This window comes from Ictidomys tridecemlineatus, chromosome 2 (assembly GCF_052094955.1).
Source record: "Ictidomys tridecemlineatus isolate mIctTri1 chromosome 2, mIctTri1.hap1, whole genome shotgun sequence".
NCBI lineage: Eukaryota > Metazoa > Chordata > Mammalia > Rodentia > Sciuridae > Ictidomys > Ictidomys tridecemlineatus.
In genome coordinates this window covers 97,105,845-97,177,933 of record NC_135478.1, presented here as the reverse complement: position 1 = coordinate 97,177,933, position 72,089 = coordinate 97,105,845, and the positions used below count along the sequence as shown (strand labels likewise).

At 44.9% G+C, this 72,089-nt stretch overlaps 1 long non-coding RNA gene across 1 annotated transcript; it reads left to right on the top strand.

Annotated features, from left to right (window-relative positions):
• The first annotated feature begins 28,028 nt into the window (after positions 1-28,028).
• LOC144375273 (uncharacterized) lies at positions 28,029-42,761 on the top strand. The gene is made up of 2 exons (XR_013434891.1): positions 28,029-30,380; positions 41,963-42,761. It is a non-coding gene; the product is annotated as an uncharacterized LOC144375273 (long non-coding RNA).
• Positions 42,762-72,089: the final 29,328 nt, after the last annotated feature.

Below are 72,089 nucleotides of genomic sequence, written 5' to 3'. Positions count from 1 at the left end.
CTACCTTGTATCCCATGAGGGCAGAGTAAGCCAGTGGGAGAAGCTGAGGAATTGTGGGCTGTCTGCCAGCAGACTCATGTTATATCCTTGTTCTTCCTGATCATATTTTTCATTACAGAGAATTAAGAGTATTCTGGAAAATTATCAGCCTTAATTAAATACATTACCACTGAAGTTCAGGTCTTCATCTGCAAATAAAAGTGGGGCTCAGACTGGCTCCTAGAGCACCTCAGACCTGAAATTCTATGATTCCAAGACAATGGCATTACAGTTACATAGCTTCTGGTCAGAAGAGAATGAAGAGAATTAACTCCTAGAGACATAAAAGGTGCTTTGACTTATGTGCTGTTGATATCACAATGAAGAGAATTAACTCCTAGAGACATAAAAGGTGCTTTGACTTATGTGCTGTTGATATCACAATGAAGAGAATTAACTCCTAGAGACATAAAAGGTGCTTTGACTTATGTGCTGTTGATATCACTAAAAACAAACACACTTCTTTCTGTGGTTCCCAACCCTGTTACTATGGATACTAGTGGTAATGGCAGATAAACCTGCAAAACCATGCATTACAGTATTGTAAAGAAAGTGGGCAGAAAAGGAGATAAAGAGAGTAGGTAGTCACCAGCTATTATCTAGGCTATTTATGTCCCTTGACATCAACTGTGGAGTATAATTGGCATCCAAACACCTGAGCCATGATTTTTTTATTTCTCATGTCAGGTCAGTTTGTATCAGGACAAAATATTAAGAAGGATGCCCTTCTACTCCATAATGCACTATAAATAACTGAAAAAATACATGTCCATTAGTAATGGAAGCATTTGTTCATGGACTGCTGAGGGTTTGTCAGGAAAGCAGACTTGTGGGCATGAAGTTGATAACGTGGTGGGGCATGTGTTCTTTATTCTTCTAAAACTCAGCCATCCTACCCTAGACACTGAAGAATGACTGAATGTTGCTATACTTAGAATCCATTAGAACACATTTAGATTCACAGAACAACTGATCTGAGAGCATAGAGTTCCCTGTATCACCCTCACTCCTACCTCCACACTCTTTTTCTGATTGTGAACATTTACATTAGCCTGGTGTATCAAGTACAATTAATGAACCAATACTGATTAATTAGTTTCATTTAAACTCTGTTCCTAACTAAGATTTCCTTAATTTTTACCTGTTTTCTCTTCTAGAATCCCACCCAGCCTGCCACATTGCATGTGTTATGTCCTTAGTTCCTCTGGGATATAATACCATCTTGGGCTTTTCTTGTCCAGGACCTTGATAATTGTTAAGAACACAATTCTGGGATTTTGTAGGATAGAGACTGGAATTTTTCTGATATTCTCTAATGATTAAACATGGGTCACAGGTTTGGTCAGAGAGGTAAGATGCAATGGCCATCACATCATCTATATTGTTCCCACAGGTTTTAGGACTGATGTGCTGGCCTTGGTCACTTGGCTGAAGTGACCTTGTCCTCCTCTGCAAAGTTACTCTTTCCCCCCACCTTTCCATGCTGACTCATGAGAAGAAAACCCACTATACACAACCTCCACTGAAAGGATCCCTCCTTTAGAGTGAGAAGTTACATAATTCTGTTGGGATTTTCTACATGAAATAATTGTCCGTTGTCTATCGTTTAATAAATCATGTATGTATGTCAGAATGTACTTGTAGAGATTTAGTGCTCTTGGGTATGGTATACTAATTTATTTAACTTGTCTCCAAAATTGTTCCAACTTTAGCAACTGATAATCACTTTGGCTGGGTCCTGTAACCCTTAAGTATATGCCCAACAATGGAGGTGTGTGTGTGTGTGTGTGTGTTTGTATGTGTGTGTGTGTGTATTGTTTTAATGCTAGTGCTACAAGAAACCCTGGAATCATCTTTTGTTTTCTGCTCCAGTCCTAGAACTAGTCATTTTCAGAAGGACCTCTGATTCCGTTTATTGGAGAACAGTGTTAAAAATAAAACTGAGTGTGAGGTGTGTTCATGGGCTGCATATTTCTTGTAGATCATCTTGGTTGTCCAACTCAGCTGACAGGGAAATACATGTATGTATACTAATGCATGCAGATACTCATGTCTGTAGATATTTCTCTTACTAAGGCTCTGTATCTGTTAAGTGAAACGTGAGTTTTCCATGGTGACTTCTGTTCTAACCCACTGCTATATATATCATTCTAGCCTCTTATTCTTTCTTACTTGTCTATAAATTCTCACCCCGTGAGAGATTTAACTTCCAGCCTCCACTGCTCTCTTTCTCAATTGTTCACTTCCAGTATGTATGTATATCATAAATTTAAATATATTCCTCTGGGAAACTTTGTCTACTTCATTGTTATGATAAGTCCCTTTTGCCTTTAATCTTGAAAAGACTGCATATACAAAGACATTTAGGTCAACATCTTTGCCTCCTTTCTGTAAGGCCATTTTGCATAGTTGTAATAAGCTAGAAATCTTAACACAGCATGTATTTCTTTCTGAGATACCTTGCCTCCCAAATTATGTTCCTTTAAATTTGCTACAAAGATCAGTTGTATTTAACAAATAGTTATATGTCCATAATTGGAGTGCAGCATGCAATAGTTTTTTGCCCTAAAATTTTCCTGTACTTCACCTTCTCATCCTTATCCATCACAAACTCTTGGCAATTGATGGTTACTTTACTGCCTCTAGAGTTTTACACTTTGGAATCACATAGTATAAAGTCCTTACAGTCTTGCTTCCTGTAATCTGCACTTAAGTTCCTCACCTTGCCATTGCTCGATAGCTCATTTCATTTTACTGCAGAATTATTTCCACTTTAGAGTGGTATCATGTTATTTTATTCACTTATTGAAGAATATCTTGGTTGATCCATGTTTTGATTATCACATATAATAAAAGTGATATCCCATCATCTTGCCATATTCCACTTGAGCAATTTCCAGATACTCTCCCACTCATGGGCAGGGGAATATTGAAAGGCATGAGCAACAGATCACAGGGATCATTCGTGGTCACCATCTGGAGTATCTCCAACACATAAATAAATTGCCATCTTATCATTTCCCATTATAGGGCACCAGGGTATACCCATAACCCATGAATCAACTGCTGGATCTAGTGTCTGAAGGTGAAGTCTTGAAAGAGTACCCAGGGAACTGCCCTGGGTGCTGAGATCCAGGAGTGAGTTTTCTGCCTTCTTTGAGTCATGGTACTGATGGTCTAGTAGAGGAACTCAGGGCATAGGTACATACATAAATATACAAAAATAAAACTAAGATTATTTCAGATTGACATGGTGCTCCTTACCCTGGATAATGGGGCAGGAAGAAACTGGGGTAGGGATGTCTTAGAATGGTCAGAGACGACTGCTCAGGACACAAGTTGAGATGTGAGAAATGAGGAGAGGTAAGCCCAGAACATCTGAATTGACAGACTTTTAGCCTGTTATAACAAAGAAGAAAGAAGTGAGATGAAAATAAGTCTGGTTTTCAAGGAAGCAACTGATATCTTTGTAACTCTGAAATAGTGAGCAAGACTATAAAGTGTAAGAAATAAGTGGGAAAGAAACAGGGTTCTGAAGAAATCTTAGTCTTTGTTACTACTCAGCTTGAAGACTATATCAAAGAAGGAGTTAGTCCTTCAATTCACAGACAGGATTCCTGAATATTCAGAGGAAAGCCATGCCCTTTTAGATTTGTATTCAATTGAAATTATAAATAGGGTTTACAAATCATCAATAACTTCTCAGTGGTGAGCATATGTATTCCAGGTCTGTAGTTTAATTACCAACATATCTCAATTAAGAAACTAGAGAAGATAGATAATATTCTCAACTTAAGAAATAACCTCTTCACCCTCTACAGAAAGGTAGGATAGAAGTCTCTGCAGACAGGACGAAGATTTTCCTTAGAAACAGTTCTTAAACATGATGAAAATGCTGTACAATTAAGTGTTATAATGAATAAATTCCAAAGTGTTATGAAGGCAGTGAGCTGGATCAATTAATGCCCTAGAGAAATTTTAAGGTATATTTCATATATGAAATCACACTTGCATTAATCCTTGATGATTAAAGAGGAGTTTGTCACTCATAAAAAGGGCAGTATGGTGATTTTACCTTCATGCTGTTGGAATCTATTTCTACCTTAATATAAAATAGAAACTGCTGTTAAGGTCAGCTCAAGTGGAGTTTTTCAATCCTGATGTAGGCTTTTGGTTTCCATTTGCAAGTAACTTAAAGGTTCATCCTAAATATTTTGAGATTATCATGAGTCCTAAGACATAATTTTTTACATGATAAAGACCTGTAACTAGCATGTCATATTGGGAAAGTCTTGGCTTTGCAAGTAAAGACTAACTTGATTCCTAGTAATTTCCTTTTAGAGACAGAAGGTTTCTGCAATTATTATGGCAGCTTCCAGACTGATAAGGTCTTGGGAGAAAGTGTTTATACTGATAGTAAACTCCTGGTGTTCAAACACTACAATGGATGGAAAGGGGGGGGGGAGAAGAAGATGACAACAATAATTAATGGCACCCCTGAAAATTGATTTAATTCAACAGTTTACAAACGAGCAATATAAATTCTGATCCCCATTGGCTTTGAAATGTCATAGTCCTCTAGGAACTGCCAGTAACGACTCTAAAAGAGGCACAGATAATTAACCCTGAGAAATGGTACCAAGTTACAAATGAGTTTGAGGTGCTGCCTAAATGTCAACCGTGGTGTCCATAAAGGGCCCTTTCTGCAGGGTCACAGGGTTTGCTCTCTGGGTAGCCAGGGCCCAGGGCCTCATCTCCCTTCAAACCCCCAGCCTTCCTGCTGAGGGAAAACTGCGAGAGGAGGGTAAATGCGTGCCCCAATCAGGCCTGGCACCCCTGTGGCTGAGACTCCGGACCCACACAAACCTGAGCGTGGTTCTGATTTGGGCCAGGCTGGCCTGGGCCCCAAAGGCTTCACTTCCCAACTCCAGAGAAGACAGCGAATAATGAACACCTGCTGAGACATCTCCAGCATCAGGCGAGAAGCTGAGGAGGCCACGGAGCAGGTGCGGCCTGGCTGTGTGCACGCCAGGCCAATGCTGGGCCTGGGAAGGTCAGCCCTCCAGCACCATCAGTGAACCATCTTGGTCAGCGGAAGCAGCCTCTGGGGAAGAGTTTCCGGAAGTCCCACCCACTAACTTCCGCCCACACCTCATTAGACCCACCAGTCATTTGTCCATAGGGGCTGCTGGGGAGGTTTTGCTTTTGTCTCTAGGTGCTATACAATAGCAGAGGAACACAACCAGGGTTCTCTGAATGAAGAAGAGATTTTAAAAGACTGACAACACAGAGCAGAAGAGGGCCAGCACCTGGGAAATCCCATGCATCCTTATATGGAAGGTAAAATGGCACAATCACATGAAGACACTTTGGCAACTTCCTATCAGCTTAGCTCACTAGTTACCAGGTGGTCCAATAGCAGTGCTGGGGGCTTACAAAGAAGAGATGAAAAATGTAAAACTTGGCCGATGAATATTTTGTAGCAGCTTTGCTCATAATAACCAAAACCTGGAAACTAGCCAAATGAGTGTCAGCATATGACAGGATAAACAAATGGTGGTAAATGTACTCCCAATAATAAAATTCTGCACAGATTTATAAAAGAGCTGAGCTTCTGATTCACATAATGACACAAAGCATTATGTGAAGTCTCAAAGCATTTGCAGAGTAAAAGAATCTAGACACAGGTATTGTATGCTTCTGCTTATGTGATACTATTAAAAAAATTCTAATTTAGATGGACAGAGAACAAGTGAGCATATGCCTGGGACAAGAGTTTATGTATATGCTGACTGAAAGAGAAAATGAGAGGATTTGGGGGATGATAGACAAGTTAAAATCTTAATTTTGATGGTGGATTTTCAGTATAGATGTATATATTTGTCCAAATGCATGAAACCGCACATTTAAACGATATACTACATAAAAATTATATCTCCATAAATTTGATTTTTTTTAAAGTTCCATGAATTTGATAAGCCAAAAATATAAAACACATAGATCCATCCCAAATATCACCACTCATCATCCATAGCACTTCCACCACAGTCTAATCCAACTATCATCTTCTGCCTAGAGAGCCAGAACTAACTTCCCTGTACCCACTCCACAGCTCTTCATGTCTGACCTCTCATGGCAGCTAAAGTGAACCTCTAAAAACTGTGGATCTAGTCATTGTTAACCCCAGGCCTAAAAATCTTCAACATTTCCTCTAGATTAGAACATAAATAATTGTTTTTCTCTTGGTATATCAAAGACTGTGCTCAGCAGTGAATCACAGGAAAGCCCCAAGTTATAGCTTTAAAGAACACAAGTTTGTGGTAGACTAGTATTACCAAACTAATACCACATCTAGTATTAGACCTCCAGATCTTCCTGTTACTGTACTGTGCAAAAAAAAAAAAAAAGAAAAAAAAAACACTCCTAAGTCAGCTCATGGTCTAAGATAGACACTGGAGCTCTAACCATTATACCCATATACCAGTTACTATGAAATAAGAAGCCCTACCACTGCGAATAGGAACACATCAAGAAAAATTTTAAGCACTCATTTTTTTTTATATATCTTAAGTTACTCACAGGGCACACCTAACTGAAGGAAAACAAAAGCAAGTAAATATGGTCATTATTTAGCAGAGTTGAAAAATCTATCTCTATCCCTGAGGAAGAAAAGGAAGGATGGCTATTGGGAGCAGCCACAAATGATCCATCAGGGTCCACAGGGTCTCTGCGCCTCATCCCATCTGTCCAACCCTCCACCTCCCTCTTTCTGCCACCTGACCAACTAACCATCCTCCACCATGCCAAGCTGGTCATAGCTTAACTTGTCTTCTCCTGCCTGCCTGGAAACCTCCTCCCAAGTTCTTCTCTCCCTTCTTTATGTCTCTGTTCCAATTCAGCCTTCAGGACCATCCCTCTAAAAATTTTTCCATCTACCATTCCCTCATCTGGTTCATTCTGTCTGCTTCTGGACACCAGGTTTGCTTTTTCAAATTACCATAAAAGAAGAAAAATGTCCCACTTATGCAAATTTAAAGTTCTACAGGAAAATGAGGCCCTGCTTTTAAGTAGCAGAGAGCATGTTTGTGAAAAGCTGGGTCTCCCTCTTCTGTCTGAAAACCTTCAATCTCAAGGACAGTGGGTTCCCAGGGGATTCCAAGCTGTGTCTAATGCTTTTAGAAAGCAGAAGCAACTTTTCAATTTCACTTGGCAATTTTTTTCCCTGCCAGCTTATAGCCGGGCTTCAACTATTTTAGTCAGGAAGGAGGGCAGAAGTGGCTCTCCATCCAGAAGCCCTGAAAGGAGAGATAAGGCAGGAAATGGCACCCTAGGCCTGCAGCTCTGAGTCTCAGATGTTGAAGCCATGCTTCTGTACTCCTCCTGTGGCCCTGTGGCCACTGAGCTCAGGGAACCACCCTAGGTGCACCTGCACTTACTAAAGACAGCCTGATTCTGTGCCAGTATACTACTCCCAGAGAAAGCTCCAGTCATTGTACTAGGTTTGCCCTTGGAAGTCTCTACACACCAAGAACCTGTACATTCCCACGGATGACATGAAAGGCCTGCAGGACCAGGGCCTGGGAAAGATGGTTCTGTTAACCAGACTGGTACCTCCCTCGGCAGACAACAGCACCACTGAGCCCTGCAATCTCCACCTATAACCTAAAGCCCCTCTGGAATCCAGCTCAGCTGCCGGTGGGGAAGCCCCAGAGTGCAGTCAAGGCAGCTGTAATAGGAATGCACATTGCTGGGTGGTGATTAGGCCTACACTGAGCTTCTTGGTCCTGCATGGCCAGCCCACAAATGGAGCATGGTTGTAGGGATGGAGTGCAAAGATTGACTTCATCTTCCACACAGCAGGGTGACTGAGCTGGGGCACCAAGGGCTGAAGGGAAGATGAGCCAGAAGCCAAGCTCTCCTCATTCCTAGTATCACTATTTGGCTGATTGGAGGGTAGCAAGTGCAACCCGGGATCCTGTTCCCCCGCTGAACTTTTCATAGCCACAACTTTTCATGAGCTCCAGCGACTCTCTGGAGACCTTGGACCAGCTGAGCTTGCCCCATGCACCTAAGAAATCCTTACAGGAGCTGCTCATCCAAGGGAAGTGAGGTGCTCAGGTGCCACCAGCGCCCTCTCAGCAGCCCAGACAAATTCATAGCAGGTCCCTTCTAGTCCCTTCCAGCTGGAGATCCCAGGAGAGCTTCCAAACGCCTGGCCCAAGCCAGCCACCCAGCCGCTCCTGCGTTCCCTTAGCCCTGCAGCGCGCAGCGGAGCTGGGACCCTGCACTGGACATCTCCCACCAGCTCTTGGAGAGCTCCCTGGACCCGCCTGAGTCATAGCTTCCCAGGAGTCCAAGCTGTGCCCGCGCTAGTCCTCCCGCGGAGCCTCCCGCGGGACCTAGGGCTGAGCCACAAATCATTACAGGACTTGCACAACTTGCCCGGAGCGCCCCGTGGCACCTGTGGGGGGGGGGCACCCCGCCCCAGCCTACCTGTGCAGGGCTCCAGCCCTCTTTCCTCTCCTACCAGCTCCTGCTGGATCCCGCCAGATCCCCACCCGCTCCATCCCCATCAGCTCTGGGGGTGCCAACAACCCGCTCCTGCACCTCTTTTCCTGCTCTGTCTCCAGAATCCGCCCTTCTCCTGACTGACCACTTCTTCAGAGCGACCCAGGCCCCGCCCCCGACACTGGGAGCAGGAAGAGAGAACCCACTAGGAAGGAGGAGAATATGAGCTCATCTTCTGGTACCCAGGTGTCAGTGGGGGGAAAAGAAGAGGTGGAGGGGGCGGCTTCTCAGTAGGAATCCGCTCCTCCAGCAGAGGAACTCATTTAGCACCCCCATCATTTCTGCTAGGAGTGACAGCCTTGGAGAATTCTGCCCAGGACGCAGCGATATGGAGATAAGCACGCCTCTTCCCTCTTTCTGAGTCACTGAGGGGAAGTGGTCAGGCACTTGTCAAACCCAACTGTAGGTTCCGCCTTGCTCTTGCTCTGGTCTTGAGTACTGCTGAAGAGAGAGATGAAATGTCCTGTGACTTAGTATGGAAAGATTTGCAGTTACTTTTTTTTTTTTTTTGTCCTGGGGATTGAACTCAGTGGCACTTGGCCAGTGAGCTGCACATATCCCCAACCCTATTTTGTAATTTATTTAGAGACTGGGTCTCACTGAGTTACTTAGAGCCTTACCTTTGCTGAGGCTGGCTTTGAATTTGCACTCCTCCTGCTTCAGCCTCCCAAGCCTCTGGTATTACAGGCATGCTCCACAGCACCCAGCTGTATTTACATTTTTAAACAGGAAAAAAAGTAAGTTATATATTCCATATTAGACCTGTTGACTGATATGTCAGGGAAGGGGACGGGCACACAGGCATGTAGAATGTCTTCAATGGATGCTCTTTCTGTGCTGTCTGGTTTCCTAGTATGCTTTCATTGTCAAGTAAGGAAAGCAAACATGAGTCCTCTTCCAACATCCCTGCCACTGTTGTTATTTCAGTGCAGAATCAGGAAAGGGACACTCGATTTCTCTCCCCACCCTACTTCAATGCCTTTTTCCCCCCTGATCCGCCCAGCTGCCTCCTGCAGTTAATGATGCTCAAGCAAACATGGACCCTAGGGAAGTCTGGAGCTCCTGAGAGAATTAAACCTCCTGAGAGGTTTAAAAAGAGGTTTCTGGGCAACCAGAAACCTGCAGAGAATGGTCAGAATGCAGCTGCAGCCCCTCCCCAAGCCAGCAGTGCTGTCCCTGGTCCAGAGCCAACAAAGAGCAAAGCAAGGACATGACCCAGGTTGTCAGGGTGACCACTGTGAGAGAAGGGTGAGCAGACTGACACCAGTCCCCCAAGTACCTTGTTTTCCAGATGCCACACTGGAGAATCTCCAGGGCCATCCTTGGGGACAGGCAGCATCGAAAGAATGTGAATCTCAGGGGAGACATAATTAAATGAAGATCTGATTGTGTTGCCAACTGCTGTGTGCTCAGCCTCCAAGAAGAAAAAGAGTAGCCACTGCATCTTTGCCATGACATGAACGAAAGTAACAGTCATCAGGTACATAGAATCTTTATACAGTAATAAGCTCCAGGGTTGGTCCATGTGTTAAGATGCCATCAAGAGCCATGTGTGATGACATGGATAGTCATCAAAGAGGTCAGAACTCTTTGGCTCAAAAAAGAAATGAAATAATTGCTGAAAAAAATGAGAAGCCAGGCAAAGCAAATCAAATACGCACAGTTATTATTAAAAGTTCAAATGCCAACTATTGGCTTGGGGATGAAATAAGATTAATTTTTTAATAGTAATCTGTAAGACTATAGCAAGAAGAGTTTGTTCTTACCTCTAGTTTTATTAGCTGTGTGACATTGAGAAAGTTGTCTAAACCACGCCTGACCTAGTATGGCTTTCAGATGGAGGATGCTATTATGATCACTTCTTCCTAAGGCAGAATGTGAGCATTAAGTGAAATGGTTATTCAGAATGTTTAATGCTAGCACAGAATAACTGCTTTTTAAATGTTGTGGAGTACTACTTTTTCTGACCACCATGCATATATATCCACTCCCCTCTGTATAGTTCCTGATGAATTGAGTATAAACTCTACATGGGTTTTATTACTTCACTTAAATGTCAGAGTGAGCCTGGCAAGTGCTAAGAAGATGTGTTAGTACAGATTTCCCCCAGAAGTAACAACCAAGAGAGAATGCCTTAGAACTATAAAAGATTTAGGGGGAGAAATACAAGTGGAGGATAGAAGGGATTGCAGGGGTACCAAAGAGAATGGAGAAAGTTTTCAGGAAGGAGTGCAGGACTGATACCTAGAAAAGGGCAGGAGGCAGGGCAGGGGACTATATGGCACTATGGTCAAGCCACAGTCCCTGCTCAGTGACTCCTAGCTAGTGGGTAGGCCTGCCTTAGCACAGGGCCTAGCTTGGCATAGTCTGGGAGCAGGTTCAGGAAGTATGGTTTCTGTAAATGTATATGGAGTGGAACAGAGAAGACAGTGGCCAAGCAGCCAATCAGAGCCCAGCGCTTCCAGTCCACACAGATCTGCCAGGCATACCTGCCCAGGAAGTAACCCCTCTGTGACTCTCATGAGTCTGTTCTTCTGAGACTAGTGAACCAAGGGCATCCCATATTCTTATAGATCTCAGGGCTTCCTCTTCCACTCTGCATTCCAACTGTCCCTCACCTTCAGTGCCATCTCAGTAACATGCCTTGTGGCAAGAGGTGAGCCTGCATTCCTGAAGGGTCTGAGCATGGTTAGGTCTGAGTCACAGTGGCACTGTTCTGTTAAAATGCAACAAGGCACTAAAAGAGATGTCTCACCTGGACCCCACACATACTTCTCCCTCCTCTCACTGGTAGAAGTAGCCTTGCCTGTTCTTGTCGATCAAGGTCAAGTACCTTCTTTGAAGTTCTGCTGGCCTATGGACACAAGGGACCCACAGTGCCCTAGTGATAGCTGCCCCTTGCAGTTCCATGGGACACCCACTATACACCCTAATAGGGTCATGTGAAGAAGCTGGGGACAGAGGCTGATACAAAGCCACTGGGTCCCATGAGGGTAAAGGGCTTCTGCTCCTGCCACTCATTCAGTGTCTCTGTCCTGCTAAGATCAGGCCCAGATAAGTCTTTTTCTTGTTTTAGAGAAAGGAGTATTGCTGGGCCCTTCTGCCATGAAGATTCTGCAGTTCTAACAGAATACACCCATCATGGGAATGTCCATAAACATGGCCCCTTGTTTCTGGGGGTATATTGCTCCATATCTATCAGGGCCTAACAAGAGCTGCTTCTTTAAAAAGTGTAATACATTGCTTGGACCTCAGAAGCCCAGTGCTTGTCTTGCGATTCTCCTATGGGGATTTTCCTAAGTTTCATGTGGCATCTTTTTTCCCACTGACATCCCTTACACTACGGTCTGCAGAGGTGTTTAGCTCAACCACGGGAGTGGATTGCATCAAGTGCTACATGACTGTGGAGCCCTTTTCTGTCATTTCCCTGCTCATAGCCAGCAGCTAGGCATGTCACATGGTCCTGGGTGAGAGTAATATCCCTGAGTGCACAGTGTATTTTCTCTGAAGCACAAAGAAGCCCAGTAGATGTTGTGTTCCCTCCTTGGAACAGACACAGCAATGTGTTGTCCAACCCAGAAAGGATGCTCTGCACACCTGTGAGCAATGGATACCAATCAACTCTGCAAAGTGCATCCCTGAGTCTTCACACCCTCTGGAGCCCAGGGGTCTGCCAAGGCCCCTAGTATCCTAGTAATTGTCTACCATTCTATCCTGTTGATGCAATGGGCACAGGAGATGTTCAGTGGAATGCACAGAACATCTGGACATCCAGATTGTGAGTGTATCCATGTCTGTCCTGCTAAGATCAGGACAGAGACACCTAAGACAATGCTATAATTGTTGTCACCTAAGACAATGCTAAAATTTGCTTAACCCACATGAATCCAAAAAGAATCTGAACAGTGTCATAGAGTGCAGTTGAAAAAATGGTGCTAAACCTTTGGAGTCCACACACAATCGAAGAATCCCTGCATCCTTTGGTATTTGTATCTTTGATTTTTCTATGTTGCCAAATTGCTTTCTAGGGTGGTGATGCCATTTTTCAAGTTGCATTTGAAGTTAGAAGACTTTCCAACTTTCTGAAATAAGAGTATATTCCAGTAACATGTCCTTGTATATCTTAGTTGGGGTGACACAGTTCTGGCTTGATTTGATAGCTCTGCAGTTGGTGTTTTGTTTTTCAGAGAAACACTCCTCTTTATGGCTCACCATTTAATTTCCCTGCTGTCAAGAGGCAGAATCAAGTTATTCCTCTTTTTTAAAGAATGATCTAAGCAGGAATAATGAATGCAAAATGCTGTAGTTAAACATCAGCAGATCAACTGATGGATCGGCTGTCACTTAGATTATGCAATAAATGGAAAGAAAGTGATATTTAATCATTTGCAAAAAATAGAAGCAGTGGTGATGGATTTGGTGTACTTTGACTGTGAGTGACTCATTATGGCAAATTGTTATTTTCCAGTTAATAGAGGAAATAAAAAGGGCAAGGCAGAGAAAAGTCATTGCTTTCAAGAGCACGCCACGTCCCCTGAGCTGTTTATATATATGAAGTATTACTGATTAAATGTTAAGGGCTGGAACAGGTCTTCCCAAGTTCATAAATCCAAGTCCTAACCACAAGTGCCTGAGGTGAGGATATATATGTAGACAGGTATCCAAATAGGTAAGACAGGTAAGATAGAGTTCTTACAGTGGGCCTGATCCAACCTGGCAGGTGTCCTTATAAGAAGAGACTTGGTCACACACACCCAAGGTTGCCACCTGAGGACATGGGAGAAGGCAGCCATCTGAAAAGCCCAGGAGAGAGGTCTCAGAAGCAATCAGACTCACTGATCTTGCACTTTTGGCCTCCAGAGTCGTGAGACAATAAATATCTTCTTTCTGACCCCCTCTTTCCCAGTCTACAGCACTTGGATTTAGCTGCCTCAGCAAACCAGAAAATAACATCTGCAGATTTGGAACCTCTGGGTGGCAGGGTGGGTTGTGGGATTGGCATCCCATAAACCAGCTTTGTTCCCCTGAAGTGTAAATGATATTGTTTTCATTTGTTTCAACATTGTTCAAAACCAGATTTGAAAAAGTAAATAAAAAAAAATACGCATTTCAGGAAACTCTGGTGTTTGCCCACAGCCAAGATGTCTAGAGCTGCTGGTGGCCATGCCCTGGGGATGATGCCCAGGCTCTCCCACTCACCACAGGCCCTTCTATGGCTGCTGTGTCCCTGAAAATAAAGTTGGACCTTAATTGACATTTACCACGAAGAATGCAGTAGTGTGTGTGTATGTGTGTGTGTGTGTGTGTGTGTGTGTGTGTGGTGTGAGTGGTGTGGAGTGCGTGTGTATTTTTACAAGAGAGATATTTGTCACCACCACTTATTAGCAAAGTGTCCTCGAACAAGCTATTTTAAAACTCTTTAGACCTCTATTTTTTCACATTTAAAGTAGGGCAAATATTGTACCAATCTGGGTCTGACCACAAACTGACCACAAACTCCATAGCCTTTAAACAGGAGAAAACAATCCTCTCAGTCCTGCCTGGGGGCTGGCAGAGTAACATCAGTTTCACTCAGTGGAATGCAGGACCACCAGTGCCCCGAAGGCTCCACAGGAGAATCTGTTCTTGGCCTCCTCTGATCCTGGTGTGTGTCATAGCCTGACTTACCGCTGCATCCCTGCAGTCTGCCTCTGTGGTTGTCTTGCCTTCTCCTCTCCTATGTACATCCCTTGCCCCTTCTCTTTTAAGGACGTGTGTGATGGTATCCAGGGACTGTATTAATTTCTTATGGTTGTATTAGGGTCAGCTTTTCCTAACTGTGACAAAAGCACCGATATAATCAAATTACAAAGAGAAAAGGTTTCTTTTGGCTCACAATTTCAGAGGTTTCAAGGGGTCATTTGTCCCTGCTGCTTGGGCCTGTGACCAGGGAGCATATCAGGGTGGGAGCACATGGCAGAGGAAGCTATTCAACTCATGGCAGTTGGGAAGCAAAGGAAGAAAGAGACCAGGGTCCCACAAGCCTCTACCAGGACACAACCTGATGACCTAGGACCTCCCTTGGCCTCACCCCCTCAAGACTCCACCCCTTCTCATAGTGCCATGGGCTGGAGACCAGGCCCCAGTTCAAGGGACTTGGGGGACTATTCAGGATCCTTACTATAGCATGTGGCCTGTGTTGACAGTGGAGAATAGAAGGACAGTAAGACACCATGTCCCTGAAGGGTCCCTCTCCATTCCCAAGAAGTTAACTCGGTTAAAGGATCAATGAAAGCAATCCTGGGAGGGGAAACATCCAGATAAATGTGATCTCCGAGGATACTGGTGCCCCCTCTCAGGTGCTGAGAATCAGGGCAAGTTTACTGGTGTTCCCTGCAGAAAGCTGGTTCTCCCACACACACCAAGGTCTTCGGGATGCTGGCCGCACAGAGGGCCAAAGCCACCCACTGGTGATGCCTCTGCTTCTGGAGCCTATGAACCTTCTCTCTCTGCAGTGATAGGCACAGAGCAGAGCACTAGGAGGGATAAGTGCTCTGCCACCTGCCACCACTGGATGAAGCATAGGAGGGACACGGGTGCTGCTCTCTGCCGAAGGACCAGAGGCAGCTTGAGGAAGAGCATGAGCCACCCAGTTCCACGGCCCATACCCATAAGTGCATTTCACACTGGACTTCTTCAGTGTCCTCTTTAGTCACTCGGTGGCCTGTCCTATGCTCTAGCACAGCTGGACTGCAGGCAGTAGTGTCCACACAAACTACCAGACACTTAATGCCTTGAAACAAACTAGACTTATTCCCTCACAGAGACCAGAAGCGTGAGTTGTGAAGGCAAAGTGCTGCTCCCTCTGCAACTTCTAGGGGGGCTCTCTCCCTGGGCTTCCCCTGGCTGTCAAATGTCTGAGTCACCCCAACCCCCACAACCACCTTGTCCTGGCTGCTCCTTGTGGCCTTCTCCTATAATTATGGGGGCACATTTTGGACTTAGGGCTCATCTGGGTAATCCCAGATCTCAAGATATTTCACTTACTTGTCTCTGTGAAGGCCCTGTTTTTAAAAACTCTCACGGTCACAGGTCACAGGTTTGTGATAGGGCTTTGGTGGGGATCCTACCTAGCAAGTGCTCAAGCAGAGTGTCTGGCAGAGTAAGTGAAGCATAAGTACTGACAGAGTCAATATCATTACAGACCACCTCTGCACCAAACATGGGGCAGGGATAAGGGAGCGAGGCAGCTCAGGGAGAAATTTCACTCCTTTGTCCCAGATAACTATAGTCTTGATATGAGAACCAAAGTTCCTTTTGTTGAAGAAACGGTTGCAAACAGTCATTAGAAATCTACCACTATGATAAACACACGGCAAACATATAGGACGGAAAACACCAATACAGGCTTAGGTTTTAACAGCTCCTTTCCAAATGCCACTAAGGTGAGTGTCGCTTTTGTGAAAGCACTCTGGTGGGTTGCACCTGTGGGCGGGCTCCCCCCATGCCAGGGTGTGCTGGGTCCACATGCACTGAGCACCCGACATGGGGCTGGGGCGCAAGCAGCCCCCTGTGACTTGGAGAGATCACCCTGTCCAGGGATGAGGGGGCTGTCTTGGAGGTAGGTTACCTGGGACTAGAAGCCTACCACTGTCTTCACAGGTGGCTTTTGCTGGTCTGTTGTGTGAATTTAGTCAGAAAACAGAAGCTCTGATTTAAGATTTGGCTGTAGACTTGCCACAGATGTTAAATGAATTAATAAATAAAAAGCAAATCAGCCTTGGTAAATATTGATTTCCTAAAATTTTATTGGACATTGACTAATTATCAATGTACACATTCCTGGGGAACACTGTGACGTGATATGGCTACATAGTGATCTGACAATTAATCAAGTTTAATTAAGTTGATCAGTGCTAACCTATAACCTTAAATATTGTTTATTCTGTCCTCCTAAGTGATACTTTGGATTCATTGCCAACATCTCCCCATTCTCTACAAGCCCATCCCTGGCACCCCCCCAATCAATTCCGCTCCTGTGAGTTTACAGTTGAGTTATGGAATCAGCTTTAGCTAATTAACAAGTGAACACATTTAAAAAAATAGGGTATGTTTAGATAGCATGATACTATTTAGCCTCTTATAAATTATGTCATTTATAATAACATGGCTGAACCCCAAGATCAATGCACTAAACCACGCACAGAAAAGCAGGTTTGCATTTACATATGAGATCTAAAATGGTTTGCTCTTCCTTCAGCCCAAACCCATCTTAAAAGATTTGAAAAATATTTCAATCCAAATACAGGGTGTTGGTTTTCTATTTAGTTTCTGCCTCAACTATGAGACAAAACTGCTTGTTTTAACTGAAGACACAATATTAATAGAATGGAAATAGAGCCTCAAAGAGAACTTCATTCAGTATTTTGTTATTTTCCCAGAAACCCCTTTGAGATCTAATTTTACCTGCTGCAAAAGAAAAAGAAAATGAAGCAGCTGCTTTGTCAGTGCCCCAAGCCTCAGGAGAACCAGCTCTAAGCTCCACCTGGAGCAAAGGACAAGTGTCTGCCTAGGAGTGTCACTCCATCTGAGCCAAGACCCTGGAGGGTCCTTTCCTAGGTCCCATCTGATGACCATGTACATGTCTTGGACACGGAGTGCAGTTTGAAGAAGTAGAAATGCATGTGTTTGTGTAACATCTACAACTTTAGATTCCACAGGGCTGAATGAGCCAGACAGAGCAGGCTGGAGTCATTGTTGACCCTTCTTCTCCAGTTGACAATTCTTAGACACAGGCCTATCCCAATATGTTGAGAAAAAACAGTTCTGTAGCTGTTACCCTCCCCAGAGAGAGGCCTGTCCTTGGTCCCAGCTTCAGGGAGGCAATCTAGGAGAGCAGTGCCTATTTAGGGCTGCTGCTAGCCATACGGCCACTGAGGGTGGGAACTGTCCATGCAGAAAGAACGATAATGCGATTAGGTAAGATTGGGGTCATTGGAATCAGTGGTCAGGGAGACTGTCCAATCAATCATGATGGCATAACAAAGCCTCAACAAAATCTCTGAGCAGGGAGGCTCAGGGGAGCTTCCAGGTTGGCCGTGTTCTGTGCACGTTGGCACATGTCGATAGGTCGAGGGTGCATGACCTGACTCCACAGGAGAGGAGCGTGGACCCATACCAGGGATCCTCTGTGCTAATCACACCCTTTGGCTGAGGTTGAGATATATTCTTCCCTGTTAATAAACTGCAACAATGAGCGGAAGATTGTCAGTGAGGTTTGCATTCTTAAGCAAAGCTTTGAGTCTCAAGGTGGTTTGGGGGAAATCCCGAGCTCCTAGTTGGTGCCAGGTGAGGTGAAAGTGGTCTCTGCAGGCTTTTTGCCCTGTTAACTTGGATGTTGGCCCTGAACTCTTGCCTAACTCCAGGTATGGGCCAGTGGCATATGTGGTCCTCCAGGTTCTCCTTATTCCAGGACATATTTGGATGTTCAAATACAGGTTCAATTCTTTTCACCTGCCCAAGAGCACCTCAAACCTCAGAGGGCCTTTCTTGTTGAGTTTCAGGTAGGGAACAGGGAGTCTCTGAGCATCTTTTCAGGGAGCTCTCTGCTCTGAGTGAGGCCACCTGAGTGCTCCTGTTATGAGTATTCCTGAGTTGGAACATGGACTTCAGTTAGTATTCCTGTTATTTGTAGATAATGAGAGACCCAGGTGTGCAGTGAAGGATGCTTAGGAGAAGACCACCATTGTCCCCTGTGATGGGCAGAAGGACCCACTTGTAATTTTCAGGTTTGTGAGTAACATATTCAAAAGGGTCCCCTTGGCTGTCTGCTCATTTGCTAAAGCATAGCATTCTAGAAAGGGCTCTGCCTTGGAGAACTCCAGCTTAGCCGAGGACTTCAGGAGGATGGGGACAGGAGTTGATTGGTCTCCCTTTGAGGAAATGTTGGTCTCTGACTTTTCAATGGCAGTTGAGGGCCTTTTCTGGGAAGAACTGACATGGCTGCAGGGGGTAGGGCAACACCCACCTTGGAGTAGTTTCCCTCTCCGTGTTGGAGTGGTAGGTCTTTATTCACAAGGAAAGTGGATTTATCTTAGATATAAATGGATATTAGTTATAATTGATTTGCATTCGAGGCATCTGTATCTGTGATGCAGTGGCATCTTCCACATGAACAGATGCCACCGTGATGCAACACAGCCCTGGAACTGCAGGAAAATATATCTATTATCTGTTGATAATGGTTTCCTTATTCCATTTGTTTTCTTTGGTACCTCAGTGAAAATAAAATAGAAGACAATCAAGTGCTGTGAAATTGAGCCAGATTGGGAAGAGCGGGGTTCGTGAAGTGCATTCCCCTGTGGAAATGTATTTAAGATGTCGTTTCATCAGTGGGGAAATATTCCTCGATTTGTGGTGTTTGCTGGTTTGGAGAGATGTCTTTTATTTGCTATAAAAACTTTCAACTCTTTTTTCCTAAAGAAGTTAGCCGATTCCCTCCTTGTGAACGTATGTTTTGTATTTGTTTCTGAATTAAATTCTCCCAGTTATTGAATGGCATCTCACTCTTCCTCCTGCCCTCTATTTGGAATGGTTTTCTGTGTTGAACTTGTCTGATGTTAAAAGGAACACAGGGCACGATATGACCCAGTAATGACACTCTTGGCCATGTTTTCCAAGGAATGAAAAAAGTTATATGTACCAAAAAAAAAAAAAAAAAAAAACTGTAATGTGAAATCTCACAGAAACTTTATTCACTTAAGTCCCAAACTGGAAATAACTCAAATGTTCTCCATATAATGGAATGCTAGTCAATGACAACAAACTCTTTGTGCACAAAAACTGGATGACACTCCAGGGCATTATGCTGAGTATTCAGAGCTAATTCCCTGCTCTATGACATTGTGATGACATTCTTCAAATGACAAAATTAAACTTTTGGAGAGATGATCTGTGGACACTAAGGATTAAGGTGTGAGCAGGATAGGGGAGTTTGGGAAAGACTGCTCCTCATGCCAATGGTGATTACACAAGTCCACATCAGTGAAAAAAATGCATAGAACTGTGGGTGTGTAAACCTGGAAAAATCAGGAAATTTGAGTGGATTGTATCAATGTCCAGTTCCTGTTTGTAATGATGTACTGTGGTCCTGCAAAATGGTGGCACTGGAGGAAAGCTGGCTAATGGTGCATGGGCTCTCTCTCTGCCTATTTCTGACTACTTCGTGTGAATGTGCAATTATCTTAAACGTAAATATACACATATGTAAAATTATAAAGTCACTTGCAAAATTACATAGCTTACAGTACAAACAAATATTAATACCTTCCTCTGATTCCATTCTATGTCTTCATTCGAGGAAGGTATAGGAGTTATCTTTACACTTTTTGTTGTGAAAGATAATACCTTTCTTTATTGCTTTGAAAACTCTTGTTATTCAAAGAACAAAACATCCTAATAGATTCAATGCTTATCTCAAACATTTCCATGTGCTTTCATCCTTTATAGTACCCACTGAAGTAAGTGACTTCTCTCCATTGTGAAATGAATATAGAATTTTATGTAATGAAATATAATCATCTTGTTCTAGGTACTAAGTTATACCAACCCATAGCAGTTTAAAACAAAAATATTTTCCCATCTCACCCTTTCTGCAGAAAAGACATGCAGGAGTACCATGGCTGATGGATCTAGTCATGGTCTCTCAAGGGCCTGTGGTTGAACTGTCTGCTGGGGATGGAGCCATCACCAATTGGCCAGGGATGGAGGTCCATGTCTAAACCACTCACATGGTCACTAGCAGGCCTCAGTTCTTCAGGGTTTTGCTGTTCATTAGATACTCAAACAAATGGAGGAAAGATGATTTCTGTTTCCTGAGAGTGCTAAGTGTCCTTGGAACCATGGAACTGGCTTTCCCAGAACAGGAGATCCAAGTTGCAGAACAGGCAAAGGAGAGGCCTAAGATGAAATCTGTGGTTTGCATTAACTACTCTTGGAAATGCCACACTGTCCTCACTTCTGCCTTCTGCCGTTGGTCACACAGACTGATCCTGGTAAGACATGGGAGGGGCAGGGACCCCTGTAGCCATCCTGGAGGTTGCCGCCATGATATCCAGGCACGGGGCATGGCCCGTGTCAGCTCTTGTCCACCACACGGTGGACCCTGATGCTGCTGTCAATGGGCAGGAAGACAAGCTATCAATCAGGCTTCCAGGAGATATTATCAAGTAAAAGGTCTACACTTGTGAAAGAAAGAAGGGGAGACTTTTTTAAAATATATATGTTTCTGCTTATCCTTTAGGAAACAAAGCACAGGAAAATACATTGAATAGCAATGAAGTCAGCTACCTGAGAAAGGAATGCGTGGACATTAGGGACAGATGGGATAAGAGAACTAGTGGCACCTCTTGTGTAATTTCTTGAATAAGATTGACTTCTAGAAGAAGAAAACAAGAAATCAATAAAGATGCGAAGGAATAAAAAAAAAAACTTAACTGAATGTTCAAATTAACCCAACTATATTTCAGATGATAACAAAACTACACTGAAGGGAATTAACTAAAAATAAAGATGACGTTTTTTAATGTTCTGAAACATTTACTCACCTGATCAGCCTTATCATACTCCAAAACTGTGCAAGCACAGGCGAGAAGCCAGACCACACTCTCCTTGACTAGGTCACCCAAGTGGAGACCACCTGGCAAAGGCTGAGGAGGACGGAGGGTAGAGGACACAGAGAGGCCCAGGCAGCATTAGATGAGTTGAGGCTCCAGGGACCATTAGAATAACTGTCTCAAATTGAGCTCGATCACCTTGGAACATCAGCTACTTAAATTCTTCCCATAACTCTGCTTATAAAAATAAAACCCCAAACCCTGGTGGCTAAAATGCTCAACAGATAAAACACTCTTGTGGTCTAGAAGCTTTTTTTTCTTTTAAGAAAACATGTAGCTAAGAGCAGTTCAGGAAGGCAGAAGGCAGACTATCTGAGTGGTCAGTGGTCTCTGCGTGTTACCTACATGTGAGGATCTCCCGGTTCTTCTCCCGCACCTCACACTTGTTAGTGGATATCATATCTAGTACCAGTGATGTGTTCTAGTGGTGCTGGCCCCAGTGGTCTCCAGAGGACTCAGTTCTCTTCCATCCTGGACTCAGGAACGAAAGTCAGGTACATTGGAAATGTCAGGGACCCTCAGCAGCTGGGAAATCCTGTTTGGGAGTGAAGTGGGTGGAGCTGAAGGAGAAATGCTGTGCTCCATTTAGTGACAAAATCAAAATGTTCACAGAAGCCTTTGAAGGTGCATCCGGGTCAGCAGGACCCTGGGGCCAGCAGCCAGGGGGCCAGTGAGGCTGTGGTGTCTATCTCCTGCCTCCTTCCTTCCAGGAAGACTTGAGCCCAGAGCTCAGCCTGTCTTCCCCAGTATGAACGGGGCTCTACGCTTCCCAGCCTCCCAGCTGACCCAACATTAGCCCTGCCTCATGTTAATGGAGGTCCTGTGCCCACCACCTGGAATGGGAAGTTATACTCCATGTGTGTTTAATACATCAAAATACACTCTACTGTCATAAATATCTAAAAAGAACAAATTAAAAAAAAAAACTCAGACCAGAACCCTCAACCAGTGATGCTGGCCACACCCTCCATGGCTGAAGCCTGGGGCTCTAAGACCTTTTAAGAGTGACCACAGATCCTCCTGGGAATTTAGAGAAATGGATTTGGAGCCTGCTATCTGATTGTGGGAGGAATGTCCCCTCAGTCAGGGTCAGACCCATGTGCTCACTTTGGCTAGACTGATGACAGGACACTAGAAGTGGCCATGTCACTGCATCGGTAGTAGTGGGTCGTGGTGAGCTGGAGAGCCCCTTCCCACCAAGCAATGGGGCCGCATCTGGTGCTGTTGGTTTGCAAAGCCTGCTGCGAGCTGGCTGCAGGTAGCCCTCAACCCACCTCTTCTGAAGGTGCTTTGACCCAGCGCTTTCTTCTCTGTTTCTCCTGAGTTCTCGTCCTAATCCTTATACCCTGAGCACTTCTTCTCAGCTTGGTCATACTCATCTGGCCTTTCTTCTTGTGTCCTCCCTGTCTCCACAACCAGCCAGGGTGGGTACTTCTTGTCCCCTCCCCAGGCCTCCATCCACAGCCTCTGTCCACGTGGTCCTGTTGTCCAGTACACCCTGCTCTGCCGTCTATCCATAGGAATCTTACCTCCCCAAGCCCAGCCTGCTTTCTCCTCTTCTGAGAAGTTCTTTTCCACTGAAAGCTAAATTCATTTTGCTCCGTCTGGTCATGAGGAGTTTAGCTGAACATATACTTGGCTGATGTTTCCTGGATTTGCTGGTATTTTACTTCTGACTTGTCAAGTTGCCGAGCTCCATCTCAAAGGGCTCAATTCATAGAGAAAACAAACTAGCTCACATAATAATAAAATTTAAAAAGTCCAATAGAATATGTGACCTCAGGCCTAGCCAGATCTAAGGGCTATAATAACCCCATTGAGAACCTGCTTCCTTGTCCCACTGCTTTGCACTGGCTTTGTTCATTTCTTGGGGTGACCAGATGGCCCTAGAGCCTTGACTTTCTCCCTATCAGCTGGGCAACTTTGCAGAGAACTCAGTTCCAGTAAGTCTAGCCCAAGTTTCAGCTTGGGTCTAATTGGCCCAGGCTGAGTCATGTGCCCCTCTCTGAACAATCACCATGGCCAATGAAAGGGGATATGCAAATGGTTTGTCTGACCTGATAATCCCTGAAGGTGCAGATGGAGGACTGAAAGTGCCTGGGGCACAGGTACCCCAGACCAGAGGTAAGCCACTACCAAGAAGGGAAAGGTGGCACTGCTCCAGCTAAAATAAGACCGAACTAGCGAATTCCACCCTTTAGATTTTTTTAACCTTTCAATCAAGTTTACTTTAGAATGCACATTTGTATTTTATTATGTATATATATATATATATATATATATATATATATGTGTGTGTGTGTGTGTGTGTGTGTGTGTGTGTGTGTGTGTGTGTGTGTTTCCATAAGCATCTATTCTGTGCCAGGTACTGTTCTGAGTTCTGGGTACCAGACTGGAAAAGATGCAGACCCTGTCCTTTACAGTTGCCCCTGTGATATGAAACTTCATCAGAGACCATCTTGCACAGAATTAATTGTACATTTGTGAGGTACTTTGAAGGAAAACACAAGGAATTTTAAGAGTTTCAAAACAGAGATATGATTTTGTCCAGGAGGTGAGAAATGCCTTCCTTCAAGATGTGGCCTGAGGATCCCAAAAGCTGACTGGCCATCACCCAGGGAGAGGGTGGCTGCTGTGGGGGCAGCTGGGCATTTTCCATGCATGCCCACAGAATCTGGCATCAGTATTGGTGTGTCCATCAGGTGGATTCAGTTCTATAGAGATGTCTTTGTCAGTAAGCTCCGTGCAGATTCCTAAGAGTGGTAATCATCAATGTAGTTTGGTGTTTTTCTTGGAAAAAAAAAAGTTGATAGATTTACAACCCATGAAATTCTGGTGAGACAGATGTATTAGTCCTGCTCAGACTCCATAACAAAATGCCGCAGAGGGCTAACCTAAACGATGTGAATTGATTTCCACAGTTCTGGAGTTGGGAGTCCAAGTTCAAGATGCCATGAAGGTCTGTTTCATTCCAAGACTTTCCTCTTACCTTGATGACAGCCATCATCTCCTGCTGTCCTCACAGAACCTGTTTGTGGTACATGCTCAGAGAGAGAGAGAGAGAGAGAGAGAGAGAGAGAGAGAGAGAGAGAGAGAGAGAGAGAGAGAGAGAGAGAGAGAGAAAGACATATTTGGTGCCTCTTCTTCTTTAAATAAGGGCATCAATCCTATGGGATTAGGCCCCATTTTCATGGCCTCATTTAATATTTATAACCTCCTCAAAGGCTCTATTTTCACTATAGTCAAATAAAGGGTTAGGGCTTCAACATAGGAATTTCATGGGAATGGAAACATTTAATCCATAATAGCTCTATACAATTATGTATGTGACTTTTGCAGGGGAGCTGTGCACAAAGCTTCATGCCTAAGACACAGGGGCCCTTGTTAATGAGATGACCAGCTAAGCTCAGGGATGGAGATGAGGAACGGAAGAAGGAAGTCTCTGTATCTAACTGGTCCAGGCTGTCTGAGACTTCCAGCTGCCTCATGTTTGCAGGGTTGGCATTTGTCTCCCAAATATGAAGGACATGGAAATCAATTGAACTACTTTTTAGGAGCCAAATAAAGCTTCCACTTGATCCTTCCAGACCTTTCCTGACCCACACTGCTTTATTCAAATCCTACTTGGGAGGCAAATGGGTTTTCATTAGTGGCAGGATATTTTTAAAGACCAATATTTATGCTCCTCCATTAGCGGACCCTCCCTGGAGCCTGAAGAGGGATCCACAGTGAGTCCTACATCCCTTTATTGGCACAATAGGAACGGATGGTAATGGATGTGCAGTGTGCATTTCAGAAGCAAGTGCCTTCCTTTTATGTGATGAGCACTGGGAGCTCTTTATAGATTTCTCCTCATTCATGTTGAGAACTTTTGATATTTCTGATTTATAAGATCAATTTTCATTCATGCTGCATTTTCTCTATTTATGATTGTGCTGGCCTGCACTGATCATCTCTGGAAACCCATGACTGCATTTGTGGGAAAATTAAGAAGAGAAATATTCAGAAGCTTGGCAGAGGCCTGGACGCTCTTGCTCCTGGTTTAACAGAAAGCTCGGGAGGCGCCACCTGCCTTGGCTCCTCTCTGCCAGGAGGGAAGGAGATGGGGGCCTCATCCTTTCCTCCTGCATCCTGGACAGGCCCTGCTCATGCCCACTTCTAAAAGGTCCCCTAAGCAGTGGTGGCCACCTCAGCCTGGACCCAGCTGGACTCCCTCACAGCCAGACTCAGCTCTGCTCAGAGCAGGACATCCACGTGCCTCGGGCAGCTGTGACACAGGTGACTCTCTGGGTCTGTGGACTTTTCTCTGCCTGGGCTCAGCATGTTGGGTGTCTGTGGGGCCAGGCCACCTCCGTCTTTAGCTGTTGGGTTGGGGACTGGAGCTCTGGCTTCCCTGGAATGGGCCATGGCATAGGACGTTTGATGGCTGTGACTATTTCAGGCCTCCTTGGTACTGTCTGTGACACTGCCACTGCCCCCAGCTGATTCTGGGCTTCTTAGCAAATCTCCTCAGGAGGGCTTGCAAGTATCTCGGGGTCGGGGCTGGTGTCACCCTGAACCCACAGCATCCACCACAGACAATCCGTGGCTGCTGAAGTGGCTTTGCATTCTCTGTAATTAAGGATTTTCTTATTGGCTGATTTCATTAGTAAAAAAAAAAAAGAGAAGGAGGAGTAAGAGGAGGAGGAGGAAGAGGAGGAGGATGAAGAATAGGAGGAGGAGAAGGAGGAGGAGGAGGAGGAGGAAAACTTCTCATACTCCTCTGGAGGTCACATACTGTGCTTAAGGTTTCAATGTCAGTTTCTCCCCAAGTTTAAAGACTTGGCTACAGGAAATATGTCATCTTTGCCATATTTTCATGTCTTGGAATCATCAGACTTTGGGTTACTAGGAGGATCAAGAGTCCCAAGTGCCATTACTCTCAGGGACTGAGTTCACCAACACCAGATTTCTAGGTGAGAGAGTCCCAGAGCTCTGCCACCAGGGGATGGGTGGCTGTTGGCAATTAGTTAACCCTTCTGGATCTCCACTTATTAACCTGTAAAATAAGTTGGTTCATCATTTTATTGAAATGTAAATTTTTTATAGGGACTGATGGGGAGACATTAGCAGTACAGCAAGAAATGAGTCTGGACAAAATTACTCATCACCAGGAATCCACACTCTGGTGGAAAGACACACACTGAATATGTTAAGTGAGAGGATTTGAGTGAAATGATATAATGCAAATAAAAATGCAGTGGGGACAGTGGTGTGTGTGTGTGTGTGTGGTGGGGGGGGGCAGCTGCTTGAGGGACAGGAAGCCTCTCCCAAGACAGAGATACTGTGGACAGCTGGGCAGAGAAGCATCCAGATCTGTTATCTCCGAGGCGGGCTTTGCAGACAGAGGAAGCACAAAACCCTAGCCGTGTGGGTGGTGTTGGGAAAACATATAATGGCAGCAGCACCCCAGAGAAAAACCCCAACATGGCGTCTAACGACACTCTTTCCCCTCTTTGTTTCTTTCACTGGCGCGAAAAGTTCCCACCAGGGCCAACGTTCAAACCCTGCTGGTGGGAAGCCTTAGCCCCAATTAGAATTAACTTCTTGGGCTCCGGAACTGACATATGGAAAAGCTTGCCAATAAACGGGTGACATGTTATCTACCTCAGCCCTGTGACCTCTCCCTAGACCTATATAAACACCCAGCCTTTTGTAATAAAGCGGAAACCTATTTGGTGATGTGTGTCCTGTGGCGCGGCGTCTTCCATCTTATAGGGGGGAGCCTGAGGGTCCCTTTGGGGGCTTCCCAGCCCTAGATTTCAGGGATTTATGTACCAGGCTCTCAAACTATGTCCTGCAGTTCTTCCAGGGAGCTGGTTTCCCCTCAGGTTGCTTATTCTCCTGGGTCTGTTTTTTGGTCTAATTTTTGATCCTTTCAAACTTGGCTTTTATCCCTCACGCCTAGCTATTGATTAGGTGCCCTCACCATGGACTGTGCCTCCACCCAGCGAGGGTCCTCCTGGAGCCTTCCTGTGTACCAGCTCCCTTCGGCTACCGGCCTGGTGATATGATGTGGCAGAGGAGCACAGAAGTCCTTCCGTAGAGCCCCTGTCAATCATGTTACTCACCACCACCCTCCTTACCAGATATTGCCTGGCAGAGAGGTGCCGAGTAAGGTTGTGTTTGCCTGTGGCTTTCAGCAAGGGCAGAGGATGAAATGTCCTGGCTAGTTCAAAGTGCATAAAGCCCATGAGGAGAACCCGCAGCTGCGGCACGGTGAATACCAGGCACGGGAGGCACCAGCTTGTCTTGGGAATGTTCTTCTTGGCATCTGAAGTAGGCCATTCAGTGCTAATGCCCTCCCCTCCCCATCCACTGCAGCCGCTGAAGGAGAAGGGTCTCAAAGTGAGGCTCCTCCACTCCTGACCTTGTGACACCTGTGGGGCTCTGAGGCTGCCAGGCTTCAGGAAGCAGTGTGGGGACAAGTTGTGAACAGCAACTAGACCCCAAGAAGAGCTACCCCCTGGCATTTCACTTGCCACTCACTAGCCTTGGGCATGTGATCAGTGCCACCAACAACAGAGACCTTCCCCAACAAGGAATCCTTCTCTTCTCTCCAGGTGTGGATGTGCAAAGGAAGTAAAGCCACTCTTTGGGGGTTGGAAATGCAGTTCATTGTTGGAATCAATGAACTGTTAGGGTTTAAACAAAGCTGCAGGAGTGTGCAAAATGAGAGGAAGTGGTGATTCCCCTACTGGATCAAGAATACCGTCCAGAGGAATTTTTATTTGGTCTATAACAAAGAGCTAGTGAGCACCGAGTACTGCAAAAACACTGCAACAGAAACACCCCAACCTCAGCCAAGAAAAGTGCTGTGGAGGAATATCAGGTAGGCCTTACTCAGCTTTCTAGAACTTGTAAATTGTGATTCCCATTTTTACTGGGAATAGCATTTTCTGTGCTGGTAGTTGTGTTAGTAATTTTGTATCATTTTTCTGAGGGTTCTTGCTTAAGCAAGTGTGCTTTAGCCCCCACACCTGTCCCCTCTCTGCCTGTGCCTAGGAGCTCTCTGCTGGCTGAGCTCAGCAGGAAACTCAGCTGTGAGGGGCCAGAAGTGTCCCCCCACCAGATTCTGGAAAGCTCTCTGGAGTGCCTCCTCCAGGAGGTTTCTCAGGGATGGATAGAGGCGTGAGCACCAGGGATGGATGAGATGGTCAAGGTTGTGGGAGGGGGGGTGCCGGGGGTGGTGTTGTGTGCCAGAGCAAGGGATGCAGCTACCTACATCTCATTTTATATCCTCCAATGTTCTTCCTACTTTACCCTTTTGTGGGGGACTCCAGTGTGGTGTGGCGAGGTGAGATACTCAGAGAAAATTCTTGCCTAATTAATTTCATGAAATGCACTGTCTGCTGAAGCTTCATAGAGCCCAATTTCTGGAAAACAGGCTCATTAAAACTTCCAAAAAACAAATGAGTTTAATTACTTCGGTGTAGAAGAGGCAGGATTGGGTGGTGCCGTGCAGGTTCCCGTCTCTTGGCTTGCCCTTTGTTCCCTGCATGATGGAAATTCAAGCATCACTCTGTGAAGATCCTTGGGCAGACTAATAAATGCAAACCGCAATTTTTTTTTGTAATGAAAAGTATTATAATTAGAAGACTATTAACTTTTCTCATCCATTATTATGGAATGAATAAGCTAAAGGAAGCTTATCCTTCAAGGTAATTAAAATTCAGAATTAGAGGGTTTTTTGTTTGTTTGCTTTTTAAGGGTCTGGTTAGCTCATGGTTTGCATTTTCATAAGAATCTGAGTATTTTGATTTGGGGGCTGCTCCTTTTTTCTCCCCTCCCCTCCTCCTCATCACACCTCCTTTGCTCACTGAGCCCTTTTCCTCAGTCTGAGGATCCTTGTGATCATTCTGGGTCCTGTGTGGTGGTCTGGGAGGAGGTGGACCCTCTAAGAGCTGGGGCCCAGCAGGAGGTGGTGAGTTCTTGGGATGCCACCTTCAGAAGGGCTTAGTTCTAATCCCAAGAGAGAGCAAGTTCTCGCTGGAGTGCAGGTTTTGAAGCCAGTTTGGCCTTTCAGCTCCCTCTCTTGCCTCCTGTCTTGTCCTATGGCATCTCTTTGATTGTTTCCTGCTATTATGTCATCTGCTGCAGGGCCCTCACCAGAGCCCAACAGAGACAGGCACGTGCTCTTAGACCTACCTCTCCGACTCAGAGCTGAATAATTCTGTTCTCTGTATTATGTATCCAGCTTCAGAGAGTTGAATGCAGCCACAGAAATGACATGTGACAGAGGCTTCCTTGGGCCCATGTTTTCATGCTTGTTGCCTGGATGTCTAGCAGAGTGCCTGGTGCAGAGTAGGTGCTTGGGAAGTGCTCGTCCATCTGCTCCAAAAATGCATGCTATTCAGATGTCCCAGCCTCATGTCCCTGGGGAAGGAGGGGACTCAGGGCAGCCATTCCAGGGTGCCCATGTTGAGAGCAAACTGAGGCTGAAGCAGTGTCTTGAGGAGGGTGGACAGTGTGGATGTCTCTAGAAGCTCCCGGTTTCCCTCTGTGTGGATGTAGCCACCAAGCATCCTTAGGAGACACCAATGTGCAATTATATAGCATCTGCAGGTGTGCCATCAGGAATGGCCTGGTCACAGATTTCAGTGCTGAGGTCTCCTCCTGGCTCATTGCAACATGGGGCTGGAACGGTTTCTTTGGAACCTCATCCTGGGACCTGCAGTAGAAGGTCCTGCTCTGCAAAGTGAGCCTGTGCTGGGGCCCGAGTGCTCATTTCCCACATCAGCATGTTGAAACCCAGTTCCTGTGTGATGGGATTCAGAGGTGGGGGCTTTGGAGGACAAGACAAAGAGGAGCTCTTTTAAGAGGTGCCAGTCACTTCCCATCGGCCTGAGGAGCTGGTTCCCTCCCAAGGAGCTTGCTCTCCAGAAGGCCCAGGGCGCTTGTTTTCTATCTTCCACAGGTGGACAGAAGGCTGCACTATGAGTACTGCACTTCACCCGACCCGAAATCTGGTGCCTTGAACTTGGACTCCAGTCCTCAGGGCTGTGAACAATACACTGTGTTGTGCATAAAGGACTCTAAGTGCCAGGTCACCTGCTCCAGCAGCCTGCACAGACTGAGCAGGTGAGACGATGCTTGTGAGTCCTGCAGTTTTCTGTTCTGCAAGGAGCTGCTGTTGAGTGGAGGGAGTCACCTCCTGCTGTCTCCAGAGAGAATGCCACTGACTTTCACAATGGGCAGCAGCTCAGCCTGTCCCTGGGCTGGAACTGAAGTCTGTCACAGGCACCTGTCCTCACTCTCCACGCTCAGGACTGCTGCCTTATCTCCTCGCTTCATGCCCAGCTCTTCCCACCTCCGGGCACTTGCTGTCCCTGCAGGGGTTATGCCCTGCCCTCTTCCCCCACTGACCCAGATCCTTCTATGGACTGGGCTCCTCAGACACTTTCCAAAATCCTCCCCCACTAGCATTCCTGAGTGCCCTCTTACATGCCCATGACATTGGCCTCCTTTTTGAGTCCACTGCAAAGTCCACCTCCAACAGGGAAGGCAGCAGGCTGACTCTGGGGCCCCTGAATGTGCAGCAACCATCAAAGTCTGTGGCCTTGCACAGGTGCCCAGGACAAGCTGGCCAACTTAATTAATGAACGGACCTTTGCATGTTGTGCAGCTGGAGACCCCACATCTGACGCCATGTCAAGCACACAGTAGGTGCTCAAGGCCTGGCTGATGGGTACAAATAGACCTCACTGTGCAGGGTCTTGTGAGCTCCTGGTCATGTGGATTACTGGTGTGAGCATTTATGGGAAAATTCTCTCAATGAATATGGAAAAATGCATTGAAAAGAGGCCTTGTCAGTTATGCTGGCCGCTGAGAGCACAGTTGTTAAAATAATAATAATATTAATAATAATGAATAATAACTAATATCTATTATGATAAATGTATTTGAGACTTCTTCCACAATTCTGAAACTATTTTTCATGGAGTTATATTTTGAAAAATATAAACAACAACATAGTTGCAAAGCTTTAGCAGGATGTGTGCTGCCTGCTTTCTCTACCCTCCTGTTCTCGACTTCTCAAGACCCAGTGCATTTTAAACTAATGACATACTGGGAAGAGAAATTGTTTCTGCTCAGAAGTAATTATCCTGATCAGAAGGCTAGAGAATAATTAGAATAACTATTAGATCAATTCAAAGAATAACAACCGAATAATTAAAGAAACAATACACAATGATTTAATTTAGGTGGGAAAATTAGGAGTTAAAGGTTTAGTGTTTCTCTATTAAGCATTATTGTTTAGGAATTGTCCTACTTATGTGTAACAACTTTTTAGCACTGGGAGAAAAAAAAAACATCAAATCCACTAGTGCAATTTAAAGGTGTTCAATTAACTCAGAGAGCAGTTTGTAGCTTTTTTTCTTGCTAATAAGTCTATTCAGCTGTTGGGTCATTTTTGGCTGAAGACACTTAATCACATTGTGAGTGGGCTTATCAACACACATTAGGAATGCACTACTGGATTGTGCATCAGAGGAACTGTTGCTAATTTAGGTATACATCCAACATTACATATGCAGCACTGCCACAAATGTATATATCTTGTTCCCTGTGTTTCAAAATGAGCCAGGCTCATTCTGTGGTATAAAGACTGAGAAGACATAATTCTCAGTTATGAGAGTCAGGTGAAGATGACATCCCTGATTTCTGGTTGCTAACACCAAGACTGTTTCTAACAACTATTTTAGTGAGCTTTTTTTGCCAATGTGACGAAAAGATCTCAGAAGAACAATTTTAGAGGAGGAAAAGTTTATTAGGGGGCTCATGGCATCAGTGGTCTCTGTCCATAGATAACTAGTTTTATGGCATTGGGCCTGAGATGACACAGGACATCATGGTAGAAGGGTATGGTAAAGAAAATGAGAGAGAGAGAGAGAGAGAGAGAGAGAGAGAGAGAGAGAGAGAGAGAGAGAGAAATTTCAGAACAAAGAAGATAACTACATTCAAAAGGACATGCATAAAAATGTGGAAGCGAACCGAGCTATAACCATAAGACCTTAGAAGAGACACGCAAACAAATCTATCACTCCAAATTCACAGTCCCCCAACAAAGGAACCTATAGATAAGTAAGTGGTTGAAATTCCAGAGAAGTACTAAGAAAATAACTGATTTTTAAAAGTTTAATGAACTAAAAGAAGATCTAAGGAACCAACACAGAAAACAAGAAATAAAAGACAATTTTAATGGAGAAATAGAGATATTAAAAAGACACAAGTTGGAACTCCTAGAAATGAAAGACAGAAAAAGTCAAACTAAACATTCACTTGAAAGGATCCCCAACAGAGTGATAGCATAGAAAATAGAACTTCAGGCTGTGAAGATAGGGTATGAGAATTTGATTACTCAGAATGTGGTAAAGGGCGGAAATAGCATGATGAGAATAATACATGAGCATTGTGTCAGCATTCAGAGAAAAAAACCCTGAGAGTCATTAGGATAGAGGTGAACATGGAGATACAGGATAAAGGTATAAAGAATATTTAGTGAGATGGTGATATGAACTTTCCCCATATTAAAAATGAGATAGATATCCACAGGCAGGAGGCACATAGGATCCAAAATGGATGAGAGTAAGAGAGAACCTCTGCAAGTCACTTTTTAATCAGTATGTTTGATAAAGAAAATGATAAAAGCCAGGTGTATTGGTGCTCATCTGTAATCCCTGCAGCTCTCGAGGCTGAGTCAGGAGGATTGCGAGTTCAAAGCCAGCCTCAGCAGTGGTGAGGTGCTATGCAACTCAGTGAGACCCTGTCTCTAAATAAAATACAAACTAGGGCTGGGAATGTGGCTCAGTAGTTGAGTGTCCCTGAGTTCAATCCCCAGTACCAAGAAAAAAAGGAAAAGAAAATGATAAAAGAATATTAAAAACTGTGAGAGAAAAGAGAAAAAAACATGAAGTGACATTCAGAGGCAAGACAATAAGGCTCACTTCTCACTTCTCAATGCAGACCCTAAAATCAAGGAGGGCCTGGAATAAGATATTCCAAGCTCTGAAAAAATTGCCAGCCAAATTACTATACCCAGCAAAGTTATTTTTCAAATTTGGTGCTCAAACAACAAGATAAACTACAAGAATTAATGACCATTAAGCCAACACTAATAAGAATACCCAAAGATATACTGCACACAAAAGAAGCCCTAAAGAAATCCCAAATAGATCAAGATCACTAGAAGAGCAATCAATTATATTAAAATCAAGACAATTAAATACAGCAAATAAATCAAAATGGTAGTGAAAGAAAAACACACATTCATAATGACACTGAATGTAAAGGGCCTCAACTCCGCCATTAAAAGATGTAGATTAGCAGAATAGATTTAAAAATAAGATCCAATGATATGCTTTTTTCAAGAGACTCATTTCATAGGAAAAGACAATCACAGTCTGAAAGTAGAAAAAATGTCATGTAAATGGAGTCCAAAAGCAAACAGGAGTAGCTCCCCTTATATCTGACAATGTAAATCAAAGAAAAAAAAAAAGAAGAGGCAAAGAAGGTCACTACATACTGATAAAGGGGAAAATCCAAAAAGAAGATAGAAAGTTAGTATATAAAATATACACTTAAATGTCATTACACTTAATTACATAAAAATACTTCTTGATATTAAGCCCAGACAGACCACAGATAGAAGAATATTGACAAATTTCTAGATACATATGACCTGCCCAAATTGAACCAGGATGATATTTAAAAAAAAAAAAACTAAATAGACCAATATGAAGCAACAGAATTGAAACAACAATTAAAAGCCTACTTACAAAGAGAACCCCAGGACCAGATGAATTATCACCTGAGTTCTACCAGACCTTTAAATAAGAATACATCAGACACTAGAATGGCAATATGTCAATCAATGGAAGGGTAACTGATGTGATACAGCAATCTGTGTACGGGGTAAAGTTGGGAGTTCATAACCCGCTTGAATCCAACTGTGAAATATGATGTATTAAGAACTGTGTAAGGTTTTGAACGACCAACAATAAAAAAAAATAAGAACTAACATCAGTTCTCAAATTACTCCATGAAACTGAAGGAGACAGAACCTCCCAAATACATTCTAGGAAGCTAGTATAACCCTGACACACAAACCAAACAAAGACACATCAAGGAAAGAATACTGCAGACCAATATCCCTGATGAACATAACTGCAAATTTGTATACTAATAAAATACAAGCACGCCACATGGAAAACAACAAAAAGAACATAATACACCATAAACAAGTGGGTTTCATCCCAGGGATTCAAGATTTGTTTAACACACAAATCAATAAATGTAATTCACCACATAAATAGAATTCAGTAGATGCAGAAAGGACCTTTGATAAAATGTAGTACTCATTCATGTTAATAATGCTGAAAAGTCTAGGGATAAAAGAAACTTTCCTCAACACTATGAAGATTATATATGACTAATCCAAAGCCAAACATCATACTGAATGGTGAAAAATTGAAAGCATTTCTTCTAAAATTAGGAACAAGACAGGGATGTCCACTCTCACCACTACTATTCAATGCAGTTCTTAAAACTCTAGCTAGAGCAATCAGGCAAGAAAAGAAAATTAAAGGAATACAATTAGCTAAAGAAGAAGTCTAATTCTTTCTGACATGATCCTATATCTAGAAGCCCCCAAACCTCCATTTGTGGATGATAAATAAATTCAATAAAGTAGCAGATTACAAGACCAGCATTCATAAATGAATATCATTCTTATAATCCAACAGTGATTCTACTGAGAAAGTAATCAGGAATACAATCCCATTCACAATAACTTCTAAAATAATTGATGAATTCATCTAATCAAGGAGGTGAAAGATCTCTACAAAGTGGCATATGCCTGTGATCCTAGTGACTTGGGAGGCTGAGACAGGAGAATTGCAAGTTCAAACTCAGCCTCAACAGTGGCAAGTAAGCCACTCAGTGAGATTCTCTAAATAAAATACAAAATAGGGCTGGGGGTGTGGCTCAGTGGTTGAGTGCCCTTGAGTTCAGTCCTGGTATAAAAACAAAAATCTAGAACACTAGAAATACATTGAAGCAAACCTTAGAAAATGTAAAGAACTACCAGGTTCTTATATTGGTAGAATTAATAATATCAAATTGGAAATAATACTGATATAGTAATATACAGATTCACTGTAATCCCCATCAAAATACCAATGATTTTTTCATAGAGCCACAAATATAAGTTCTAAAATTAATTTGAAAGAATAAGAGGCATAGAACAGTCAAAAGAAATCCTGAACAAGAAGAGCTGAAGGCATCACAACACCTGATCCCAAATTATACTCTAGAGCTATAGAAATAAGACCAGCATGGTATTGGCATCAAAAATAGACACGAAGACTAATGAAACAGAACATAAAACATAGAGACAAACCCACAAACTTAACACTCATTTGATACTTGTCCCAGTTGTTAAAATACATGTTGGAGAAAAAAATAGCCTTTTTCACAACTGGTGCTGGGAAACTGGATATCCATATGTGGAAGAATAAAACTAGATGCCACTCTGCACAAACATCCACTCAAAGTGGATCAAAGACTCAGAAGTAGCCCAGAAACTTTGCAACTACTAGAACAAAGCTAAGGGTCAACACTCTGTCACATTAGTGCAGGCACTAACTTCTTTAAGGAGACATCTAAAGGTCAAGAAATAAAACCAAGAATCCATAGGTGGGAAGCCATCCAATTGAAACTCTTCTGCCCAGCAAAGGAAAAAGTGGAATTGCAAATTAGTGGAAACACTCTAGAAAGCAGGATGGAAATTTAGATTAGGAATAAAATCTCCATATGGCCCAGCTATACCATTCATTGGTGTTTAGAACAAAGATCAACTACCTCTAAGTTTATAGCAGCACAATTCACAATAACCCAATTATGAACTCAGGTGCCTGACAATAGATGGATGGATAAAGAAAATGTGGTAGACATACTCAATGGAGTTTCACTGGACCATAAAGAAGAATGAAATTGTGACATTTGCCAGTAAATGGGTAGAACTGGAGAACATTATGCCAAAGCAAATAATCCAGACTTGGAAAATCAAGGGTTGAAATTTTCTCTTACATGTGGAAGCTAAAGCAAAACAAGGGGGGAAAGAGCAGGGGTTAGAGATCATAAAGATATAGGGAAGGTCATTAAAGCAGAAGGACCTTATGAGGGAGGGGGAAGGAGAGGGAAGTGTGGGAGATGCAGAATTTAACAAATCACGCAATGCGCATATGTAAATACACCGTGATGAGTTCCACCTTAAGTACATCTATAAAGCACCAATAAAAATAAATAAATGAGTGAAAGGAAGACCAGTGGAGAAGATAAAGGAGAACAGGGGAAGAAAAGAGGGGAGGGAAAGCAGTGGGGTGGGGGCAGGGGCTAAAATGGACTAAATCAAGTTCAAGTTATGGGTGATTTTGTCAAAATGGACCCAACTATTAGGTATGACTACAGTGAACTAACCCCAAAACAAACAGATCCATGTGCCCACCACATTGTCTGGTTTTATTTTCATCTGTACATATCTCTGAAGCTGTCAGGATGACCGAGTTTATTCTGTGACAGTAAATGCTTCTGTGACATTAAAGCTCCACAGTTTCTTTCTTACTTACTGTGAGCCCATTGAGGTCAGCCAAAGGTCCCTGACCACTGTAGGTAAAGGACAAGGGCAGCCCCTTTGTGAGCCAGGCTGGAAGGGTGCAGGGCAGAGAGATGTGGGTGCTTGGCAGGGGAGAAGGATGACCTCATTGGAAAAGAAGCACCAAACTTAAGCTCACTGTGGGTAGCTCAGAACAAGTCATCTGGCTCCACCCCGCCTCACCTGGGCCAGGAGTGCTGTCCTGTGTTTGGAAATTGGAAGCTGGAATGATTTAGAGGGCCCTAAGGCTCTTGTGTTGAGTACTTGATAATTGCCTCATTTACTTGTCTGGTTGTTGTTGTCTTCTCCCTGCAATCTGCCTGCAGGAGAGCAGGAACCTCATCTAATTTGCTCATCACTCTCTCTCCACTGGGGACAACTGAGGCATGCAGTAACTGCTGGAAACTCAGAAAATGCATGTTTTAATGAATGAAGTAGTTCTCCAAAATGTGGAGAGTGAGCAGAGGAGTGGAGATGTGGGGCATTTTATAAACTAGACTCTATCTACCCATTGCTGATAACTCTCCTTTCTCCTTGGATTTTCACTGGTATGCTAACCTGCATCTTACAGGAATTCCAAATGTTGAATAGTCTGATCCTATAAGGAGCTCACTCTTATCAGACTACATGTAGAAACTGGGTTCAGACTCTTTGATTCTCTGACTCCCAGCATCACTCATTAGGATGGATAAGTCGACCTGGACCTGAGGGGGCATGCACTGTCAGGCAGGACTAAGCAGGGTTTTGAAGGACCTGGCTTTGTGGACACTGACCTTGTAGGATCAGAGCTGACGTTGAAATTCCTCCTTTGCCTGGCCACGCTTTGTTCCCAGCATACATTGACTGTCCTTAGTGGCCCGAGGAGGGGGGCATGGTAATGATGTCAAAGATCAACCTCTCGGAATGGTCATCACATGGTCCCAGAGTCCCTCATTAGTGCATGTGGGAAGAATCAAAGTGGCTTGGATGCACCTTTCATTCTATCATTTTACATCAATTAGTGGTTTTTACCCTCTAAGGTGCTGAACTGGTGCACACCAATCCTGATTTCATCATTATCTGAACTTCGTTTTCATTCTTTAAGAATTCACTGAGCGTTCCCTTTCTTACAATGGTTTTCCAGTTTTTCGCTGTGTACTGAGCACCAGGCAAGTCCAGGAGTTCTGCAGCCTCTACCCTATGGGACTCTACTTTCCTTCCCCAGGAACCCTGCAGAACAGCAGCTCCAGGAGTGTGCAGAGTGACTGTCTCCCCTCCTGGGTCATCTTATTTTTTACATTCTCTCACTAGATATGAGCAATCTTTGCAGGACAAAAGAGAAAAATGATGACTTCTACTTTCTTTCTCGCATGAGTCTGGCTTATATTTGCCTCAGCAGACCAGATATCTCTTGATCAAAGCTATCGACTAGATCACGTTTCTGTGAAACAAATCTCAGCATGGCTTGAGCAGGTATAATTAGCAAGAAAGAAGTTCTGGAAGTCACATGCCCATGATCCTTTGAACCATGGTTGACTTAAGACCTAATTATCGTAGAGTAATTGGCCTAAGAGAAAGTGCGCAAGGCTATTGTAATTAATACTATGGGCCAAGTAGGAGATGTGACGGGCTCCTTGGGTTTTAAAATCAAAGTTCCGACCATGTGTGTTTCCTGAAGGGGAGCTCCTCACCTGGGCAGGATCTCACATTTGGGGATTTGGGGAGCCCGAACAATTTTTGCCCACCTGAGAAGTATTGAAGAACCATCAGATAAGCTGAAAGTGACGAGAATAACATTTGATTTTTTACTGAAATGTCATTGAGCATGTCAGCGGACTCCTGGGCTTCTCTTAACTCTTTCCCTAGACTTCAGCAGTATGATAAGGGAAGTTCTACCCGGGCTCCTATTTACAGTCACAGGGCACTTGGCATTGGAAGTGCTCCAGGGTGTGCGGGACAATGAAGATTCCTTCCCATCTCCTCTGATTTTGTTCTCATTATTTTCTTTGCTCTTGTGCTATTGAAATTCTTCTTGGTGTTTTGAGGTTCCAAGTGCATTAAGGATGGCTGACTCAAAAGTGGATGCTTTACCTCTTAGAGAAAGCAAGCTGCTCTTGTCTTTCTGAGTCTGCCTGAGAAGCAGGGTCCTCCTAGCACTCAAATTCTGTTTCTGCCTGTGGCCCAGTGGCTCCTTTCAAGGGGATGATGTAGGATCCGAAGGGCAGATGGATGGAAAACACACATGCAGGAAGTAACAGCCAGTCAAAGGCCCTGGGGTAGAAACAAAATATTGGAGTCAACACTTGGAACTAGGAAGGACTTAGGATAAATGAAACAAAATCTTGGAAAAGGTAACAGAATTTGTGATACCATACAATTTAATTTCAAAGCTTAATGATAAATCACATAAATCAAACCAGTGTGATAGTGACCTAAGGACATAAAAATAGATCAATAGAACAGAATCTAGAGTCTAGAATTATATGCAGAAATATGATCACGGATGTTCAAACACATAGCAAACCAGAGATGGAGAGAAAATATTTGCAATACCTTTACCTGATATATAACATATATACAGACTACATAATTTAGTGATAAGAAGTACTTATGCAATATAGGAAATCAAACTGTCCATTTTTTAAATGGTCAAATATTGGACCAGTTACTTTAACAAAGAAGATATAAAAAATGCTCATACATGAAAATATGGTCAACATAACTATACAGTCTAGGAATGGGAATTAAAATCCCAGTAAGATATCAGTCTGCACCCATTTGGTGGCTAAAATTAACATAACTGAGAATACCAAGTACTGTCTAAGATTTGGAGCAACCATAGTCTCTTAAATGTTGCTGATGGAAATGGGAACTTATACAGCTACTCTGGAAAACAGTTGGGTAGTTTCTTAAAACACAGCAATTCCACTAATGGGTCTTTACCAAAAGCATATGATAACATTATGCTCACACAGAGACTAGCATGCAGGTGTTATTGCAGCTTTCGACATTATAGCCCAATCTAGAAATAACACATATGTCCATGAGTGGGTAAATACATAAACATTGTGATTTATACACTGAATGGGCTATGACTCAATGTGAAAAAGTAATATATAATACATGAAGAGCATGATTGAATCTCAAAATAATTATCTAATTGTAAAAGCACACCAGCCACTACATATTTTATGATTCCATTCACACACCATTCTTGAATTGGCCGAATGATGGTAGAAGCCTGTCAGTGATCCTGAGGGTTAGAGATGCAGGCAGGGAATTGCTGACCATGGGCTTTGAGGAGGTTTTGGTGCACTGAGAATATTCTGCTTGATGGTGGCCTTCTCAGGGTGCACCTTTGTCAGCATGCACTGAAAGGTAAACAAAAAACTGCTGATTTTATTGTGCATAAATTATAGCACATGTGGTTGATTAAAAGTGGTAAGTTTTAATGTGAATGAAATAATTAACTTTTCTATAAATGAGAGTTGCATTCACACCCCTCTGGAGTCAGAGATATGGTGGGTGGGTGCCGCTCCTCCTCCCTGTGTAGCCTGTCTCCACAGGGCCTCCTGTGCCCTAGGTAGGATCAAGGCTCACCTCTTCCCTCCTGGGCATGCAGGAGAATGACCTTCTCTGAGCCTGCCACAGGCCAGCCAAATGACTGCCTGTGGTGTCCCCTCCTGGCCAAATCATTCCACCATTCCATCCTCAGTGAGCAGAGGGCCAGGGCTCTCCTTTCCCTGGAGTCAGAGATCAAAGCTCTAGATGCAGAACCTAGTGCATAATGGCACCACCTGTGTCAAATAAGGCAAAGAGTCACCCTCGCTCCAGCTTGCAGAACCATCAGGAGGTCTCTGCAGGGCTAGCGAAAAAGAAGACTTTGCTGGGCTAAGGGTTTGAGAAGTGTAAGGCAAGATGGCTTTCTCTGCTCTTTTCTTTTATAGTTTTCAATTTTGAATCCGGGGTATCTATTATGTATTCTATTATACACATCATAATACAAACTCCCCAGCTGCAGGGTTGGATAAACACTCAGGCCCATGAGTACTTATCCTAACCTCTTCAACCCAGGGCTCCTGGGCAGAGTGGACAAGGCCCTGCAGGCTTCTGTTCTGCAGGCCACCAGCCCCTGGCATACTGTTCCTTAAATCACCCAGGGAGGGGTGTCTTCCTAACTGATGGAAATTTTAACAGAAATGAATGAAAAGTCATTTTGCATAATAATATGTTTTATCAGGGGCGATTCTAGGAAGAAACAACAACAACAACAACAAAATACCTCTACTAAAAGTTGCAATTAGGAAATTAAAGATGATTCCGAGCCCTATTTTCCTGGAAAGTTTGGGGTATTGTCAGAAAGATACAGGCTAAGAAAAAAAATAATTATAGCAATTGCCTTTGCTGTCTCCTGGCTTGTCATGGTGATGCTGATAAAATCAACAGAGCTGGGAGCAGGGCAAGTTGTCAACTTGAGAAATCGCCATGGATTTGGCAGGTGAGGAAGTAGAAGTGCCCAAAGTATTTTGCTCATTACCAAGATTTATTGTTTACAGCTCTGGGAAAGTGTTGACTAAGCAAAAATAAGGCCATTCACACCAGTCCACAAAGTAGATTTTACCTAAAAAGTGCTAAAATGAGAAGAAAAAGGAGGAGGGAAGGTGTGAGGACATTCTCCTGCTATTTGGAAGTAGGGCAATGAGTTAGACTGCTTGGTAGATGCTGATTAAAGAGGCAGATGGAGAATTTCTTAGAGTGTTTATGCAGGAAAAATGTATTTGAGATTAAAATAACAATGGCAGAACTGACCAAATGAGACATTTGTAGTTGTGAGCTTTCAATTAAGAAAATACACCCAATTACAGAAAGTCAAAGAACAAAATACAAATGCCTATGTACCCAACATTCAGCTCTGGCAACTTTTAAATTTTTGATATATTTTCTTTGATACTTTAAAATAAATGTTATGTATATAGCTAAAAGATTTATGTGGTTCTTATTCATTTTGCCCTCTCTCTTTGTCCTGCAGGCTTCATGGTTACTTTTTTGCTGAAATGTGCCTGAGCTATGGGATGCCCAGATAGCTGACAAACCATTATTTCTGGGTGTGTGGTGAGGCTGTTTCCTAAAGAAATGATCATCTGAATTGGCAGACTGAATGAAGATTTTCTCTCCTCCATGTGGGCAAGCATCATCTACTCCTTGGGAACCTGAATAGAAAAGCTGAAGAGCCATGGACGTGCCATTGGCTTGAGCTGTGGGGTACATCTTACCTGTACCTAGACATCTGTGCTCCTGGTCTTCAGGCTTCATACTCAGACTAGGACTTACACCTTTGACTCCCCTAGTCTCAGGCCCTTGTGTTTGGACTGGAGCTAACCCATCAGCTTCCCCAGTTCTTCAACTTGCAAATGGTAGAATGCAACTCTCTCTCTCTCTCTCTCTCTCTCACTCACTCACACACACACACACACACACACACACACACACACACACACACACACTCCAGAATGAAGCACTTGTTTGTAGAGCAGGATGCACCTTCAACTTCATGAGACTCTTCAACTGATCTCTGAGAGTGAATACACAAAGGCACATTCCCATCCCTAAGGTATGAGGATTTCTTTTTTCTATATCTCCTCCAAAATATTTGCTAAGGTCTGATTTTTAAATGATTGACCAGCATTTTGAATGTTCCATTGTATTACAACATTTAATAATGTTTTTTTTTCAAATTACTAATGAATTTGAGTATTTTCTTACATATTTCATGAATGTTTGAATCCTTCCTTCTGTGAATTACAGATTCATGTATTTCAAATACTTTATATTGAGTCCATGACTTTTCTTATTAAATTGAGGGCTAGTTCTCTATAAATAGGTCTCACCACTTTAGAAGGGTTTATTCTCCCTTCACAGTTGGGTTCTGAACTGTTGTTGGGACCCAGCGGATTGTATGTGTGTGGATGTATTTCTGAGTTATTCTGCTCTAGGTCTGCTCATCTTCATGCCAGTCCCACCCTGTCTGCTCCACTGAGGTTGTTAACAGTTCTCACAAGCAGGTGAAAGAGTCCTCCGAGGTTTTATTTTGTTTTCCCAAAGCTGTTTGATGATCTTGCCTTTCCATGTGAAGTTTAGGCCCAACCTGTGCATCTCTGCAGGGAGGCCTTTTGGGATTTTGATTTGGAATGCATTCTGAACTATGTGTTGCTGCGATCAACGAGTTGGGGACAAAATGGGCCCCTGCTCCTTCTGGTATGCTTTCTGTCTCTGCACCACCTCTATAGGGCTCCAATAGACACGAGCTGCCTATGCTTTTCCTGAGACCCTGACCCTCTGCGTTCTCTTTCTCTGTGCTTTTGACTTGGAGTTAATTCTATTGTTATGTATTTGTGTTCAATCTATTGTTGTGTATTTGTGTTCATTTAATTGTGAAACATATAATTTGCTGTTTCATTATGTTATTTCTCAACCCTGTATGTGTGTGTGTGTGTGTGTGTGTGTGAGACTGTGTTTGATCTCACATAGATAGCTAATGCGTCTAGAAGCTCAACTTACACCTTCTTTAAGCAGCTTCTCCCACAGCTCTATTAGGTCTCTGTGTCTTCCAGCCTTTTGAACGTGCAGAAGGCAATTAGAAGAACAGTTAAACCCTTATAATTATGCACATCTCTTGTATCCTTTGTTGTTTTCATTGATTTTTTTTTCTTCTTTTCACAGGTCACATATTTATGTTTCTTTGAATGCCTTGAAATTATGGATTGAGTATCAGACATACATTTTAACCAGTGATATTTTTTTTAATGTTTTAATCAATATTCCTTAACTTTGTTAGAGGCATTTGTTACCTAGAAATTGTTTGATCCTTCCTGGTATTTTTTCAAGGATTTATCAAGGGGGACCAGTACTGCATTTAATTAAGGGCTTATTTTTTTTCCCCCACTAACAAGGTTACATCTTTTGAATATTTTGATAATGGTGGCAGAAGCATACCAGGGTGACACCAGAGAATCATGCCTGTGTGGAGGCCCCCCACCCTTGCTCTAGTGTGGGCAGGGTGTGGGACTTTTATTTTCTCAGACAGTGTGGCTAAAGTGATAGATCACCCCTTATGACTGCCACATGAAAAGGTGAAGAGCTTTCAGGAGCCAATGGGGACTCTATTCAGTTTGCATTAAGTTCATCATGAAGGAGGCCTTGGCCTCACCAGCGAGGTCCTTCAGAAGGATCCCCAGTTCCCAGCCTTCAGGAGTGCACTTGCTCGGTTTTTGCTTAGGGGAGGTGCTGCTCCTGATTCTGCAGCAGGAAGGGGGTGAATCCCACCACCATGGAGAGAGCTTGGGAGAGGATTCTTCCCTATGCATGCTTTTGAATGGAGCACAGCCTGGCCAGCACATTGATCTCAGCCCTGAGCTGAGCCCTCATCCATAAAGAGAGGATACATACACACTGTGGACCCACTGTGGGTGGTGACCACACACACAGCAACTGAGAATGTGCACCCCAGTGGGTTTCCCAGTCTGACCCTGGGGAAGTGTGTTCCCCCACCTTCCTGAGCTCTCTCTCTGGTTAGGTGTGCTCCTGCTGTGTGCCCAGCAGAACTGGCTGGAATACACAAGAGGGCCCCTCTGCTGGTCTCCAGGGCTCTCTGTGTAGTCCTCCTCTCTTTTAGAACCTCGTCCTCTGGACATCACCTTCACATCTGCCTCCTCCTCTCTGGGTACCACTGGGTTCTCTCTCCCTGAGGACTCTAGGGGACAATCCCGGGGTGACTTGGGTGTTAGTTACAGACTCTGGCTATGGAAAGACTTTCACTTTAGTGCAGGGTTCTAAGCCTCAGCCCTTGGGCCCAGAACTCATGGGAGAATAGGCAGCACACTTGAGTGCCGCAGACACCAGTATCTGTGGCTTCTACCCACAAGAGGCCATAGCACAGTGGCAGTTGTGACCAAAAAATCTGTCTCCAAGCTTTGCCAAGTATCCCCTGGGGTCCCCAGTTGCCCTCAGTGGAAAACTAATGCTCTAATTAGAGAAGCAGATGTGTCCTCTGGGAAGTGAAGTGTGTATGAATAGTTTTCTCAACCAGAAGCTGGAGTATGGCTCAGGACTCAGCCAGCGACAGTTGGTTCTGGGTAATCCCAGAATAACATCACGTCCCTGGAATGTTCCAGGGGGTCCCACCAAGAAGTGGGGCGTATTCACAAAACTAAACCATCACTGCTTGAATTCCTCCAATGTATCAGGCCCCAGACCAGCTGTTTCAAGTGGAGCAGCAGACAGCACAGCTACCAGGCTTTGTCTTGGTGGAGACTGTCCACAGGGTCACCTTGAGGATGTCCACCCCTGGGGAAAGAACGCCAAGGGTGTTTGGGGCTCCTTAGCTAAGAGAGACACACCTGGTCTGGGTCATCGAGGCTCAGGAAGAGGGAAGGATTGGCGGATAACCTAAACTGAAGGGTGTTTGAGATCATAGCATCAAAAATTTAGGCTGAAGACTTGATTTCAAAATAGCCAGAGAAGAGGATTCGCCATGTTCCCAGCAAACATAAGTGATAAGTGATTAGTGTGACGGATATGCTAACCATCCCCAGTTTGACCATTAATATATTGTATGTGCATGTCAAAATACCACACTGCACTCCATGAATATGTACAATTAAACACAAACAAATAAATAAAAAGCCAACATGGAGGTTTTCCCTCCTCTGAGTGGAGGGATGGTACCTAAACAGGAAGCTGGAACACAGAAGGACACAGCTGAATCGCTCTTCCACGCACTGCTGGGCTCCCGCAGCTCCTGGAGCCGGTCCATCTCTCAGGCTGGAAAGTCAGGGAGGAGCAGGAACTGCCTGAGGTGTGGCAGGGTGACCCTGTCAGGCAGACTCCACCCCTGCCCCAGGAGGCCATTCTCTGTATTCACCCAGGACCAGAGAGCAGACTTAGCAGCACCAAATAGCGGACCAGACGGAGTTGCCTCCACGTCCTCTCCCTGGATTCCACTTCCCCCTTGGCTTCTCTGAGGTCCTCGGAAGGTGAGAGCCCAGGAGGTGAAGGGAGCAGCCTCCTAGTTCTGGTAAAGACCAGAGAGAAAGTGGAGACTTGATCCGATTGGATGGGGAATCCCAGTAGGAGGAGATGGGACAGGTGGGTGGGGCAGTCCTGTGACCAGAGAGCCTGCAGGCCAGGATGAGGTGGGCAGGGAGGGGGCGGAGCTGAGCTGCTGGGCTCCTGATTCCTGCGGCCCTTGGCCACCCAGGCCTGGCCCTCTGTCTCTCCTTTCTTAGCCTTTTCACTGTAGATGTCCAGGTCAGTGGGGTCTCCTGATGGGGAGTCCCACATGTGTCACTGTTGGTCATCTCATCAGGCCAGGGAACTTGTTTGGTGCACAAAACAATTTGTATAATGAATATTTGAAAAGTCAAAGCTCCCCACACACATATGCCCAATTCAGTCTCACCTGGCTAGGAAACTTTAGTAAATTTAAATTTAAGTTTCAATCATCACTTATGGCCGATGGCCATAGTGCTGGACGGAGCACTGTCTGGAAGCTTCTTAGAAACTTGATAAGTGAAAGACAGAGGCTCTGAGCCTGCTTCTGTGCAGACAGCCCACTAAAGAGAGGGGACCAGCTGGCTTGTGTGACCCAGGCCTTGGGGGCCTTGGGAATCAGCCTCTGTACTGACTCCTTCCTGGGATCTGGGTAAAGTGATGTGGGAAACAGGCTTGGGGACAGGATTCACTCACAGGCCTGAGTGGGTGGCTTTCTGTTTCAACTCTGTCTTCAGTGGCTTCTTCATCAATGCAAGAGTCAGCTACGAGCCACAGAGGCCCAGGAGCCATCCATTTATGACCTTATCAAGAACAAGGGGTCCTTTTCTCTTCTCCATGCCCCACCCCTCCTCCCCTCCTCCCCACTCACCTGCAGGGGGCTGGGAGGAGGCCGTGGGAGAGGACCACATGAGCAAGTTGGTCATATCTGTCTTCAGTCAGACAAACTCTGTGGGCACTGTCCTTCTTACAATGGTGAGGAACTAAGGCTTCAGGAAAACTGTGACCAAGTTGCCTTTGCAAGTGTTTCATATTCATAAGGAATGGAAAGCATTTTAAAATCTACCATTTTACAAGCACCTGATAAAGTTGTTGAAACAAGGAATACAGTTGTATTGCATTTCATTTACCTGCTTTCCATAACTGGAAACTGTTTGGGGTCTACTATGTAAATCCCTTTTCATTTATGGAGACTGCAAGATGGTTTCCTGGAGAGCCCTTGTCCTTTATTGTCTCCATCTGTGTGCACGTCAGGACCTAGTGCTATGCTGAGGGGAGAGGGTTTTATTGAAATGTATGGGGGGGTGCTGGAGACAGAGCTCTGTGTGCCCAGGAACCTCATTGATTGGCTTTGCCCTGAGAGTCCCCAGGTGGCCCCTGATTGGCAAACTTTAAAGTGCAGATGGACCAAAAGAGCCTTGTTGGGAACTGCCCAACTGAACTTGGACAGGATCCCAGAGCCTATTAAACTCACTGTGCCCTGCTTCCCTGGCCAGGAGGCAGATGGATTCCTTTTCTGGAGCTCAGCAGAAGTTCTATTCCCATCTGGGTCCAGGGACCATTTTGTAAAGGTTCTAGAACCTAAAAATGATAGTGCTTTTGCGGGGCAAGGATTTATGGGAATGATAACCCACAGGAATCCCTACAGAGAGGCTGGTCCTCCCAGGCAACCTAGCCACATGGAACAGCTAAAACCTGCATGGTGGCAGAACCCCTGGGAGGCTAAGGAAGGGCCACTCAGACCATCTCCCACCCTCCCTAGGTCTCCTGAGGCTCCATGGGGGAGATTGTTGTCACCTCCCAGGATGGGCGAGGCCTTCTGTGCAGCCTCCCTCCAGGAGAGCTAGAGGCTGAACCACTGGGCAGCAGTCAGCAGAGGGGCACCTATGACTCGCTTGGCAGCCCTTTGACTAGTTAGATCTCAGCGTCAACCGGTCGTGGGGTGGAGGCAAGGAGCATGGTGAGTTGGCCCTCCTGGCAACTTACCTTTCAGAAAAAGTGTCACCAGAATATAAATAAATAAGCAAATCACAAGAAATCTGAGTCTTAGAGTAGCTCACTCCCTCTCCACCACCTGAGCCAGGTCTCTGCCTTACCCTCGCCTGTCTCCCGTGCACTTGGTGGGGTCACCTTCTTCACACCCTTTGCATCTTTTGCATATGCCTGAGTGGACTCTGTGCTAGTTCACTCTTCCTGTCTAGGACTAAAGCATTGGGGCCTCAGGGAATCTGTGAAGTTTTTACCCCTCACTCAGGTTTGGGATTGGAAGCAAGATCCTCCCTTGTGATCTTTTTACCATAAATTCTGCATTGCTGGATCTCCACACCCCACTCTTCCCTTTGCTGGCAAGATGCTTTTCCATGGGTTCCATGTACCTGGTTCTCTTCACCCAGGACTCAATTCAGCTATGTGAGGGACCTTCCCTGACCACTTGGATGAAATAGGTGTCCCTAGGCAACCTCCTAGCACTTTTCTGTCTTTCCATCTCTGTGTCATTGTTTGAGACCCAGTGTTCATCATTTGTGCCCTTCACAGAGGCTGGAGTGAGACTGAGGTCTTGGTCATTTTGTCCACTGTGTCCCCAGAGCAAGAACAATGCCTGGCACTTAAGCTTTGCTGAGAAATAGACCAAATGCTTCATGCAAGCTACAAGGGTCAGCTGGCTCTTAGATGCTTATCCCTGTAAGCAGGGAAAAGCATTTCAGTTTGAGAGAGAGCGTGGATTGTCAGGAGGAGCCCCTGGTAAAGGTCGAGATGAATTTAAACGTAAAGCAAGAAAAACTTTAGCAAATCCTATGAAAAACTATATAAACTGTGGTAGGGAAAGAGTTCTTAGACATGACACCAAATAAACAAATTGGACTATATCAAAATTAAACACATTTTTGAAGGTGGCTTTGTTAAGAGAAGAAAAAGATAATCAACAGGTTTGGAGAAAATAGTTGTAAAGCATAGCTGGCTGGGGGTGTGGCTCAGGGGCAGAGCCCTTGCCTGGCAATCATGAAGCCCCAGGATCAATCCCCAGGACCACCAACATCCAACAGCAAAGCAAACAGAAACAATGTGGCCTTCTTCCACTTAGAATATAGAGAGAGCTTGAAATTCTTGAGCAGAAATAACATCAACAACAACAAAAAAACCAATTCAAAAAATGGGACAAGGACATAAACAGATATTCCAGCAAGGAGGAGATAATGGCTGAGAGAGTGTTCAATACCATTAGTCTGTAGGGAAATGCAAACTAAAACCACAATGAATGAATGCCACTGCACACCTATCAGAAAAGCTATAATAAAACATAACGACGCCACTGAGTGCTCGGGTACGAGGTGGGTGGCAGAGGTCCCGGGTCTCTCTCATGGCTGGAGGGACTGTGAAAGGGCAAAGCCCAGTAAGAGAAAACAGTCTAGAAGTTTCTCCAAAATTAAATATTCACTTACCACATGGCTAGGAATCATTACACTCTGGCATTTATTTCAGAGAAATAAGTCACATACACACAAACCTGAATATAGATTTTATATTGTCTTTATTTACATTAGCAAGCTGTGGGATAAACCAAATGTCCCTCAGTGGTGAATGGCTGGCCATACACTTGCACCTCCGTCCAGTGGAACCCCACTCACAGTGCAAAGGAGTGATCAGGTGCAGAGCACTAGGTGGGCGGGGTGAACATGTGCTTAAGGACAAGTAAAGACTATCCAAGATTTCAACTACATAAGATTCTTGAGATAATGGGGCCGTGGAGATGCAGGGCAGCTCAGAGGTTGCCCAAGGGAAAAGGCAGAAGGCTGTGTGGTTCAAGGGTGGGAATTCAAGCAGTGACTCGAGAGGGATCCTTGATGAAGGAAGACTCTGTGTCTCATTTTGCAGTTGGTTGCAGAAATATACATAGACAGAATTAAATGGTACACATAGAAGTAAGTGCAGGTTAATTTTTTTTTGAGAATTGAATAAGGTTTGTAGTCAAGTTAATAGGAATGAATCAATTTCAAAAGCCTGGTTTTTATTCTTCTGCAATCAAGTATGACAGCATCCTGGGGAGCCAGGGAAAGCCCACACCAGATCCTTTTCACTAATTTTGCAACTTTCAGTGAGTCTATAATTATTCTGAACTGAAATGCTTAAGAGTAAAAGATTAGTGTACAGAAGTTACTTACAAGTGAGGTTTGGAGTCCATCAAAAGATCTAGTTAGAAACTTAAGACGTTTGTTTTAGATTCCACAGGTGAGATCATACAGTGTCTGTCCTTCCATATCTGCCTTATCCCATTTAACATAAGTTCCTGCAGATTCTTCCATGTTGTCACTAATTTCAGATTTGCTAAGAGACTGGATTATAAATGTCTTCACTGCAAAAAAATATATACATATGTAAGGTGATGGATATATTAATTAGCTTGATGTATTCTTTTCATAGTGTGTACAATTTTTTTGTACTCCATAATGCATACAATTGTCAATTAAAAATGAAAGCAAATGAAAAAATAATATAAATAAGTTTTTAAAGAAGAAGAAAGCCTACATGGGTCTTAATTTATTCTATAGCTCCAATTACTTGGAGTCCTCCCAGAGTCAGTTTTTTTTTCTTTTTTTTTTTTGATTCTTTTTTTTTATTGGTTGTTCACAACATTACAAAGCTCTTGACATATCATACTTCGAACAATAGTTTCAAGTGAGTTATGAACTCCCATTTTTACCCCAAATACAGATTGCAGAATCACATAGGTTACACATTCACATTTTTACATAATGCCATACTAGTGACTGATGTATTCTGCTACCTTTCCTATCCTCTACTATCCCCCTCCCCCCATCTTCTCTTTCTATCCCATCTACTGTAATTCATTTCTCTCCTTATTTTTCTTCCAATTCCCCTCACAACCTCTTTTATGTAGTTTTTTATAACAATGAGGGTCTCTTTCCATTTCCATGCAATTCCACTTTTCTCTCTCTTTCCCTCCCATCTCGTGCCTCTGTTTAATGTCAATCTTTTCTTCCTGCTCTTCCTCCCTACTCTATTCTTAGTTGCTCTCATTATATCAAAGAAGACATTTGGTATTTGTTTTTTAGGGATTGGCTAGCTTCACTGAGCATAATCTGCTCTAATGCCATCCATTTCCCTGCAAATTCCATGATTTTGTCATTTTTTAGTGCTGTGTAATACTCCATAGTGTATAAATGCCACATTTTTTTAATCCATTCATCCATTGAAGGGCATCTGGGTTGGTTCCACAGTCTAGCTATTGTGAATTGTGCTGCTGTGAACATCGATGTGGCAGTATCCCTGTAGTACACTCTTTTAAGGTCTTCAGGGAATAGACCAAGAAGGGCAATAACTGGGTCAAATGGTGGTTCCATTCCTAGCTTTCCCAGGAATCTCCATACTGCTTTCCAAATTGGCCGAACCAATTTGCAGTCCCACCAGCAATGTATAAGAGTACCCTTTTCCCCACATCCTCGCCAGCACTTGTTATTATTTGACTTCATAATGGCTGCCAATCTTACTGGAGTGAGATGGTATCTTAGGGTAGTTTTGATTTGCATTTCTCTGACTGCTAGAGATGGTGAGCATTTTTTCATGTATCTGTTGATTGATTGTATGTCCTCCTCTGAGAAGTGTCTGTTCAGGTCCTTGGCCCATTTGTTGATTGGGTTATTTGTTGTCTTATTGTCTAATTTTTTGAGTTCTTTGTAAACTCTGGATATTAAGGCTCTATCTGAAGTGTGGGGGGTAAAAATTTGTTCCCATGATGTAGGCTCCCGATTTACTTCTCTTATTGTTTCTCTTGCTGTGAAAAAACTTTTTAGTTTAAGTAAGTCCCATTTATTGATTCTTGCTATTAACTCTTGTGCTATGGGTGTCCTGTTAAGGAATTTGGAGCCTGATCCCACAATATGTAGATCGTAGCCAACTTTTTCTTCTATCAGACGCAGAGTCTCTGATTTGATATCAAGGTCCTTGATCCATTTTGAGCTAATTTTTGTGCATGGTGAGAGGAGGGGATTCAGTTTCATTTTGTTGCATATGGATTTCCAGTTTTCCCAACACCATTTGTTGAAAATGCTATCCTTCCTCCATTGCATGCTTTTAGCCCCTTTATCGAATATAAGATAGTTGTAACTTTGTGGATTAGTCTCTGTATCCTCTATTCTGTACCATTGGTCCACCCGCCTGTTTTGGTACCAGTACCATGCTGTTTTTGTTACTATTGCTCTGTAGTACAGTTTGAAATCTGGTATTGCTATACCACCTGATTCACACTTCCTGCTTAGAATTGCTTTTGCTATTCTGGGTCTTTTATTTTTCCATATGAATTTCATGATTGCTTTATCTATTTCTACAAGCAATGCCATTGGAATTTTGATTGGCATTGCATTAAACCTATAGAGGACTTTTGGTAATATCGCCATTTTGATGATGTTAGTTCTGCCTATCCATGAACAGGGTATATCTTTCCATCTTCTAAGATCTTCTTCTACTTCTCTTTTTAGGGATATGTAGTTTTCATTGTATAAATCTTTCACCTCTTTTGTTAGGTTGATTCCCAAGTATTTTATTTTTTTTGAGGATATTGTGAATGGAGTGGTTTTCCTTATTTCCATTTCAGAGGTTTTGTTGCTGATATACAGAAATGCCTTTGATTTGTGCGTGTTGATTTTATATCCTGCCACTTTGCTGAATTCATTTATTAGTTCTAGTAGTTTTTTTGTAGACCATTTTGGGTCTTCTAGGTATAGAATCATGTCATCTGCAAATAGTGATAATTTAAGTTCTTCCTTTCCAATTTTTATGCCTTTAATTTCTTTCGTTTGTCTAATTGCTCTGGCCAGTGTTTCGAGAACTATATTGAATAGAAGTGGTGATAGAGGGCATCCCTGTCTTGTTCCTGATTTTAAGGGGAATGCCTTCAATTTTTCTCCATTCAGAATGATGCTAGCCTGGGGCTTAGCGTAAATAGCTTTTACAATATCAAGGTAAGTTCCTGTTATCCCTAGTTTTTCTAATGTTTTGAACATAAAGGGATGCTGTACTTTGTCGAATGCTTTTTCTGCGTCTATCGAGATGATCATATGGTTCTAATCTTTAAGTCTATTGATATGGTGAATTACATTTATTGATTTCCGTATATTGAACCATCCCTGCATCCCAGGGATAAATCCTACTTGATCATGGTGCACAATTTTTTTGATGTGTCTTTGTATCCGATTTGCCAGAATTTTATTGAGGATTTTTGCATCTAGGTTCATCAGAGATATTGGTCTGTAGTTTTCTTTCTTTGCTGTGTCTTTGTCTGGTTTCGGAATCAATGTGATGTTGGCCTCATAGAATGAATTTGGAAGGACTCCCTCTTTTTCTATTTCCTGGAATAACTTGAAAAGTATTGGTATTAATTCTTCTTTAAAGGTTTTGTAAAACTCTGCTGTATACCCATCCGGTCCTGGGCTTTTCTTGGTTGGTAGTCTTTTGATTACTTCTTCAATTTCATCCATTGATATTGGTCTGTTCAAATCGTGTGTGTCCTCCTGACTCAGTCTGGGCAAATCATATGTCTTAAGAAATTTATTGATGTCTTCACTATCTTCTATTTTATTGGAATATAGGTTTTCAAAATAGTTTCTAATTGTCTTCTGTATTTCTGTGGCGTCTGTTGTGATATTGCCTTTTTCATCCCTTATGTTAGTAATTTGAGTTCTCTCTCTTCTTCTCTTCGTTAGCATGGCTAAAGGTTTGTCAATCTTGTTTATTTTTTCAAAGAACCAACTTTTAGTTTTGTTAATTTTTTCGATAGTTTCTTTTGTTTCAATTTCATTGATTTCCGCTCTGATTTTAATTATTTCTTGCTTTCTGCTGCATTTGCTATTGTTTTGCTCTTCCTTTTCTAGGGCTTTGAGATGAAGTGTGAGCTCATTTATTTGTTGGTTTTTCCTTTTTTTGAGGAATGACCTCCAGGCGATGAATTTCCCTCTTAAAATTGCTTTCATTGTGTCCCATAGATTCCGATAGGTTGTGTCTGCATTTTCATTTATCTCTAAGAATTTTTTGATTTCCTCCTTTATGTCTTCTGTAACCCTTTGATCATTCAGTAACATATTGTTCATTTTCCATGTGATAGTGGATTTTCCCTTCCTTCTTTTATCATTAATTTCCAGTTTCAATCCATTATGATCAGATAAAATGCATGGTATAATCTCTACCCCTTTATATTTATTGAGGGTTGCCCTATGGCATAATATATGGTCTATTTTTGAGAAGGATCCATGTGCTGCTGAGAAAAAAGTATATCCATTCGATAATGGTTGGTATATTCTATATATGTCAGTTAAGTCTAGGTTATTGATTGTGGTATTGAGGTCTATAGTTTCTTTATTCAACTTTTGCTTGGAGGATCTGTCCAATGGTGAGAGAGGTGTGTTGAAGTCACCCATAATTATTGTGTTGTGGTCTATTTGATTCTTGAACTTGAGGAGAATTTGTTTTATAAACTTCGAAGCGCCATTATTTGGTGCATAAATATTGATAATTGTTATGTCTTGTTGTTTAATGGTTCCTTTTAACAGTATATAATGTCCTTCCTTATCCCTTTGGATTAACTTAGTCTTGAAGTCGATTTTATTCAATATGAGGATGGCCACCCCTGCTTGCTTGCGAGGAGCGTGTGCGTGATATATTTTTTCCCAACCTTTCACCTTCAGCCTGTGTATGTCTTTTCCAGTCAGGTGAGTCTCCTGGAGACAGCATATTGTTGGATTTGTTTTTTTGATCCATGTTACCAGCCTATGTCGCTTTATTGGAGTGTTTAAACCATTAATGTTTAGAGTTACTATTGATATATGGTTTGTACTTCCAGCCATATTTGATTATTTATCTCGTTTTTTTTTTTTTTTTTAATTGCGTTTGTTTCACCATGATTAGTTTTCCCCCCTCCGTCTGTCTTTACTGAGGTACTTCCCACTGTTGGCTTTGGTTATTGTTTTCCGTTTCTTCCTCGTGAAGTGTGTTGCTCAAGATGCTTTGCAACGCTGGCTTTCTGGCTGCAAATTCTTTTAGTTTTTGTTTATCGTGAAAGATTTTTATTTCGTTGTCGTATCTGAAGCTTAATTTTGCTGGGTACAGAATTCTTGGTTGGCATCCATTGTCTTTCAGTGTTTGAAATACGTTATTCCAGGATCTTCTCGCTTTCAGCGTCTGAGTTGAGAAGTCCGTTGTTAACCTTATTGGTTTACCCCTGAATGTAATCTTTCTCTTTTCTCTTGTAGCTTTTAATATTTTCTCTTTGTTCTGTATATTGGATATCTTCATAACAATGTGTCTTGGCGTTGGTCTACTATGATTTTGTATGTTCAGTGTCCTGTATGCATCTACAATTTGAATATCTGTTTCCTTTTTTAATTCTGGAAAGTTTTCTGTGATTATTTCATCTAGTAGATTACTCATTCCCCTTGTTTGAATCTCTATCCCTTCCTCTATCCCAATGACTCTTAAATTTGGTTTTTTTATATTATCACATATCTCTTGTATGCTTCTCTCATGATTTTTAACCAGCCTATCTGAGATGGCTAGCCTCTTTTCCAGATGATATATTTTGTCTTCATTATCTGATGTTCTAGCTTCTACTTGCTCCACTCTATTAATGATACTCTCATTTGAGTTTTTAATTTGGTTTATAGTTTCCTTCATTTCTAAGATTATGGTTTGATTCTTTTTTATAGTCTCTATCTCCTGATAAAGATGCTTAACTTCTTCCTTTATCTGTTTGTGTAATACATTCTCAATGTGTTCTTTCGCTGCTTGAATTTGCTGTCTTGTATCCTCTTTAAGGTTCCATTCCATCTGTCTCAGGTGTTCCATGAGTTCTTTATATGACCATTTTTCTGGTGGTTCTATATCCTCCTGAATATTTAGGCTGCCCTGCATTGTTTGCACTCCTTTTCTTCCTTGCTTTTTCATGCTGTTCATATTGTTTCTTGTTCTGTTTGACTGCTGAGTTTCTGTTTACTCCTATAAATATATTTGAAGCTTGGGAGGAAAGGTATTAGAAGGGATGGGTAGAAGTCACTAAAGAGAATAAGAGTAAGCAGGTAGAATTCAAGGAAGGGGGAATAAGAAAATTAAAAAGAGATGTAAAGACAGGAGAAAAGAAGGATAGAAAAAAATAGAAGATTAAAAGGGATTTAAACAAAAATAATAATAGTAGAAATGGAAAATGAGATTTAAAAAATAGAATAAAATAAAATAAGATGGGTTAAAAAACATTTAAAAAGACAGTAAAAAAAAAAAATTTTATAAATGCAGTCCTAGAGTTCGATTAACTGCTCTTCCAGTGGGTGGAGCTATGCCCACCGGGCCAAGTTTCTCCTCTCAGTAGGCGGGAGTCAATCACTGTGCAGCGGTACTTCCTCCCGGATTGGGCGGGTCTCCATTCCTGCTGTTCGCTGTGTGGGCAGGGCCTTTTGCAGAGCTGGTTAGGGGTCATTTGCAGCACTGGGTTGGCAGGTGGAGGGTGGTCGTCTGCAGCTCCAAACCGCCAGAGGAGGTTCACAGAGTCGGGCCCTCGGGGCCGGGCAGGCAGCGCCTGATCCCCCACTCACTGCAAGGGTGTAGGCAGCGGCCGCTTGGCGGTTGCCAGCGGCGGTTCACAGAGCTGGTCTGCGGGGGCCCAAGCAGCCAAGCAGGCAGCGCCGGCTCCCAAGTTCACTGCGCCGTGTGAGCAGCGGCTGGTTGAGGTTCACCAAGCCAGCCCGGGGGAGGGAGGGGGACAGGCAGACAGCCAGCAACTGCTCCCAAGTTCGATGTTACGTGTGGGCGGTTCACAAAGCCGGGCTGCGGGGACCCAGGCAGGCCGCTCCTGCTCCTAAACTCGCTGCCGCGTGTGGGCGGCGGTCGGCTTGGGTTCACAGGGCCCACCCGCGGGGGTCCAGGCAGGCAGCAATGGTTCCCAAGAACTATGCAGCGTGTGGCCTGCGCCGGCTGTGATTCACAGAGCCAGCTCGCGGGGACCCGGGCAGGTCGCTCCTGCTCCTAAACTCGCTGCAGCGTGTGGGCGGCGGTCGGCTTGGGTTCACAGGGCCCGCCCGCGGGGATCCAGGCAGGCAGCAATGGTACCCAAGAACAATGCAGCGTGTGGCCTGCGCTGGCTGGGAATCACAGAGCCAGCTCGCGGGGACCCGGGCAGGTCGCTCCTGCTCCTAAACTCGCTGCCGCGTGTGGGCGGCGGTCGGCTTGGTTCACAGGGCCCGCCCGCGGGGATCCAGGCAGGCAGCAATGGTTCCCAAGAACAATGCCGGCTGGGATTCACAGAGCCAGCTCGCGGGGACCTGGGCAGGTTGCTCCTGCTCCTAAACTCGCTGCCGCGTGTGGGCGGCGGTCGGCTTGGGTTCACAGGGCCCGCCCGCGGGGATCCAGGCAGGCAGCAATGGTTCCCAAGAACAATGCAGCGTGTGGCCTGCGCCGGCTGGGATTCACAGAGCCAGCTCGCGGGGACCCAGGCAGGCAGCAATGGTTCCCAAGAACAATGCAGCGTGTGGCCTGCGCCGGCTGGGATTCACAGAGCCAGCTCGCGGGGACCCAGGCAGGCAACGACCGTTCCCACGAATGCTGCAGCGTGTGGGCAGCGGTTGGCTTGGGTTCACAGAGCCCGCCCGCGGGGGTCCAGGCGGTTAGTGTCCGCTCCTATGCTCACTGCAATGTGTAGGCAGCGGCCATTCAGCGGCCCCCTGCGGGACTGTGCCCCTGCTCTGGGTTGCCGAGATTCAGTATTTTGTGACAATCTGACACCTCCTATTAAACTTACTAGTTCCAGGAAGGTCTCCTTTCAGAGGAAATTTGCTTGAAGTTTCCCAGCAGGACGCATGTGGGTGTATTAATGAGTCTCTCTGATCCCCTTACCACGGAGGCATTGTATGTGCTGCCTCTTCGCTGGCAGCCATGTTCTCTCTCTCCAGAGTCAGTTTTTGTAATGAACCAAGAGTCTCACTGTAGCACACAGCACCACTGACCACCGAACTCGCCCTTCCAGCAATGGTATTTACAGCCCTGTGCAATTCATTGCATTGGCCAGAGACACTCTGTGAGTAAAGACCAGCCCCTGAGTGTCATGGAGATGCAGTGTGCCCAGCATGCACAGAACTGGCCTCCCCACTCCAGAAATCCCTGAAGGAGAAAAAATGGTGGATATAGGGTGTAGGACTAAGGAGCGCAGCCTGTGGATAGGGCCAGTGTGGGTTCCTTTAATTCATCTTTGTTATGGTTGGATATGAAGTGTCCCCCCAAGTCCTGTTAGTGTAGGAATGTTCCAGGTGCGATGATAGGACTGTGAGGGCTGAGACCTAATGTGTCCACCCTGGTTTGAATGGACTGGCTGGGTGTTAATGTAGGCAAGTGGGATGTGGCAGGAGGAGGTGGAGCCCTGGGGGTGTGCCCTGGAAGACTGCCTCTTCCCTGTAGTCTCCTCCCCATCCTGTCTTCTTCCTGGTCACCATCAATGGAGCAGCAGTCTGCCACCACACCCTTCCACCATGATGTGCTCACCTGGGGCCCAGAACAATGGAGTCTGGCCCACCAGTGGTGAAGGTGATCCCCCACTCACTGTCTTGACAGGGTCACAGTGAGAAAAAGTGGTGGCAAAGCCGCTCTCCCACTGTCTTGACAGGGTCACAGTACAGGACCCCGCTGGGGCTGGACCCCGGCATACCAGGAACTGAACCTCTGAACCTGTGAGTCAGAATGAACTTTTCTTCTTCTACGTTGTTCTTGGAGGTTTTTTTTTCTGTCACAGCAACACAAAGCTGGCTCACTCACGCATCAGTTGGTTTTTAACAAACATAATCCAGGCATTCAGGCTGCTGAGCCAGCCCTTCAGTTCATTCCCAAGGAGCCATATTGGACTCATCAGAGGTCCAGGTCTTTGTGCCCCTCCCAGGGCCGCCAGAGGATTAGCCGCCCTGATAACAAGCAGTCACTACTTTAGCTGGATGCTGTTAAAGCCACTGGCTTTGCAAATGCCTCCGCATGCAGTTGACCCACAGCGCTCTCCTGCGGTGCCCCATGCAATTCATCTACTCCAAGCTAAGGGCCCAGCCCAGGAGCGCCAGCGAGTCCTTCCAGTCAACCTGTCAGCACTGTTTTCACGTAATGGGGTTGAGATGTTAAGCCATCTCCTGCTGCACACGCAGAAACACAGGAGTACAAAAGGATCCATCCCAGAACACAGGCAGGAGTCAGCTAAGCAGAAAAGGAAAAGGAGAGGGAGCCCATTAAGATGTTTGGTTCGGTTGACCTGCCTCTGTTCACAAAAACTTGTGCTGATGCATAATTTCTGAAGTTTAAAGGAGAAAATGGAGCCAGCTGAGCAAGTTCAGGAAAGAAGTAGGTGGTGGTCAGCCAGGCAGGGCAATGAAGTGGTAGAGTTCCAGGTGTTTCCGAGGCAGGGCTGTGTCACGACACATTTTTAAGGCTCCATCAATACCATTAATATTGATGAACTATCTCACAGAAGCAGCTGGTCGAGCAACACATCTATCAAAGCCTTCTGCCCTGCAATTGTCCTGTTTGGTTGGGTGATGATCCCTGAATGGCAAATTGGAAGCTGATTTGGGGGAAGAGTTTTATCCTCCAGGATTACATTCGTGGTAAAATAACCAGGATTATGAATCAGAACAAGCAGTCTCTTTGAAGGATCCCCTTTGTCTTTGCCAGGTGAACCAGATTATTTAGCACAATGCAGAAGCATAACTATATGAGCGTTCATTGGAAGATCTGGAGCTACACCTGACCCCACCTCAGGCTTTCTTAATTCTGAGATTCTGCTTAGAGACAACAGACCTGATCTCTGGTCCTCAGGCACTCTGTGCTGGTTCACAAGGAATCATCCCTTCCCACAGCTGGGGCGCCATGGAAATGCGTGTGGTTGCAGGGGTTAGGATCCTTTAGGTTAACCTTAAAAATTACTTCACCGTGAGACCCCAGTGTTCCCCAGATGCACACAGCCTAGGTTTCCTTTCTGTAAAGAGGGAAATAATTTCTACTAGAACAACCTCCCCAGCCGACTTTGAGGATTAAATGAGAGAAACCTAAGAGGGCATTCCTTGTCACAAAGAATACGACCAATGCATGCAGGACTTCCTTATGTCAGCATTCCAGCTGGGTTAGAAAGGAGACTCTGAGCGGTGAAGAGAGGGAGAGATGGAAATTGTTCAGCCAATGTCGTGGTGGAGGGTAAGAGCCGTCTACACCTGACCCCATCCCAGGGCCCGACAGCTGCAGAGCAGTCCAGAAGCACTTGGTCAAGATGGCGTTTTTATTTATTTATTTACCTATCTATCTATCTATCTATTTATTTATTTATTTGGCCGTGCCAGGTTAGTTAAATTTCAGGAAATTTCTTTTTTTACTTTTTTTTATTAGTTGTTCAAAACATTACAAAGCTCTTGACATATCATATTTCATACATTTGATTCAAGTGGATTATGAACTCCCATTTTTACCCCGTATACAGATTGCAGAATCACATCAGTTACACATCCCCTTTTTTACATACTGCCAAACTAGTGTATGTTGTATTCTGCTGCCCTTCCTATCCTCTACTATTACCCCCTCTCCTCCCCTCCGCTCCCCTCCCATCTTCTCTCTCTACCCCATTGTTTTTTGATCTACTTTAACTTCTCTTTTCCCAGGGAAGGAATCGTGAGTGATAGTTCCTGTTGTCTCCACTAGAAGGCACTGACAGACCAGGTTGTGCCACAGGTACGCCCTTCTCCCCTCCCCCAGAAGGCTCCAGAACACCTGTGGGGCCTTCTCTCTGGCCAACTGCTTGCTGTACCAAAGGCTTTGAGTGGTTTCTGCTGAGAGTGAGCAGGGAGGCTCCCTCTTGCTGTCCACCTGGGTCCAGCACAGCACCTGGCACCTGACAGCTTGGAAAGGTCCCACCTCCCTCAGCAACTCCGCTGTCAGCCCTGAGGTTAGGAGGGCAGGATGGTGGGTTTTGGTGTTGGGTTGTGTTTGGTTTTGTTTCTTTTCCTTAAGAGGCTTTATTGCTTTTATTTCATATAGGGTGTGCTTATTATAAAATTTATAAACACAGAAAGAAAAAATCCCCCATCACAGCACCCCCATCAGGGGACCTTCTCCTTAAAGCACCGTGATTGCACCTACCTACAGCCACACGCACAGAGAGGGAGGGCTGCATGGACAGATAGATAGCAGGTGGATGTTCATATTTTATAGCAGTAAAATCCCATTGTATGACTTCTATTCTACTTGTGAAAGTACTCAATTCCATTTAATTTAAAGTCTAAGTCAAATAATCCAAAGTAGAGTGGCTGTAGTCCATAAAACCAACGACACCTCATTTGGTGTGTGGCCCTCCCTCCTCCAGCCATTATCAGTGGACAGGCAGGCGATGTCCTCTTGCCTATTCAGAAGGACACTGAGCTGGGGAGTGTGGGAGTCTCCCTGGCATAGAGATTTCACTTTCTTGGGATGTACATGCAGAAGTGGGAAGGCCAGGTCACGTGGGGTTCTATTTTTAAGTTTGTGAGGAACCTCCATGCTGTTTTCCATGACAGCTGAACCGACTTACATTATGCAGCCCTAAAAGAAGGAAATCCTGCCATTGGAGACAATATGGATGAACAGGGGGAGGGAGGGGGGATCCGTTAAGAGAAATATATCAGAGCCGGAGAGTAAAAGACTCTCTGCTGTGCAGAATCTAAAAAAGTTGAACCCACAGAAACAGACTGGGGAAGGGTGGTTACCTGGGGCTGTGGGAAGGGGAGAGGGTGAGAGGGACCAAGGGAAGACAGGACGAATGACAGGGCTGTGATGTAGGGCACCAGGACTCTAGTTGATGTATTTGTGCGTGCAACTGCCAGGAGAGCAGATCTTAGGTGTTCTCCCCACAGAAAGAAGGAGACCTTAGCTGTGTAGCGATGGGTATGTTAATTAGCTTGATTGTGGTAATCACTTCACAATGAACACACTTCTCCAAACACTGCCTGGAACATTGGGAATCCTTGAATATCTCCAATTTTTATTTGTTGACTTTACCTCAACAAAGAGGAAGAAACAAACAAAAGCCCTGACTGGTGGGGAGGGCTTCTGATTTGTAAAAGCCCTGGGAAGGTTAAGAGAAGCTCGGGCGGAGGCACAGCGAGGTCTGGACGCTACTGTCGTCCCCTCCTGGGGCTGACCCCTGGCCCTCCACCTCCTGTCCTCCCACCCACTCCTTTCCGGACAGGTGGTCTCCCTGTTTTAAAAGGCTGCTCTGGGATTTCTTCCCACTCCCTCTGTCTCGATATTTCATACTTTTGTCCAGGTTCCTAGTGTGGGTCACCTGCTATGGCCTAATGCCACAACCCAGGCCCCTTTCTGGGCTGGGTAAAGTTTAGGGGTTGGGGGAGGACCACACTCATTCCTGGGGAGCACAGCGCACCGCACCCCATACCCACCTCTTTCTGCCACCACACAGCTCCGAGCTGTGCCCCTGTGGATCCAGCTCTCCGTAGACTCCCAACCTCATGTGTCCCTCCCAGTCTCCAGGGTGCTCCTGAGGGGGCCAGGGAAGAAAGACACTGGCAGTCGCCTGGTCCTAGGGGAAGCTGCTGTGCCCTGTCACAGATTGGGGCCCCTTCAAGGAAGTGCCAGTTGTGAAGCAGGAGCCAGGCCCCATGGCCAGACTCTGGGACAGACCCCAGCTCAGCCTCTTGTCAGTTCTATGAATTTGGGCACCGTGCATCCCCTCTCTACCTGTCAGGTTCTAGGTCACAGGACAGTGTTAGTATCAACTCTACTCATCAGCCACTGTTTGGGTGGAATCCACCCCATTTCAACTTGTGAACTTTGTGGCATACAGTGGTGCCTGTGTCCCCAGGGAATCGTAGGTTGAAGCCTTTCCGTTTTTGTGGGGAGCACAAGAATTGAACTCAGGGACACTCGACCACTGAGCCACCTCCCCAGCCCTATTCTGTCTTTATCTAGAGACAGGGTCTCACTGAGTTGCTTAGCTCCTCACCATGGCCGAGGCTGGCTTTGGACCTGTGATCCTCCTGCCTCAGCCTCCTGAGCCGCTGGGATTACAGGCGAGGGCCACCGTGCCCAGCAAAGCCTTTTCTTTAATGTGATGGGATTTGGAGGCAGGGCCCTGAGGGGTAATGGGTCATGAACACAGAATATGGATGGATTTGTGTCCTTTTAAGAAGAGACAGCACAGAGATGATCTCTCCTGCCCACATGTGAGCGAACGCCAAGAGGAAGGCCAGCTGTAAACAGGAAGAGAACCCCTGGTCCTTCCGTGGGGCACCTGATCTCAGTCTTCCATCGTCTCCAGCTGTGAGAAGTACCTTTCTGTCCTAGGCCAGCGGGTCTGCTGTACCTCCCTGTAGCAGCCCAAGTCCCCAAACAGAGCATGAGCCAGCCCTTCATCAGCGGAACAAAATATCTGGGAAGGTTAACCTACAAAGGCAAAAGTTCTCTTTTGGCTCACAGTTTGTCAGTTCCAGTCCATGATCCTCTGGCCCATTGACTTTGGGGACACCATGTTGGGAGCATGTGCTGGAGAAAAGTCACTCGCCTTGGGGACAGGAAACAGAGGGAAGAGGAGGAGGAGGAGGGGACTGGGGTCCCACAATCCCTCCTCGGCATGACCCCAGTGTTCTAAGACTTTTCAAGAAGGCCTTGCCTCATAATGCTCCTGACACTCCCAATAGCCCAGGCTGGAACCAAGCCTCTGACAATGGCCTTGGGGACATTTGGCACAAAACCAAGCAGGTGGTAGCATTGTGCTCTCTAAGAGCTGGATGGGGTCCTAGGTCCTGATTCTTGACCAGATGAGAGGGCATTCCACCCAGGAGAGAGGGCATGCCACCCAGAAAAGAGGGTGTGTTCCCTTGCAGCTGGGCACCTGTCTCTGGTGGCATCTGAGACTCTCTTTTCCTTCTAGCATGATGGCTGGCCATTTTCTAGGCCCATCTCTCCGGGTTTTCGGTGGTAACAGTGTGGTTGTTTGTTGCTGAAGTAGGACTTGAATTTCTCCTGGCAGACGCACGACCTTAGAGGGCTGCAAGGAGTCCATGGGCTGTTACAAGTCCAGCAGGGCCCACTGCACATTGTCACTGAATACACAGCAGCTGTCAGTGCAACGCCAGCAGCTGGGTGTCACCTCAACATTGGTTTCTGGCACTGCTGGACTGTGCCAGGGGACAAGGAACATCCTTTGCTTGGAGAAGTGTCTTTGCCCTGATCTTCATTGTGAATGCAAATTGTGCTTCCATTATATTCTGTGGAAAGACCTTAGCAGCAGGTCCAAAGGCCCCCATCATGCTGCTTCAGGGGTCTCTTAAGTTTTCCAAGATCCGGAGCCAAGGCATAAAGAGGCTCAGCAAGTGAGTCCCGGGGACCACACTGTGGCTTCCTTCTGGTCTCTGATCTTCACACCGCAGCCTCCGTTCCCTTTGGGAGTGGCTCCACTTCCTTCTGTGTTCTGTATTGTTTGTTTGTTTGTTCGTTTTTGAGGTTTTTGATAATCCTAAAGGGTGGATCCATTGTGTTTGATGGCTGGTGGCAGCATGGAGGGTGGGAAGGGTGTACCTTCTGGATCCTGGTGGTCATAGGTTCAAATCCCAGTTGTGGGACTTCTCAGCTCTGCCATCTCTGCAAAGACTTCATTGCTCTGAACTCCAGTTATTCGCCTCTAATATCAACTCCATAATACCCTCAGCAAAATATTGGAACTAAGCAAGTAAATAAATAAACTCCTAAAACTGCTGGAAGTCAGGGTCCCTTTTGCTGCAAGATATAAAATTCTATTTGTCCTTTTAATTAAAGAAGTAATTCATGAGCTTCTGTAAATGAACATTCCAGAGACAGCTTTAATCCTGTCCACCCACAACAGAGTCCAGTGTCCACTGCCCCGACCAGTGATTCTGAATTCTTCTGATCATAGCCCTGGGGTGATGCTGCTTTCTACAGAATGCTTGAAGAAGCCTCTCATGGAAGCAAAAGATGATGTTTCAGGCAAGACCAAAAGGAGATATGGCAGCCCACGGAGCTTGGAGAGATGGCGCTCTGATCTTGGAGAGATGCATCCCAAATGTGGGAAAGCATCACTAGTGAGCAAGGCCTTTAAACAGACACACGCTCGGTGTGGTAAAGCCACATCTGGAGGTCAGCACATCAGGGCGGGGGGAGGGAGTGTGGGGCAGTGGTACAAAATGTAAGGGGTGAGGTGTGGGCAGGTTGCGGTGCACCACAAGTGCAGCCCGCAGGACTGTCAGAGTTCAACAACATAAAAGCTGCTAAATTCCCAGTGATGCCCTTGACTTTGAGAGAAGAGGAAAAATTAGAGCAAGGGCCAGGCAAGCAGGTTTGGGGTCCAAAGGATGCTGTGAACTTGAGCTCAACTTACAGGAAAGAGAAACTACAGATGCTGAGTAGCCACAGAGCTCAGGACTGGGGGCACCGTAGGCACGAGGTGGAGACAGCTTGGTGTTGGTTTAAATATGGGGCTCAGAAACCGCTGCGCACGTCAAGGTCAAGGGCTAAGTATGTGCACCGCTGCCCAACATGAGTTAATGGGGTATAAATAAAGTGACCCAGAAGCACTCTGTGCTGTCAGAGACTTATGTGCTCACTTTCTGTCTGTTGGACTCTAAGAAGAGTCCAAGGGAGATTCTTTGCCTTGTGCAGCTGGGCTAAATCCTCTCATGCCCACTGTAGTGTTTGGGAACAAGAGAACCCATGAATCCTAGTGGACACATCCTCAAAGTATGGGACATGGCCATAAGGGTCAGCTTGCTCTTCCTGTCCACCCACAACAAAGTCCAATGTCCACTGCCCTAACCAGTGATTCTGAATTCTTCTGATCATAGCACTTCAATTTTTTTCTGGAAACTACCTCCCCCTGGATCTCAGACCATGAGGTGTTGGTGAAGGTTCAACCGTGTTCTACCCAGGTGGAGTGGACCGTCCTCCTGACCACTCTGGTTCACACCACTTGGCTCAGTGTGGTCCAGTGCCAATTAACCCCAGGGATTTGCTGTGACCACTGAGCTTCCTGGTGCCATCTTGCTGCCATGGAGAGAGTCTGCCTGAGACTGAACATCTCACGAGGGAAACAGAGGTGAGGGGTGAAGAGAAGAGACTCCTGGTGGATTATCGGGGTCCAAGATTAAAGCTGTCTCTGGAATGTTCACTTACAGAAGCTCATGAATTACTTTTTTAATTAAAACAACAAACAGAATTTTGTATCTTGCAGCTAAAGGGGCCCTGACTTCCAGCAGTTTTAGGAGTTTATTTATTTACTTGCTGACTGACTAACATGGAGCCCACTTCAGCACCATCAGAGAGCTGCAGCCACACCTCCCATGAGGGTGAACCCCCATCTGGGCAGGGAGGGGGTCCTTCATGTTGAGGAGTTGCTGGGGATTCTCCATCAGGCTGGGAGCTTCTCCTTCCATTTCATCCCTCCTAAGAGTTTATTTTTATGTTAAACAATTTCTGTTCAAACAGATGGGGTGGTTTCTGTCTCCTAACTGATGTGAAATCAAATTAGCACTGCCCCCAAATGTGCATGCTTACCATTTCTAATTCTTCTCATTTATCTATATACTCCAATGTGCTTTCCAGAGACTTTTGTAAGCTATATACATATTTTTTTAATGAATCAAAGAATGTTCTTCTTTAAGCTTGACTGGAGTATTGTACATAACATTATTTCAAAAATACTTAACTATTTAGGTGGGCAAGTTTTGTAGTATACGGGGGTTCATTAGCACCTGAGGACCTGATTTAAAATGGGAATCCCTGGGCTTCCTTCCCCATTGATTCAGGAGGACTGGGGTGGCCAGGACTCAGAATCCCTAAAGCATATCTCCGATGATTCTGACATAGGTGGTCCCTGCATGGTGCTGAGATTTGCTGGTTGAAATTCATCATTGTTAAGTGTCCTTCCTACATCGATGACTATTTCCTCCCTTCATCCCTACAATGACCCTGTTAGATGTCTCAGAACAGCCTCTCCATAGCAGTGGAGGGTGGGGACAGCCACTCGCCCAGGGCTTGCCAATTCCACATCCCACATGGTTTCCAGTAAATGCCACTGTCTCCCCAGCCAGGGACGAAGGCTCTTTTCTATCTCTCCTATTCAAAGACATAAATGACATCTGTCAGTGAAATAATTCTAGTTTTCTTTTTTCTAACTGCAAAAAAAAAATGTTTTTGTGAAACATTGAAAATGACAAAGGATAAAAGAAAAATCCTCTCTCTTCCTGCCCCCTAATCACAATTAATCTTGGATAAATTTTTTTTCTAGTTTCTTCTTTGTTTCTATTCTCTTCTCAAAAAGAGTAGATCATGTTTACTATCATTATCATGTTTAATCTGTTGATTTTTTTTTAAATAAAAAATTTAAAATGTTTTTGTTTTTGATTGACACATAATAATCATACACATCTGTGGAGCCAGTGCAGGATTTGAGGGCTTGCTCACAACCGCTAACCTCAGGCAGAGGTAATTGGCGGATCTGTGTCTCAAACATGCATCACTTCTTTGTGTAGGAGCTTGGGAAATCCTCTCTCCTGTTGCTTTGTGAAAGCATATGGTTGCACTGGCTTATTCTTGTATAATGAAGTGCCCCTAAATCCGGTGGCTTAGAACAGCCCCTAATCTCTGTCACCCAGGCAGCCGCTGATCTGCTGGGGAAAAGGGTGGAGGTGAGCTCCTCTCGATGGCTCAGCTGAGTGTTCTCTGCACCTTATCTCTCTTCCTTTTCTGGGGACAGCTGCTTAACCTGTGTCCCTCTGGGGATCATGACAGGTGCACACGAGGACAACAGGAAGACGTCAGATTTCTCAGGGACCAGATTCAGAAGAGGCGCACTGTCTCCCCAACCTGCCTGCCCCATGTCAAAGCAAATCACATGACTGGAACAGAGGCTAGAGGGGACCATCCGTGCCAGCCCCAAGGAGGCTATGGCTGGGGGCTGCATGTGGGGACAGCTCAGTCCACATGGCCATGGACCAGAGCCTTCCTCACTTGCTGACACCCTCTAAACCAGGTCCAGTGAACCATCTCACGTTCCCCGCCAGGCTAGGTGAAAAATCCTCTCTGGGATCTTCCCATGCTCCTCTCTTTGTAATAATGATGCTTCAGTGAAGATTCTCTGTCGCTGGTTATTTCCTCAAAGTGATCTCTTGAAGGGAATCTCTGGGCCACTTCCCATAAATAGTGTTAAGACACCTGCTAAATAGCAGCGGAGTTCCCTGCACAAAGCCCTTGTGGGTAACGTCAGGACAAGCTCATTACCCCCTCATGGCCACGAGGTGTTACTTTCCTTAACAATCTCTGTGATGTAGAGAAGCAAAACATGATATGTGGTTTTATTTTATTTTCTTTGATTTCTGGAGATCTAGGGAGTGTGCTTATTAGGTAAACATTTGTCATATTAAAATTACCTTAAGATCAGGTGTGAAGGCTGCAGGGTTACCAATAACGTCCACTCATTCATCCATTCATCCGACGTAGGTCTTTGGAGCACCTAGTCTTTTCTATGAGCTGGAGATATGGAGAGACAACTGAACAGGAATCCCAGGATCTGTGTGGTTGTGATTGTAATTGAAGGTGAGAGATAATAAACCCAACGAATAAATAAATAGACTGTTAGATAAGTTGCTAAGGAGTAAAGCAGGGGAGAAAGAAGTAACATTTCAGTGGGGGAAGATGAGGTTTTCAGGAAAGTTGCCCTGAGAAGACAGCAAATCCCAAGACCAAATGGGCCACAGGAACACCTGGTGAGAGGATGTTTGGTGGAGGGGCCAGCATGTACCAAGGTCCTGAGGCAGAGATATGTCTGGTGTGTTGAAGGAAGAGGCAGAGGCAAGGGAGGAAGAAGAGAGAGGGATAAGAGACAGGGAGAGGTTGCAGGGGCTGTCAGGTGTTGTAAATCCTACTAGAATCTCTCCTGAAGACTTTGGCTCTGTGTGGGACGGTTTGAGAGAACAAATTCTGACATTTCAGTAGGAGGGTGCTGATTGCTGAGCCAAGCAGAGACTGCAATATCTGGGGCTCCAATCATGTTCTGCAAAAACCAAAATAAGGAAGGTAAGGCTGGGGCCGAGAGTCGGTTCTAGAGGTGGCTGGGAGAAGTGGGCAGCTTTGGGGAAGTAGATTCGAGGTTTGCTGATGAAGGTCCAAGAGGTGGGAGGGAATCCGGGGCCAGAGATGACACCAGTGTGAGAAACAGAAAGGAGAGAGGTGTAGCTAGCTGTGAAAAGAAATCTCACAGGAGAAGTGACTTGGCCCTGGTGGAGGGACGATCACCTTCAGCCGAGGTCAGCAGTTGAGGCCACAGCAGAATCAAGCAGTCACGACACCTCCTGCCAAGCTTAAAATGTGACCATCCATCCTCTTTATACTCTTCTGGCATAGCATGACATTAAAACTATTTATGAACCGAATGATTTACAGTTTTAAAGACAGCATCATTTATACAATCCAAGCCTATACTGGGTGTGAAAGTTCAGAAACCATGTTGGATATGGCATCGTGGGAACATCTGTCCAGGCAGAATTCATAAACAATCAAATTCAAGCCTTGCTTATTAAAAGGTGGCTAAGGCAGTTCAGCCTGTGGATGAGGATCTGTCCTGAATCACGAGCAATGATGTCACCTCTGTCAAGGGAACCAGGTGTCTGTCCCTGTGATTCTGAGGCTCTCCCATTAGAAGTGGAAGTGATCTTCCGGCTGTTTCTCCTTTTCTTGAAGCGATAGCACCATCTCTTTGCTTTACCTACTGACAGGCAGCTCCTGTAGAAGTCTACCTGATAAAGACACCTGCATGATTTCCCTCTCAGGTGGAATGAGGAAAAACACACTAAGCACAGTATTGACAAAGGCACTGGGTCTTCAGCTGGCTGGACCCTGCCCGGCAGAGCACAGAGCCTGCACCTATCTGCTCCAGGACTAAGACCATCCCCTGCACCCCTGGAGGTCATTGGTCACTGTGAGGGACCTAAAGAGAGGATGGCCTGTGGTCTGAGTTTTGACGGGAGCAGGGACAAAGATCTGGCCCCACAGTGGAACAGGGAAGGCAATGCCAATACCTGAGGAAACAAGGTGTGAAGGTGGCATTGTCCCCCAGAAGCATGAGTGTCCCGGGAGTGGACACAGCCACCTGAGCAGGGCTGCTGGGCCCAGGAGGCTCTGCAGGAGGCGTGGACCCTGTGCCCTTCAGGTTGGGTGTTGGGGTGGGGTGGTCTGCAGGAGGGGACCTGCAGAGGACAAGGTGTCCCTGCTGGAGGAGACACATCCAGGGGATGGGCTGAGTTGACACTGAGCTCAGACTGTGCCAAGTCATGTCCAGAGGAAGTGACTTCTTCCCGTTCTCCGACAGTTTCCTGATCAGGCCAAGAGGGGCGTCTCGTTTGGTTCTACTGAGCTTCGGACACTCCTGATATATCCCAGTCTCCCTTTAGAACAGAGAAGTTGTAGTAGCTCTTTAGCCAGAGAGGAAGAGGAGGGACCTGCCCCTCAGGACAAGTAATGACAATGACTCTAATATCAACAGAGAGAAGGAATAAAGAGATAAATCACAAAACAGGGCTTCATTCCTGGGGCTTAGGGTGGGCTCACAACCGGACCACGAATGTTCCCAGAGAGCAGGGTCGGGTGGCCAGGTGCTGCCCCAGTGTGGTGCAGGAGTCAGGAGAGGCTCTCTGGGGTGCAAACAGGCTGCAGCTTGCAGAGGGCACCTGGGGCTTTCTTCCTGGCTGCTGGCCCTGACAGGGACAGGAGGGGCGCAGAGCAAGCTGAGCGGCCAGAGGGGACAGGCTCCTCCTGGACTAGGGGCAGCTTATGTGATCAGAAACATTTAACCACCAAGAAAACAGCACCCTCTTCTCCCATGAATATTGGAGCTTCCGGATCCTTTCAGTCCTCACTGGGAGCAGAGAACATAGGCTGCTGCTGTGGTGATTTTTTGAGACCAAAAGAGCCCAGGGCGAGGAAGGGTCTTTGCTAAAGAAGCCAGCAGCAGGCCTGGCTTTGAAGTTCCTTTTCCTGAGCATAGAGTGGGGGGCTGGATTAGGATGGCACCTTATCACCAATTTCAGTTCAGGGTAGCCCTGCCTCACGGGGACTTCTGCATCCTTCAGGGTCTGGATAGAGCTGTGGCAGAGTGGAGGGCAGTGCTTGTCCAGGGTCAGCTTGGTAAAGGCAGCTGCAGCCGAGGCTGGGGGTCCTGAGAATCTTGGGACTAGCTCGTGTGCTAGGAAACAGGCTGTGTGCACCAAAGCTGCTGGATGCCTCTTGCACCCAAAGGCTGGCGTCAGGAGAATGTCCTCAGAAAACATGTGGGTCCTGTGACAGGATCCTGCATAGTGCAGAGTTTTGCTAACTCCTCAAGTACTGGCCAGTGTGGCCCCTGCTGCAGGAACATTGTGGATGATGTCAGAAAGGAGACTCTTCCATGGAATCCACCAGGGTTCATTAGAGCAGTTACAAACAGAATTGGAACAAAGCAAAGGAAGAAGAAATGCTTCAGAAATCCCGCCGCCCTCTGAACCAGAGAAGGTTCAGGAAACACCGACCAATAACAGGGTCTGATGGCACTTACTGGGGAAAGAAGCGCAATGTGGAGAAGACTTAATTGGTTACTGCCTAGTGGCTAATTGGTTACACAGCCTCCTGTAATTAACCAGAGCTCAGCTACCAGGGTCCAACTCTTGATTAGTTTGGTCTGTTGGGCCTAGGCCAGGAAACTTGGTCCAAATCAATGCCTCTCCACAAGTTGTATGTAACAGTAAATGAAAAGCATTAATAGATGTAGGTCCCTGCAAATGGTATCCGCCTAGGACACAGGAGGAAGTGACAAAATAATGCTATGGTTGATAATGAGCATTAATGCTTGTCCAGCCCGTGCTCTAGGCCAATGACAGGTGGAGGCTCAGACCCTGGGAAACAGGTTCGGGGTCCTGGCAGGTGGAAGGAGATGCAAGACACAGTTGGAATAGTAGATATGCTTTCTTCAGAGGAGCAGCAGCCAGCTGCCAGCTCCAGGTCCATTTTGCCCCCACCCATTCCATTTAGCACCTCACCCCGCCCTTCTATTGGCCTTT